The sequence below is a fragment of the Nicotiana tabacum genome, chromosome 6 (assembly GCF_000715075.1).
Source record: "Nicotiana tabacum cultivar K326 chromosome 6, ASM71507v2, whole genome shotgun sequence".
Classification (NCBI taxonomy): domain Eukaryota; kingdom Viridiplantae; phylum Streptophyta; class Magnoliopsida; order Solanales; family Solanaceae; genus Nicotiana; species Nicotiana tabacum.
Genome location: NC_134085.1, coordinates 60566301 through 60638389, shown reverse-complemented (window position 1 = coordinate 60638389; position 72089 = coordinate 60566301). Strand labels below are relative to the sequence as shown.

Here is a 72089-nt window from a genome sequence, read left to right as displayed (position 1 = left end):
GTGAAAGGAACTGGTTCATGCTTCCAGTCATATGTTTTGAGCAGCCACTATCCATGTACCATATTTGGCTACTTCCCTTCACTTGGACCTGCAAAATGAAATCAAAGGTTAGTCTTAGGAACCCAAACTAGTTTGGGTCCCTTTCTATAGGAAAAGGGATAAATCAAATTCCTTTTAGCCCACTTAGGCAGCCTATTTTTCTCTTGAACAAAAGCTTTGTTCTTTTGACTGGCCTTTTCTTTTGCATTACATTCATTTTTGTAATGGCTAGTCTTAACGCAGTGTGTGCAGATTTTGTTCTCAGGAAGAGTGAGATACTTGCTTTTAGGATCCCACTTAGGTGCTTGAGTTCCATAGCCAAGTCCTCTTTTGTTGCTATTGTGATGTTCTTGTAGCCAGGAAAGTGCATCAGAAGCCTTATTCCATTTGCAAGTTCTGTCTAGTTCATGTTTTACCTTCCCTAGATCTTCTTTTAAGACTTTTATCTTCTCATCCTTCCTGTACAACTCATTTTTCATTTTTACCAAGTTTTCTTCTAGAGTGAGATGTGTGTGGTTAGCTTTCTTCTTACTTGTTCCTAGTTTCAGTTTTAAGTTCTCAACCTATGTTCTAGGATACTAGCGTCAAGTTCAAGAACTTGTTCTTCAACTCAGCATTTTTACTCTTACTCTCATTAGCCCTGGACTCTAGGTTTTTGCACTTGGCTTTTAGGATCACACATTCCCTAGACAGATCTTCCTTCTCATTGTTAATTATTTCAGACTCATAAATAAAGTCTAGCAATAGCTCAGACAACCTTTCTTTAGACAGGAATTTAATCTTGTGTTTAAGATGAAGGATACTTACCTCTTGTTCATCATCTGATTCTCCGATGGCCATAAGTGCTTGTTCATCTCCAGTTTCATCTTCTAAGTCCTCATTTGATGTTTCTCCCCAGGCAGCAACCATAGCCTTTGTTAACTCTTTGTTCCTTCTTGGTTGAACTTGTTCCTTCGTTCAGCCCTTTTCTTCTTCCACTCAATTTCCCATTGAGGACAGTTCTTGATTATGTGATCAGTCTTACACATTTGTAGCAATCCTCATTGGTCTGTTTCTCATGAGCCTTTGATTTGTTGAAGGTTGTATCTCTTGAATAACCCTTTCCTCTCATCAGGTACTTTTTGAAATCTCTTGCGATCATAGCCATTTTGTCATCCTCCAGATCTAAACCTTCAGCAATTCTGAAAGCCAAACTTCTTTCCTTCTTGGGTGCATCCATTTTCATGGTTTTCCTTCTCAGTTCATAGGCAGTGAGGTTTCCAATTAGTTCATCCAACTTGAGGGTAGCAATATTCTTTGATTCCTAAATAACAGTGATTTTGCTTTCCCAAGAGACTGGTAGAACCCTTGTCAAAATATTCTCAACTTTGTCTTCTTCAAGAATAACCCTTCCAAGAGACTTAAGTTCATTTGTCAGTGTGGTGAACCTTGTATATATCTCTTGGATGGTTTCTCCTTCCTTCATGGTAAAATTCTCATACTGAGAATACAACAGTGTTCCTCTGGACCTCTTCACTTGAGGTGTTCCTTCATGGGCCACTTGCAAAGTGTCCCAAATTTCCTTAGCAGTGGTATAACTTTAAATTCTATTGTACTCGTCTTGACCCAGTCCACACACAAGCCATTTCTTGGCCTTGGCATTCTTCTCCCATTTCTTAAAATCTTCAACAGTGCAGTCAGCTCTTATCTTTGGCACATCCACTCCTTCAGCATTCTTCTTTGTGGTTGCTAGAGGACCATCAATGACTATGTCCCAGAGTTCATAGTCTTCTCCTATAATGTGATCCTCTCATCCTGTTTTTCCACCAAGAGTAGTATTGGTCATTAAAGAGTGGTGGCCTAGCGGTGGATTGCCCTTCCCAATTTTCAGGTGGTGCACTCATGTTGATCTTCTCTTAAGGTGTAAACCTCTTCAAGGATAACTCGCTCTGATACCAATTGATGTTTTATACTTCAATATCACACAAGATGGGGGTGATTTGTGAGGTGTCCGATTTTTACATGCACAGATTATAGAAGGACCTGGTTCTTCTATGTGTTCCTTAAACTACTATTGCGTAAATATAAAAAACATAGATATTTTTACGTGGAAAACAGCTGGCTCAAAAGGTGAAAAAATGACAACCTACTACTCAGTAGGATTTTCCCAAACTTCCACTAAAATAACTGAGCCAAAACAGCATTTACAAAAGCTCTTTGTAAACTAAGGATTAAGTCTAATCCCATTGTGGCACACAGCCTCAACTATTGCAACAACTTTAAGTTAGCTATAACTTGAACACTCTAGGTACCTAATACAATTGCTTCTGTGAAAGCTGAAAGGTACAACTTTAAACTACCTGCTATAATTGAACTAGAGTAAAATATAGACACAATGGAACTGATTCTTCTATCTCGTTCAAGTAGCTTCAGGAGTGCACACTCAAATCACACATAAATTGCTTGCAAAATTGCCTTGCTTTTTGCTCTCAATTCAGTTTCACTTCTGCGTATGTGCCATCCTGTAAAAGAGAACAATCACTATCATTTAATAGGTTAGTAATCAGAGTTTGATTGGGACTCAATTGTTGATCTTCTATCGTAGAAGATTTCATGAAGATCTCAAACTCTAACACTATCTTTTATTCTGGATCGTGTTCTCTTCATATAAGGAGATTTTCTCCCCTTATCTAATATGCAACCTTTTCGATCAGATCAGGAGATATTGCTGCTTGATCAGTAGGACTTATCTCTTTCACGTGTATCTCACATGTATAGGTTGATCATGATTGTGCTTCACAAAATGGACCTGGTCCATGACTGAGTTCATTTGGCATTCTTCAAAACTTCACATGTTCTTAGGCCAACACCTTTGCCTCGTATTGATGATCTGTTTGACCAGCTTCAGGGTGCACAGGTGTTTTCTAAGATTGACTTGCGCTCAGGTTACCATTAGTTGAAGATTCGGGAGCCAGATATCCCGAATATTACTTTCAGGACTCGGTATGGTCATTATGAGTTCCTTGTTATGTTATTTGGGTTGACCAATGCCCTAGCAGCTTTTATGCATTTAATGCATAGTGTGTTTCAGCCCTATCTTGACTCATTCGTCATTGTCTTTATTGATGATATTCTGGTGTACTCCCGGAGTCACTGAGGGTCTACCTAGAACCCTCTCTTTTAGTATAGGAGTCCTAAATTCCTCTGGGACTGATAGGAAGGGACGGGTAATAGCATGCAATAGGGGTCGAGACCAACTTTCGCTTTAATTACTTTCACGGGGAGGGAAAGGGTAGATATGGATATGATGATCGGTGCGTTAATACCACGTGTAGCCCCTCTTTGAGGAGTGTCATACCAGGTATTGCATTGATGTGATCCATATTACAAACAAACCTAGGACACCCCTTTTACATTCATAAACATGCTTTAGATTATAACTCTTTTCAAAATTTCGCCTTTCACTAATTATTTTCAAACACTTGTGTATTTAAACTCAAATCTTCTACTATTTGAGCCATACATGTTTATTTGCTAATTGCACAAATTCACAAAAACTGTTTGGCCGGGAACCGCACTAGTGGATCTTGAGGGGTGCCTAACACCTTCCCCTTAGGATAATTTCAAGCTCTTACTCTATCTCTGGTCACCAAAAGGTAGTTGTAGATAAACCTTATAGGTGCCCTAACGCACCTTAAAATCGTTAGGTGGCGACTCTCTAAAATTGCAAGACCCTCTTCCCAAAAGGAAAGAGTTGTCCCAACCAAATGTTATGAACCCGATTCCGCGAGGAAAAATGGGGCGCAACAGCAGGCGTGCAACCCGCTCCCATTTCATATATCTCGTTGCAGGCGTGCAACCCACTCCCATTTATATATCTCGTTGCAAGCGTGCCTCCTATTTTATATATCTTGTTGCAGGCGTGCAACCCGCTCCCATTTCAAATATCACAGTGGCGGCGTGCCACCCGATCCCATTTACAAGTCAACATCAATCATAAAGAATCCCGGCAAGGGAGACAATATAGTAAACAATAACGTCCCGACAAGGGAGACAATGTCATAACAATAACATCCCGGCAAGGGAGACAATATCATAAACTGTAACATCCCAGCAAGGGAACAAGAATATAATAACAACATCCCGGCAAGGAAACCAACCATGATAAACAACATATTAAGCATGAATAAATCATAACGGATTCATAACAATTGTTATACGAGACTCACGGGCATGCTTGACACCTACGTATAGATACTCGTCACCATGCATATATGTCGTACTCCACAATTAACACATAGCAAATAAGACACAACCCCTAATCCCTCAAGCTAAGGTTAGACCAAATACATACCTCAAACTTCCACGGCCAACTCAAGTCTCAAACACCGCTTTTCCTTTAGAATTCATCTCCAAATTACTTGTATCTAGTCCAAATTAATTTAACAACATCAATAAATGCTAAAGAATTCATACCCAATGATTAATTATAGGTTTTCTATTATGTTTCCCAAAATGTCAAAAATTAACCTCGGGCTCGTTTGGTCGAAACTCGAGGTTCGGACCAAAACCTGATCACCCATGAGCCCAAATATGCAATTAATTTTGAAATCCAACCCCAAAACGAGGTCTAAATCCCAATTAATCAAAAAGCCCTAACTCTACCCAAATTCCTAATTTCTACCATAAAAACCCTAGATTTTTGGATGAAAATTGATGAAATGCAATGGAAATAGAAAGAAAAAGGTTTAGAATCATACACCAATGCTTTGGGGAAGAACTTGTTCTTTGAAAATGGCCTCAATGCTCCTAAATTTTGAAAATATAAAGTAAATGGGTTCTGCCCGTGTTTGCTACTATTATAAAAATGACTGGGCAGGCCTTCATCGCGTTCGCAATGGGCCTGTCGCATTCGCGATGGGTCAAGCCCAGCTAACCATCACGTTCGTGTTCAACGGCTTGCGTTCGCGAAGCTTCAGCTCCTAGAGCCTTCGCGTTCGCGGTCAGGTGGTTGTGTTCGCGTAGAACAACTTTGAAATCCCTCCCCCAGGCCATTAACCCTACGTGTTCGCGAGGGCCTGGGCGCATTCACGAAGGGTAACTCCCCCACAGCTTCGCGTTCGCGTCCTAAGCTTTGCGTTCGCGAAGAACAAACTCACACCTGAGGAAGTTTGCCTTACGCGTTCGCGAGTGGAGACACGCGAATGCGAAGAACAAAACCTCTGTGCACCTGAGACAGCAAATCTTGTAACTTTTCTAAGTGTAAAAACATCCCGAAACTCACCCGAGCCCTCGTGGCTCCTAACCAAACATGCATACTAACCCAAAAATATCATATGGTCCTATTCGTACGATCAAATCGTCAAATTAACACCCATAACTATGAATTTAGCATCAAAATCAAAGAAAATCTCATGAACTTTCAAAGTTTCAAATTTTACAACTAAGGTTCTGAATCACATCATTTCAAGTCCGTTTCTCACCAAATTTTACAGGCTCAACTTAAATCATATATAAGACCTGTACCGGGCTCCGGAACCAAAATACGGGCCCAATACCATCAAATTCACTTACATTCAAATTTCCAAAAACTCAAAAAAATTCAATTAAATAATTTTCTTCAAAAATTTATTTCTCGGGCTTTGGACCTCGGAATTCGATTCTGGGTATACGCCTGAGTCCCATATTTTCCTGTGGACCCTCCAGGACCGTCAAATCACGGGTCTAGGTCCATTTACCCAAAATATTGACCGAAGTCAACCTAAATTCATCTTAAAAGTAAAATTCATCATTTTTCACAGATTTTCACATAATGGCTTTTCAGATACATGCCTGGAATGCGTACGCAAATCGAGGTAAGACAAAAAAGAGGTTTTAAGGCCTCGGAACACAGAATTTAGTTCTAAAATAAGTGATGACCTTTTGGGTCATCACAGAGAGGGAGTGTGACACAATGAGATTGAGTACTTTGAGAGTGTGAGTACATGAGTTCATCACTATGATGCATTGCATTTGACATGCATAGTTGACATACATGCATATAGATGCATTTCCTCATGCTACACGGTTTTGTGACATTCATGATTTCACATGCACATTGACATGTAGGCATTGAGATGTACTTTCCTCATGCTATCTGAGAATGAAATATCTTATCTGTTGTTGACAGTTTTTGGGAAAAATCATTGTTTTTTTATTTACTCATATTTTGGTGATTTCGGTGAAAGGTTTGGGTTTTACTAATATACCTGAAAAGTACGCTTATTTTTCCGTAATTGTGAATGAGCTAAGCATCATATATTTGAGTTATTACTTGTGTTGCTTTTATTATATTGTTACGAGTTGTTCTTCGCTATTAGTGTTGGACTCTGATCGTTGTCCAAGCTCGTCACTGCTTTCAATCTAAGGTTAGGTTTGTTATTTATTGAGCACATGGGGTCGGACGTACTCATACTGTACTTCTGCACCGTGTGTGAAGATTTTGGAGCCGGTGTTGTTGTGTATGGCGGAAGCTGCCATTGAAGATAACCTGCATTTCGGTTATAGCTGCCTCTTGTTCATGGTAGCTTTAGATTTATAAAAATAATTGTTTATGTACATTTCGAACAAATGATGTATTTATTTTATTCCAACTATGTAAATTCTAAATCTTAGAATCTCATGATTTGTGCTACCAGTCCTTGAAATTTTGTATAAAAGCTCATCTATTTCCCCATTTATTTTTCTGAGTTAATCTCATTTGAATTGAATTGTTACTAATTGGTTTACCTAGCGGGTTGGGTTAGGTGTCATCACGACTAGTTAGATTTTGGATCGTGACATAATCTTAAAGTTAAATTCACCACAATCGCCTAATGGGATTAATCCATATAAGCTTTCTACTTTTCTTGTTTTCTTTTAGATTAATTGTTTGTATGGTGCGACAATCATAGTCCAAATGGATTGACCATTTTTTAGGGTTTATACGCTCAATTATATATGTTACAGAAGTATGTAGAGTAATTTGTTATCTTCTTCTCTAAAAAGAACATAAAACTGCATATTTAGAAGGTGGATCCCAGTTTTATTTTCTCAATTTTAGCATAAACTTTCTATCAAAGCTTATTAAGCATTCAATCAATTTGTGTTGTAATCCAAAGATCATAGAGAAGCAAACCAAGAACTTGACAGAGCCATTGGAAAAGAAAGATGGGTAGAGGAAGAGGACTTTTCTCAGCTTACCTTATATAAAATCTATAACCAATAACAACAAACCCGTGTAGTCCCACAAGTGAAATGTAAAATCCATAATCAAAGAGACAGTTTTTTCTCTTAATTTCCCAGGTTAACTGGGATGTTTATTTCATCTTAAAATGATAGGAGGGCAGTGTAGGCCTTACATCCAAAGATTATAACACAATAATAGAATGTATCCTTCGAAAAATACAGGAAGTGAAACAAGTATTTGCATCCCCGTCAAAACACGATCTAAGAGTCCTTAACTAACAAAAGAAATTCGTCTTATCATATCTTGTCCTAATACTTGGCATTTGACATTTATCCAATTGAAAATGACCTTTTACTCAATTAGGGAGTTGCTGGAAGAGAGGTAGACAACAGCCTCTGAGCTGGATGTAGCAAACTTAGCAAAATAATCTGCCACTTGATTTGCCACTCTAAAACAGGGCATAGAGTTTATATTGGCTTGGTGCATTGTTTATGCGCATTTAGATAGCATCCTTTATGTGCATTGCTTCCTTTCCATTACTCCATTGAGAAAGAAATCCTAAGTATTGGGAAAGGCCAGAAGAGTTCCATTCCAGAAATATTTCATCGAAAATAACAGATATGAAAGGGCAAAACTTCACACTGTTGTCATCGAAAATAAAGTAAGCCATAAGGAGATTTATGGGCTGACTACACGCCTATATAAGGTAATTACAATAAAGTAGCCTAGTTTTACAAGTGTAGTACGGGCCAAGAGAAAAGACATGTCATAGGAATAACAGAGAAGCATATGGCCATTTCCTATGAGCCTTGAATATTAATGGTGTCCAAAGACTTTTCCAAGCAATGCTGAAAGAGACTAATATCGAAAATATCTTCTTTTACTGGATTACGTAAAAGTAAAAACTACTGGTGCCAAAGTGGATTAGAAAAACAATTATCCATCTATATTATCCACTAAAAAATACGTTGTATAATAATTTTTTTTTAAAAATAGGTCACATATGGATAAGATCCATATTATCTACTTAAAAAATGGATAACCAATGAGTTTAACTTCTATATTTGCAAAGACTCAACTTGGTGTTCCTCAAGTTTGGGGAACTAGTAATTCTCCAAAAAAAATCATATCATGGATATGCATATTATCTGCCTATTTTCTACCTGTATTTAATATGGGTTAGGTCAAATATTTTATTTATTTTCAACTCGCCCATATCCGACCTAACCCGCCCGTTTTCTACCCCAAGTTAAATCATAGCTGTTGCAACTTGCAAGAAGAAAATATCTTCCTTGTCTATTGTTTATATTTCTGTGCATCTCTTAATAATCTACAAGCAGTGTTCCAATATTTGCAACAGTAATGATTTACGTAATGTACGTTGATGGTCTATAGCCTGTTTGGCCAAACTTCTTTTTGGTCAAAAATATTTTTTTTGTCAAAAGTATTTTTGGCCAAAAATTAAGGTGTTTGGCCAAGCTTTTGGAAGGAAAAAAAGTATTTTTGAGGAGAAGCAGAAGTAGCTTTGGAGAAGCAGAAAAAAAGTAGTTTCTCTTCAAAAACACTTTTTTGAGAAGCACTTTTGAGAAAAAAAACACTTAGAAGCAGTTTTTTAAAGCTTGGTCAAACACTAATTGTTGCTCAGAAGTGTTTTTCAAACTAATTAGTCAAACACAAAATGCTTCTCACCAAAAGTACTTTTGAGAAAGCACTTTTGAAAAAAAACACGTAAGTTAAGCTTGGCCAAACGGGCTATTAATCAAGAGTACAACAAATCATGATTTTTTAAACCTATCATATATCCTAATGAGAGCTTCCAATTTTTTCCTTCCAAATAAGTCAAACGTTTGCCAAATGGAATTCTTTAAAAGAGAGAAGCTTAACACAGGACTAACATTTTCAGGTTCTTAAGAAATGTAAGGGTTGTTACAAAATGAAAAAAAAAAAAAACAGATATGCTGCATATTCCAATGTCTTATGAGAATAAAGGAAGAAAGATTATACTTCCTTTTCTGTAATGTTTTGTTGGGTCCAAACATACAACTTTGTGTGTTGTTATGTGATGTGTAGTCTTAACTTATTAGAATTATCAAGCCAAAAATAATGGATAAAGAAGAAATTTTCCACCGTTTACTTTTCAAACGCTGCTAGAAACAATTCCAAACAATTGAAACTCAGCCACTTAAACTGTGTGCCATTTTCAGGCCTTCAAGAACTAGCAGTCTGCACTATATATATGTCTCCAAGCTTGTCTTGGCATTATCAGTAATGGAGATTTCCTCGGTTTTCATAGCTTTGGGATGCTTACTAGCATTAGCTATTATTTCAAAAGTCATCAAAGGTCAATACCCCAAAAGAAAACTACCACCAGGTCCAAGGCCATGGCCAATTATAGGCAATTTGAACCTTCTCGGTTCACTCCCACACGAGTCTTTGCACCATCTTTCACAAAAATATGGAGATTTGATGTTCTTAAAGTTTGGTTCCAAACCGGTTCTTGTAGCATCATCTCCAGAAATGGAGAAAGAGTTCTTGAAAACACATGACGCCAGCTTTGCTTCTCGTCCTGCACTCTCTGCAGGTAAGTACACTAGCTATAACTACTCAGACATGACATGGGCACCTTGACTGAGGCTTTTGTTAGGGATATAGTAGATATGCCCTAGATCCAATATCACATTTGATGTTTTGAACATATTTTTATAAAATATATATGGCATTTGATATTCTTTTATCATTGTTATTAATTGCTTGATTAATTTGATAAGGTCCTTGATTAAATTTTGAGACTTGACATTGTGATGGAGATCATGATAATGAGAGTGAAGTTTCTTATAATTTAATCTAAATTTGTTCTTGATCGTAGGATTATTAATTTGGACATTAGTAATCCGATTAGATCAATATTTATGTGATCGTCTTTATGGGATAAAGATTAGTTGATCTCATTAACTAAATTACATAGATAGATGATGCATATAAAGATATGATCATTGAACCGACTCATTGGATAATTCCTAATGGTTAGAATTACCATAAACTGTCAATAGGATATTCTCTTGAAGAATGTGATGTAACCGTTTCCTTTGACCTGAGATCGTCATAGTAATTGACAAGTTATTTATTGTGCTTTGATACTAGACATCTATGGCCCTAGGGCGATAGTTGAAATGATATTGGGTATGATTAAATGCTTGTAGAATTAGTGATTTATCAAGATGGAATCTGTCAACTCTTAGTACTGAGTTTAAGCTCCATGTTGTCATGAATTATAAACGACCAAACTAAGACCTTGGCCAGGGCAATTGAATGAAAGAAGAAAAGAGTTTCTTAGGTCATTCAATGGTCGAATATATTTGACATGGACACATAGTTGGTCGCCTATTAGGATTTGACAGTTGAACCATATCCTAGGGTGATCCAGAGCTATAAGGACAGAAGGAATTACTACATTATTCTTCTACTGGTTCTTGAGAGTAAATTGTATACTTCATGTTATCCGGTTGTTAAGGAGTGTTGCTAGACGCCAACCTTGATTATTATATTGATGTGGTCAATTTACTACCGGTTTAGTATTGAACCTATGGGGTCGCACACTAACGAGTGTTCTGATCTTTGCTAAAGGATTAATTAACTTATTATTTGATAATTAAATTAAAGAATTTAATTAGTCAAATAAATTTAGTTAATTAGCCCAAATAAAATATTATTATATTATTTGCTAGCACAGAGGATATAATTAATATTGTGAACAAATTGAAGTTTTCTATTTGGAATAGAAAATTAATTTATATCTCTTGGTTGAAATATATACATATAAATATATACATATATATATATATATATATATATATATATATATATATATATATATATATATATATATATATATATATATATGTGTGTGTGTGTGTGTGTGTGTGTGTGTGTGTGTGTGTGTGTGTGTGTGTGTGTGTGTGTGTGTGTGTGTGTGTGTGTGTGTGTGTGTGTGTGTGTGTGTGTGTGTGTGTGTGTGTGTGTGTGTGTGTGTGATTAATTTACCAATTTGGAATTGGAAATATAAAGTCCACAAAGGATGTATAGAATGAATCCAACATTAAGTTGGATTGGCGAGAATCCAATTTTAAGTTGGAGGAATGGACTCGGTAGTCACTTTCTCATGAAGACATGATTTATCAATTTTCCATAAAATTCGATTGAAGTTTATTTTTGGAATAAACTTTTACCCTAAGTAAATCATTACCTCAACTAAATACGAAAGGATTTATAGGTAATACTATATAAAGGGTGATGGAGAATATTTGCCGTATTATTAATTCTTGAGAAGAAAAACACTTTGTGAAAGTGAGAGTGCAATACAAAGCCAAGAGAGAAAATACAATTACAAGAAAAGTGTTTCTTGTTCTTCTATCTTTGAGTTGAGATTTTTGAGAAAAATTTCAGCACAAGTTTTTCGTTCAATTTGTTCGCGGGTTTCGTTGATCAAAGAGTTGATAGCAAGGATCAGTCTCGGTGTGGATACACATAGAGTCTTCGCACTATCGAAGAATTTGAAACAAGACTTTCTTCACCAGGTACGTCTTAGATCCGATCTATTGATATGTAAATAAATTTTAAACATGAAAAGATCTGCCTAGGATTGTTATTGTCTTCCGCTGCGTGCTACGAACACCTATACGCAATCCTTCAGTAGTATCAGAGCAGTGGTTTATTGTGTCTAAAATTTATTTACGAATTTTTTTTATATTATATTTGAAGAGTTCAAACCATAATACACGTGTCGTGTGCAATAGTTAAATCGTTTGAACTATTGAGATAGTTCATAACTTGAATTTAAAATTTTGTATTAGATACAATGGGAATCTATAATCGGTTATATGATTCTATTGTTATTTTTAATTGTTATTAGTTCATGAGATGTTAATTAATAATGATATTCTGGCATGAATTACTTTTTTTGTTATATGTGATATATAGATTAAACATGCTAGAAGAATGTTGAATTTTATTTTTATGTCACGTGCTTGTTCATTACATAATTTTGAATTATTTATTACATGTGATGTAAATCAATTTAGGACTAAGCATGTAGACAACTTGAACTAAATTCACATGCTATAAAAGATTTGATCTTCATGTTATTAAAAATTATTTTAGTAACAATTCCCTCTTACTAAAATTTGAGTTCTTAAATAATAAAATATAAGATATTTTATTATAAGAGCTATCCATCAAGGTAAATAATTTTACTTATTTCTTCTTTATAAGGAGCGGCCTGACTACCAGGAGACTTATAGTTCGAGAATATATTAAAATTATTTATTTGCATTAGATGTATGGATTGAAAGAATTATTAAATTTTACACTAGACGCCTGGACTACCCGGGGGAGTATAAAATTTAATAAGTTATTTGCTATCATGATGGTTGAACTCAACTATGCCAATAGGATCGACCTGACTACCAGGGGACTATTTGACATAGAGCTATTTAAGGAAGTTGTATAGGGATACAATTGGTAAGAGTACCTACCTTTAAAATATATGTGAGAAACGACTTGACTTCCAAGGGGCTCATACATATTGTTAAAGGATTCCTTTACTCCACTAACAGATATAAAGATTTTGTAAACTATAATGAGGTTAAATAGTTTAAACTAATTAGTGGAAATATCATTTAGATAAAAGTCCATGTCTTTATGATATATGCAAATATGTTCTTATATTATTGCCTTTTCCTTTCTATATTTTAGATTTCTCAATATGTCTGATATATCACTGCGTGGAATACTTGAGACCAACAAGTTGGTAGGACCAAACTTTGATAATTGGTACAGAAATTTGAGAATTGTTCTCATGCATGAAAAACTTATTGATGTGATCGATAAGCCTGCCAAGGAAGTCCCAGATGAGGATGATGATGATGCTACCAAGATTTATCAGAAATACTTGGAAGAATGTCTTACTACCAAATGCATCATTCTCGCTTCTATGAATTCTGAACTACAGAGGAAACATCAGGATATGGATCCAACTGCAATCATTGAACATCTTAAGAAGATGTTTGGTACACAAAGCAGGACAGCTAGATACCAGTTATCTAAGGCTTTATTTGGATCCAAATTGACTGAAAACTCTCCAGTTGGACCCTATGTCAATCATATGATTGATCTTATTGAAGAACTTGAGAGGTTGGGGTGCAAACTGGGTAAAGAGCTTTCTCAAGATTTGATCTTGCAGTCACTATCAGAATCCTTTTCACAATTTGTTATTAATTTCAATATGAATAAAATGGATTGTGATCTTCATGAGATGCTTAACATGCTGATTGATTATGAGAATCAACTTGCATCTGAGAAGAAGAAAGGAACTGTCATGTTGGTTGGAAACTCTTCTAAGAAGAAGAGTAAGGGTAAAAGTAAACCCAAGAAAAAGCCTACTGCGCCCAAGGGTGGTGTGACCAAACCCAAAGGCAAAGAAAGCAAAGTTGACCAATCTGATGTTGTATGTTTCCATTGTAAGAAAATAGGACATTGGAAGAGAAACTGTCTGGAGTATCTTGCAACTTTAAAGGATAAGAAACAAGGTAAGACTTTAATGAAAAATGTTTTCAAGGTTTCTTTAACTAATACTAATTCTTTATTGTGGGTATTAGATACTGGTAGTGGTTATAACATCTGCAATATGTTGCAGGGGTTCCAAATAAGTAGAAAGTTGAATAAAGGAGAAATTAATCTACAAGTTGGAAATGGTGCAAAAGTTGCGGCCGTAGCTGTAGGATCAATTTCCTTAATAATGCCTACGGGCAAAGTACTTATGTTGGATGATTGTTATTACGTTCCTAAATTTGTTTCGAACATAATTTCAGCTTCTATGTTAGACAAACGTGGTTTTCGCATTAATATAGGCAATGGTATTTGCTCTATTTATTATAGTGATAATTTATATGTGAATGGCTATCTCCAACATGGCGTTTATGTCTTACCTAATGTGAATGTTAATTCGATTATGCATGTTTCAAGTCTTAAGAGGAAAAGAGATGATCAAGTAAATCATGCATACCTTTGGCATTGTAGGCTTGGTCATATTGGAGATAAAAAAATTAACAAGTTGTACAAGGAAGGGTACCTTGACAAATATGATTTTGAATCATATCCAACTTGTGAATCATGTCTCAAAGGAAAAATGACCAAATCTCCATTTACTGGAAGTGGAGATAGAGCTTCTGAATTATTGGGACTAATTCATACAGATGTTTGTGGACCCATGAAAATTCAAGCTAGAGGTGGATATTCTTACTTCATCACCTTCACTGATGATATGTCAAGATATGGATTTGTGTATTTTATGAAACACAAGTCTGAATCTTTTGAAATGTTCAAAAGGTTCCGTAGTGAAGTTGAGAAGCAGACTGGTAAAAGTATCAAAGTACTAAGGTCTGATAGAGGTGGAGAATATCTTAGTGAAAATTTTACCAGATATCTCAAAGAGAATGGGATTCTCTCACAGTGGATACCTCCAGGAACACCACAACACAATGGTGTGTCTGAAAGGAGAAATCGAACCTTATTAGATATGGTGGGATCTATGATGGGTTTCACTGATCTTCCAATAAATTTATGGGGATATGCTTTGGAAGCAACAACATACTTACTTAATAAAGTTCCCACTAAGTCAGTCTCTACAACACCATATGAGATATGGAAAGGATGTAAGCCTAACCTTAAACATATTAAAGTTTGGGGTTGTCCAGCTTATGTTAAGAGACTACAGTCTGATAAACTTGACTCAAGATCAGATAAGTGTAGGTTCATTGGGTATCCCAAGGAAACAATGGGATATTATTTCTATCACCCTTCTGACCATAAAGTGTTTGTGGCCAGAGGAGCAACCTTTTTGGAAAGGGAATTTCTTTTAGAAGGAAATTATAATGGAGAAATAGAACTTGATGAAGTTCAAGAAACTAATGAATCAACACAATATAAAGATCATGAGACCCAAGTTGAAGAACCTTTATTGGATGTTTTGAAGTTGCCAAGGAAGTTGTCATCTTCAATGGTTGAAGTTCAAGAACTAACTGAAGTTCAAGAACAGGTTAATGAACCAGTTCTAAACCAAATTGAACAATAACCAAATCCAGCACAAGGTGAAGAGGTTGTACAAGTACCTCTTAGAAGGTCTACACGAGAATGTCATGTACCAACTAGATTAAATTTATTGGTACAAGATGATGTATCAAATGAGGTTGATCATAATGATGATGAGCCTAAGACCTATGAAGAGGCTATACAAAGTTCTGATTATGAGAAGTGGCAAAAGGCCATGGAATCCGAAATGGAATCTACGAAGGAAAATAAAGTATGGACTTTAGTTGAACCTTCAAAGGATATAAAACCTATAGGTTGTAAATGGGTTTTTAAAAAAAAGATTGGAGCAGACGGAAAGGTAGAGACCTATAAAGCCCGTCTTGTTGCCATGGGATATCGTCAGAAAGAAGGAGTCGACTATGACGAGACTTTATCTCCCGTGGCAATGCTCAAATCAATTCGGATTTTGCTTGCTATAGCAGCATACTATGATTATGAAATATGGCAAATGGATGTGAAAACAGCTTTCCTTAATGGTGAGCTAGAAGAGGATGTGTACATGACACAACCTGAAGGTTTCACATCTCCGTCTGATCATAATAAAATTTGTAAGCTACAAAGATCCATTTATGGATTAAAGCAAGCTTCTCGAAGTTGGAATATTCGATTTAACAAGACAATTGAAAAGTTCAATTTTGTTAGATGCGAAGAAGAACCTTGTATGTACAAAAAGGTTAGTGGGAGCACAATTATATTCTTAGTGTTGTATGTTGATGATATATTGCTCATAGGGAATGATATACTGGCATTGCAAAGTACCAAGATTTGGCTATCTGAACAGTTCTCCATGAAAGACTTGGGAGAAGCAGCTTATATATTAGGAATAAAGATCTATAGAGATAGATCTAGGAAGCTACTTGAACTTTCCCAGTCTTTGTACATTGATACCATCTTAAATAGGTATAATATGGATAATTCCAAAAGAGGCTATCTACCGATAGGCACTGGAATTACTCTCAGTAGGGAGGATTGTCCTAAAACACCTGAAGAGAGAGAACGCATGAGTAGGATCTCATACGCTAGTCAGTGGGAGCTATCATGTATACCATGACATGTACACATCCTGATGTGGCTTATGCACTTGGAGTGACTAGTCGCTATCAGGCAAATCCTGGTGAGGAACATTAGAAGGTGGTGAATACCATTCTTAAGTACTTAAGAAGGACTAAAGACCAATTCCTCATCTATGGAGATTCTGAGTTGAAACTTGAAGGTTATACTGATGCAAGTTTCTCTTCAGATAGAGATGATAGCAAATCTATTTCTGGTTATGTATTCACCTTAAATGGTGGTGCAGTGAGTTAGAAAAGTTCCAAACAAGCTACAGTAGCTGATTTAGTGACTGAAGCAGAATATATAGCACCTACTGAAGCTGCTAAGGAAGCTGTATGGATGAAAAAGTTCTTAACTGAACTTGGTGTGGTTCCTTCAATAGAAGGTGCGGTTCCACTGTTGTGTGACAATACTGGAGCCATTGCTCAAGCAAAAGAACCAATATCACACCAAAAGTCCAAACACGTTCTGCGAAGGTATCACTTGATAAGAGAGATCATTGAACGTGGAGACGTCGAGATTCAAAAGGTTGATGGAAAAGAAAATGTTGCAGACCCATTCACTAAAGCTCTTGGCGCAAAGGAGTTTGACAAGCACAAGTGGAAATTGGGAATAAAGTACAAGAGCAATTGGCTCTAGTGCAAGTGGGAGATTGTTAAGGATATAGTAGATATGCCCTAGATCCAATATCACATTTGATGTTTTGAACATAGTTTTATAAAATATATATGGCATTTGATATTCTTTTATCATTGTTATTAATTGCTTGATTAATTTGATAAGGTCCTTGATTAAATTTTGAGACTTGACATTGTGATGGAGATCATGATAATGAGAGTGAAGTTTCTTATAATTTAATCTAAATTTGTTCTTGATCGTAGGATTATTAATTTGGACATTAGTAATCCGATTAGATCAATATTTATGTGATCGTCTTTATGGGATAAAGATTAGTTGATCTCATTAACTAAATTACATAGATAGATGATGCATATAGAGATATGATCATTGAACCGACTCATTGGATAATTTCTAATGGTTAGAATTACCATAAACTGTCAATAGGATATTCTCTTGAAGAATGTGATGTAACCGTTTCCTTTGACCTGAGATCGTCATAGTAATTAACAAGTTATTTATTGTGCTTTGATACTAGACACCTATGGCCCTAGGGCAATAGTTGAAAGGATATTGGGTATGATTAAATGCTTGTAGAATTAGTGATTGATCAAGATGGAATCTGTCAACTCTTGGTAATGAGTTTAAGCTCCATGTTGTCATGAATTATAAACGACCAAACTAAGACCTTGGCCAGGGCAATTGAATGAAAGAAGAAAAGAGTTTCTTAGGTCATTCAATGGTCGAATATATTTGACATGGACACATAGTTGGTCGCCTATTAGGATTTGACAGTTGAACCATATCCTAGGGTGATCCAGAGCTATAAGGACAGAAGGAATTACTACATTATTCTTCTACTGGTTCTTGAGAGTAAATTGTATACTTCATGTTATCCGGTCGTTAAGGAGTGTTGCTAGACGCCACCCTTGATTAGTATATTGATGTGGTCAATTTACTACCGGTTTAGTATTGAACTTATAGGGTCGCACACTAACGAGTGTTCTGATCTTTGCTAAAGGATTAATTAACTTATTATTTGATAATTAAATTAAAAAATTTAATTAGTCAAATAAATTTAGTTAGTTAGCCCAAATGAAATATTATTATATTCTTTGCTAGCACAGAGGATATAATTAATATTATGAACAAATTGAAGTTTTCTATTTGGAATAGAAAATTAAATTATATCTCTTGATTGGAATATATATGTGATATATATTTAGTACTCATAATTAATACTATGCATATATATATATATATATATATATATTAATTTACCAATTTGGAATTGGAAATATAAAGTCCACAAAGGACGTATAGAATGAATCCAACATTAAGTTAGATTGGCGAGAATCCAATTTTAAGTTGGAGGAATGGACTCGGTAGTCACTTTCTCATGAAGACGTGATTTATCAATTTTCCATAAAATTCGATTGAAGTTTATTTTTGGAATAAACTTTTACCCTAAGTAAATCATTACCTCAACTAAATACGAAAAGGATTTATACGTAATACTATATAAAGGGTGATGGAGAATATTTGCCGTATTATTAATTCTTGACAAGAAAAACACTTTGTGAAAGTGAGAGTGCAATACAAAGCCAAGAGAGAAAATATAATTACAAGAAAAGTGTTTCTTGTTCTTCTATCTTTGAGTTGAGATTTTTGAGAAAAATTTTAGCACAAGTTTTCCGTTCAATTTGTTCGCGGGTTTCGTTGATCAAAGAGTTGATAGCAAGGATCAGTCTCGGTGTGGATACACATAGAGTCTTCGCACTATCGAAGAATTTGAAACAAGACTTTCTTCACCAGGTACGTCTTAGATCCGATCTATTGATATGTAAATAAATTTTAAACATGAAAAGATCTGCCTATGATTGTTATTGTCTTCCGCTGCATGTTACGAACACCTATACGCAATCCTTCAGTATATATATATATATTAATTTACCAATTTGGAATTGGAAATATAAAGTCCACAAAGGACGTATAGAATGAATCCAACATTAAGTTAGATTGGCGAGAATCCAATTTTAAGTTGGAGGAATGGACTCGGTAGTCACTTTCTCATGAAGACGTAATTTATCAATTTTCCATAAAATTCGATTGAAGTTTATTTTTGGAATAAACTTTTACCCTAAGTAAATCATTACCTCAACTAAATACGAAAAGGATTTATACGTAATACTATATAAAGGGTGATGGAGAATATTTGCCGTATTATTAATTCTTGACAAGAAAAACACTTTGTGAAAGTGAGAGTGCAATACAAAGCCAAGAGAGAAAATACAATTACAAGAAAAGTGTTTCTTGTTCTTCTATCTTTGAGTTGAGATTTTTGAGAAAAATTTCAGCACAAGTTTTCCGTTCAATTTGTTCGCGGGTTTCGTTGATCAAAGAGTTGATAGCAAGGATCAGTCTCGGTGTGGATACACATAGAGTCTTCGCACTATCGAAGAATTTGAAACAAGACTTTCTTCACCAGGTACGTCTTAGATCCGATCTATTGATATGTAAATAAATTTTAAACATGAAAAGATCTGCCTAGGATCGTTATTGTGTTCCGCTGCGTGTTACGAACACCTATACGCAATCCTTCAGCATTCTGGCGCCAAGCTCGAAAAATCTACCTCTCCGAAATATTTAATCCCAAAAGGCTGGAGTCATTCAAGTCTATTCGTGTTGAGGAAACACGAACATTGATTTCTAGTCTTCACACTCTCTCGGGAAAGCCAGTGTTTCTCAAAGACCATTTACCTCAATTCACACTTTGCAATATGAGTAGGATGGTTATGAGTGGCAAGTACTACAATGATGAATCAAAATCAAATACTTCAGTAGTATCACTTGAAAAGTTGCAGTGGATGCTAGATGAATTCTTTTTACTTAATGGGGTGATCAATCTTGGGGATTGGGTACCTTTACTGAGTTGGTTCGACTCACAAGGGTACGTAAGGAGAATGAAGGAATTGGGAAAGAGCTTTGTAGAATTTCACAACTCTGTGCTTGAAGATCACAAGGCTAAAGCAAAGGAGAATTCAGTTCCAAGGGACATGGTTGATGTCATATTGCAGCTAGCTGATGACCCTAATCTTGAAGTTAAGCTTACTAAGGATCACTTGATGGGATTAGTACATGTAAGCTTTCTTGTTATATAAAACATACTCTCTTCGTTCCAATTTATGTGAACCTTTTTTACTGGGCACGAAGTTTAAAAAAAATAAAAAAAATTAGAACTTGTGGTCCTAAACGAGTCAAAAAGGGACTCAGAGTATTTGTGTGGTTATAAAAGCTGCTCGTTAAGGGTTGAATAGTAAGTTTAAGCTAAATTGTTATCAAATTTAAAATAGGTCATTCTTTTTGGAGCAGACCAAAAAAAAATAGGTTCATATAAACTGGAACAGAGGGAGTAACATAATACAACAAAGTCCAAAAAGATCGTCCGCATTCTTTTTTAGAGTAATTTATTTATATTTAACTATATTAAAGGATTATTTAGAGTAATTTATTTATATTTTTTTGAAACCTAAAACTGCAAAATCATTTGAAAAGGGTCAATCCCTGTTTTATTTTCTCAATTGAACACACAAAACATTTTATTATAGCTCATAAAAGCTTAAATCAGTCCATTTTAATACTTGAATTTTTTTCTTTTTGGCTATCTATGCTAGGATTTGCTGGCAGGTGGAACAGATACTTCAGCTGCAACAGTAGAATGGGCATTTCAAGAACTTTTGAGGAATCCAAAGATTATAGAGAAGGCAAATCAGGAACTTGACAGAGTTAATGGCAAAGAACGATGGGTAGAAGAAGAGGACTTTTGTCGCCTTCCATATATAGATGCCATAATCAAAGAGACATTTCGACTGCACCCTCTATGTGCATTGCTTCCTCCCCATTACTCAATTGAGGACTGCAATATTGCTGGTTATGACATACCAAAGGGAACAACAGTATTTGTAAATGCATGGTCTTTAGGAAGAAATCCGAAGTATTGGGATAGGCCAGAAGAATTCATTCCAGAAAGGTTCTTAGAAAATGACATTGACATAAAGGGACAACTTTACATTGCTGCCATTTGGTTCAGGAAGGAGGAGGTGCCCCGGATATAGCCTTGGGATTAAGGTCGTTCGGACAACGATAGCTAACTTGTTGCACGGATTCAATTGGAAATTAGCTGGAGGTATGAAAGCAGAGGATATAAGCATGGAGGAAATTTATGGCTTGACTACACACCCAAAGAAGCCGACATCTATGATCATGGAACCAAGACTTAGCATCCATCTTTATTAGTACTTTATTGAGTTTATTAATCTTTATCAGCATGAGTGGTATATATACTAGCATTTAGAACTCTACTATTTGAAGAGATGCAATACTAATTGAAATTTCTTTGCTTTCACTTGCATTTAGCTCTGAGATATCTTTTTCATACATAAGCTGCAATTAATGGATCCGCTTTAGGAAAGACTAAGCTAATTAAGTAGCCATTTTAAAAGTATACGTAAGAATAACTCTAAATATATGGCCCATACCTGAGCCAAGAAATGAGAATATATAGGTTGTTGCGGCGTGCAACCTGATCCCACCAGACAACACGAACCTTCTCTTATTCTACCGAAATAGCATCAATAACAGTGATAATATATGTAGATATGTTGCGTCGTACAACCCGATCCCACCATATATCAACGCAGTATCATAAATCACCCTTATTTCACCATATCAATCCACCCTTATTCCACCTGTTGCGGCGTGCAACCCGATCTCACGTATAGAACATATTCACCCTTATTCCACCATAATAATTCACATTTATTACACCTACTGCGGTGTGCAGCCCGATCCTACCATATCAGTATCAAATACTCAAAGCACAATTAAATCAATAGTTCTATCATAAAGCCTTTACGGTCAATAAATACCAAACTGAACCAAAGGGAACTTGTACAGTAAGGAAACCTACACGAGTAATACTAAACAGCGAGGCCAATCCAGCAATCGACAATTAGAATGTGCAAGTAAGTCAACTTAAATAAATAATAGGGAGTCATGAAACTATGAAAGAACTAACATTGTGAACAGGAGAAAATATTGAATAACAAGTAGCAATTAAGCATGGAAAGCATATAGAGCATATAACAGTTATGATAGGAAAGGAAATAATTAAGGGAAAACGGTAAATCAGGAAAAATAGATAATTCGGCGGCGTATAAGCACCCGTCACCTCGCATATACACCGCTCACATGGAATACACATAACACATAGTCTGAGGGTTCCTAATTCCCTCAAGTCAAGGTTAGACACAACATTTACCTCACCCTGCAGTCAATTCAAAGCTCTACCACGGCCTTTCCCCTAGAATTCCCTTCCAAACCACTCGTATCTAGCCACAATTAACTCAATAATATCAAATATTGCTAAAGGAATCAACTACAATACATAAATTTAGATTTTCCAAACTTTCTCCCAAAAAGTCAAAAATCGACCTTGGGTCCGCTTAGTCAAAACCTGAGATTCAAACCAAAATCAAATTAACATTCACCCCCGAGCCCGATTATGCAATTTGTTTCGAAATCCGGCCTCAATTCGAGGTCTAAATTCTAATTTTTACAAGAATCCCTAATTCTACCCAAATCCCAATTTCCACCATGAAAATCCTAGATTTTAGGTTAAAGATTTGTGAAATGTAATGAAAGATTGAAAGAAAATGGGTTAGAATCACTTACCAATATTTTGGGGAAGAAATGGTCTTTGGAAAATCGCCTCTAGGGTTTCTTGTTTTAAAATTTTTGAAGAATGAGCAAAAATCCCGTCTAAGTCAAGTTTTGCCAGCTGCAGATATCGCAAATACTATACCATATTCGCATTTGCGAGAAAAAGGTCGCAATTGCGAACTCCTTCAGAAAACCCAAAGATGGCAAATACGATACAGCCGCAAATGCGAACCCTACACCCCTCGCAAATGCGGTCATTCCTTCGCAAATGCGAAGAAAATCCAAATAGTGTTGAGTCGCAAATGCGACTCTACCTTCGCAAAAGCGGAACTGGCAAGTTTGCAAATGCGAACTTTTTACTCGCAAATGCGAGTACCCCCACCATGCCCAGGCTCGCAAATGCTATGTTTCTTCGTAAATGCGAGACCTGCAACACATACTAGAAACTAAAATGCTTCAGTTGTTCTTTCTAAGTTTAAAACACTCCGTAGTCTATCCGAAAATTACCCGAGCCCTCGGGGCTCCAAACCAAACATGCACACAAGTCCTAAAACATCATACGAACTTGCTCGCGCGATCAAATCGCCAAAATAACACCTAGAATTACGAGTTGAACACCAAATCAAATGAAATTTTCAAGAACACTTTGAAATCTCTATTTTCACAACCGGGCGTCCGAATCACGTCAAACCAACTCTGTTTCTCACCAAATTTCACCGACAAGTCTTAAATATTATAGTGGACCTATACCGGGCTCCGGAACAAAGTAAGAACCCGGTATCAACAAGACCAAACATCAATCAATTCTTTAAAAAAAAGCATTAAACTTTCAAACTTTCAATTTTCAACAAAAAATCATATCTCGAGCTAGGGATCTCAGAATTCGATTCCGGGAATACCCCCAGGTCCCAAATTACGATACGGACCCATCGGGACTGTCGAAATGCGGGTACGGACCTGTTTTCTCAAAACGTTGACCAAAGTCAACTCAATTTATCTTTTAAGGCAAAAATTCTTATTTTTTTTAGTTTTTAACATATAAGACTTCCGGTAAAAACACCCGGACCGCACAAGCAAATCAAGGAAGGCTAAAATAAGATATTTAAGGCTTCGGAACAAAGAATTTAATTCTAAAACATGAGATGACTTATCGGATCATCACAGAAAACTTCACTTTGCTGCCGTTTGGTTCAGGAAGGAGGAGTTGCCCGGATATAGCCTTGGGATTAAGGTCGTTCGGACAATGATAGCTAACTTGTTGCGCGGATTTAATTGGAAATTAACTTGAGGTATGAAAGCAGAGGATATAAGCATGGAGGAAATTTATGAATTGACTACACACCCAAAGAACCTGACATCTGTGATCATGGAACCAAGGCTTAGCCTCCATCTTTTTTATTAGTACTTTATGGAGTTTATTAATCCTTATCGGCATATGTGGTTTACTAGCATTGAGAACTCCTACTGTCTGAAGATATGCAACCCTAATTGAAATTTCTTTGCTTTCACTTAAAAGCTACAAATAATGAATATGCTTTAGAAAAGACTGAGCTAATTAAGTAGCCATTTTAAAAGTATACTGACCAATAGGAAGGTAAGAATAACTCTAAAATTATATGGCCCCTACCTGAGCCCTGAATTTCCTAGGTATTGTGTGACTGCTATTTTCTTAGTAGTGTTAGGCCAAGCTGTGCCCTGCTTGGTCCCCTCCCAGGACAGTGGAGTTGTGGTCATGAGGCTATTATTATCTAATTTACACTAATTCTGGTGGTTAGAACAATAACGTCAAGATTTTCACATGAAAATATCTTCCTTTTCTGGCTTGTTTATTCCTCTACTTTCATCACATGCACAAATTCAAGCATGACCTTAATAATCTCTGTCACTTCATCCATCACATCAAGCATTGAACATTGGATTTGAATCTCCTTAAAGAAAGCGAGATATTCGCGCCTCAGCCGGAAGATATTTTATTTACTGTAATTATATATTTCACCAATAATCTAAACTTATTAGAATTATCAATCCAGAAATAATGGAAAAGAAGAAATTTTCCATAACGTTAGTTTTCAAAGGCTGCTAGAAAGAGCTCCAAACAATTGAAACTCTGCCACTTAAACTGTGTGCCATTTTCAGGCCTTCAAGAACTGTCTCCAAATTTTTCTTGGCATTATCAGCAATGGAGATTTCTTCGGTTGTCATAGCTTTGGGATGCTTACTAGCATTAGCTATTATTTCAAAAGTCATCAAAGATCAATACCCCAAAAGGAAACTACCACCAGGTCCGAGGCCATGGCCAATTATAGGCAATTTGAACCTTCTCGGTTCACTCCCACATGAGTTATTGCACCATCTTTCACAAAAATATGGAGATTTGATGTTCTTAAAGTTTGGTTCCAAACCGGTTCTTGTAGCATCATCTCCAGAAATGGCGAAAGAGTTCTTGAAAACACATGACGTCAGCTTTGCTTTTGAAGGATTGCGTATAGGTGTTCTTAACACGCAGTGGATCACAATAACAATCCTAGGCAGATCTTTTCGTGTTTAAAATTTATTTACATGTCAAAGATCGGATCTAAGACGTACCTAGTGAAGAGAGTCTCGTTTCAAATTTTCTAAGATAGTGCGAAGACTCTATGCGTATCCACACCGAGATCGATCCTTGCTATCAACTCTTTGATCAACGAAACCCGCGAACAAATTGAACGAAGAATATTGTGTTGAAATTTTTCTCAAAAATCTCAACTCAAAGGTAGAAGAACAAGAAACATTTTTCTTGCAATTGTATTTTCTCTCTGTTTTACAAGAACTATTATTGTACGTTTTTCTCTTAATTTTCTGGCTTATGATTTTTCACCGTAAATTTCATGCCAATTGGAAAATATTTATAACCTCTGGAAAAAACCTTTTCCACTATGATAAGGAAAGGTTACATGCCGTGACCTTTTCCTTGTACAATTCTAAACCAAGTATAAGTTTTCTTTTATGGAAAACTGAATCCCATTCAATTGGGTTTTGCTGAATAGTACTTTCACGTGATTGTTCCAATTCCAAAATGGAATCATTTATTTTCATATTTATAACATATTTATCCCATTCCAAATGGGATGAAAGTGCACGTGAATCAATCCAATTCCAAATTGGAATTACTTGAGAAGCCATTTATTAATATTATTTTATATACATCTTATATACATATGAAATAAATTATAATTATATATATCTTAACCAAGAGACATAATTTAATTTTCTATTTCAAATAGAAAACTTCAATTTATTCACAATATTAATTATATCCTCTGCGCTAGCAAATAATATAATAATATTTTATTTGAACTAATAATTTATTTATTTGACTAATTAAATTCTTTAATTTAATTATCAAATACTAAAGTAATTAATCCTTTAGCAAAGATCACAACACTCGTTAGTGTGCGACCCCATAGGTTCAATACTAAGCCGGTAGTAAATTGATCACATCAATATACTAATCAAGGGTGACGTCTAACAACACTCCTTAACGACCGGATAACATGAAGTATACAATTTACTCTCAAGAACTAGTAGAAGAATAATGTAGTAATTCCTTCTGTCCTTATAGCTCTGGATCACCCTAGGATATGGTTCAACTGTCAAATCTTATTAGGCGACCAACTATGTGTTCATGTCAAATAGAATCGACCATTGAATGACCTAAGAAACTCTTTTCTTCTTCATTCAATTGCCCTGGCCAAGGTCTTAGTTTGTCGTTTATAATTCATGACAACATGGAGCTTAAACTCATTACCAAGAGTTGACAGATTCCATCTTGATCAATCACTCATTCTACAAGTATTTAATCGTACCCAATATCCTTTCAACTATCGCACTAGGACCATAGGTGTCTGGTATCAAAGCACAATAAATAACTTGTCAATTACTATGACGATCTCAGGTCAAAGGAAAATCTTACATCACATTCTTCAAGAGAATATCCTATTGACAGTTTATGGTAATTCTAACCATTAGAAATTATCCAATGAGTCGGTTCAATAATCATATCTCTATATGCATCATCTATCTATGTGATTCAAGTAATAAGATCAACTAATATTTATCTCATAAAGACAATCACATAAATATTGATCTAATCGGATTACTAATGTCCAAATTAATAATCCTACGATCAAGAACAAATTTAGATTAAATTGTAAGAGACTTTGCTCACATTATCATGATCTCTATCACGATGACAAATCTCAAAATTTAATCAAGGACCTTATCAAATTAATCAAACAATTAATAATAATGATAAAAGAATACCAAATGCCATATATTTTATATCAAATGGCGTTCACAAAAATATGTTCAAATCATCAAATATGATATTGGATCTAGGGCATATCTACTATATCTCTAACAATCTTCCACTTGCACTAGAGTCAATCTCTCTTGTACTTCATCCCCAATTTCTACTTGTGCTTGTCAAACTCGTTTGCGCCAAAAGCTTTAGTGAATGGGTCTGCAACATTTTCCTTTCCATCAACCTTTTGAATCTCGACGTCTCCACGTTCAATGATCTCTCTTATCAAGTGATACCTTCGCAGAACGTGTTTGGACTTTTGGTGTGATCTTGGTTCTTTTTCTTGAGCAATGGCTCCAGTATTGTCACACAACAGAGAAACCACACCTTCTATTTAAGGAACCACACCAAGTTCAGTTAAGAATTTTTTCATCCATACAGCTTCCTTAGCAGCTTCACTAGCTGCTATATATTTTGCTTCAGTCACTGAATCAGCTACTGTAGCTTGTTTAGAACTTTTACAACTCACTGCACCACCATTTAAGGTGAATACATAACCAGAAATAGATTTGCTATCATCTCTGTCTGAAGAGAAACTTGCATCAGTATAACCTTCAAGTTTCAACTCAGAATCTCCATAGATGAGGAATTGGTCTTTAGTCCTTCTTAAGTACTTAAGAATGGTCTTCACCACCTTCCAATGTTCCTCGCTAGGATTTTCCTGATATCGGCTAGTCACTCCAAGTGCATAAGCCACATCAAGACGTGTACATGTCATGGTATACATGATAACTCCCATTGTACTAGCGAATGGGATCTTACTCATGTGTTCTCTCTCTTCAGGTGTTTTAGGACAATCCTCCCTACTGAGAGTAATTCCAGTGTCTATCGATAGATAGCCTCTTTTGGAATTATCCATGCTATACCTCTTTAAGATGGTATCAATGTACAAAGACTGGGAAAGTCCAAGCAGCTTCCTAGATCTATCTCTATAGATCTTTATTCCTAATATATAAGCTGCTTCTCCCAAGTCTTTCATGGAGAACTGTTCAGATAGCCAAATCTTGGTACTTTTCCATGCCGGTATGTCATTCCCTATGAGCAATATATCATTAACATACAACACTAAAAATATAATTGTGCTCCCACTAACCTTTTTGTACACACAAGGTTCTTCTTCGCATCTAACAAAATTGAACTTTTCAATTGTCTTGTTAAAGCGAATGTTCCAACTTCAAGAAGCTTGATTTAGTCCATAAATGGATCTTTATAGTTTGTAAATTTTATTATGATCAGACGAAGATGTGAAACCTTCAGGTTGTGTCATGTACACATTCTCTTCTAGCTCACCATTAAGGAAAGTTGTTTTCACAACCATTTGCCATATTTCATAATCATAGTATGCTGTTATAGCAAGCAAAATCCGAATAGATTTGAGCATTGCCACGGGAGAGAACGTCTCGTCGTAGTTGACTCCTTCTTTCTGACGATATCCCTTTGCAAAAAGACAGACTTTGTAGGTCTCCACCTTTCCGTCTGCTCCAATCTTTTTCCTATAAACCCATTTACAACCTATAGGTTTTATATCCTTTGAAGGTTCAACTAAAGTCCATACTTTATTTCCTTCATGGATTCCATTTCGGATTTCATGGCTTTTTGCCACTTCTCATAATCAGAACTTTGTATAGCATATCCATAGGTCTTAGGGTCATCATCATTATGATTAACCTCATTTGATACATCATCGTGTACTATTAAATTTAATCTAGTTGGTACATGACGTTCTCGTGTAGACCTTCGAAGAGGTACTTGTACAACCCGTTTACCTTGTGCTGGATTTGGTTGTTGTTTAATTTGGTTTGGAACTAGTTCATTAACCTGTTCTTGAACTTCAACCGTTGAAGATGGCAACTTCAATACATCCAATAAAGATTCTTCAACTTGGGTCTCATAATTTTTATATTGTGTTGATTCATTAGTTTCTTGAACTTTATCAAGTTCTATTTCTCTATTATAATTTCCTTCTAAAAGAAATTCCCTTTCCAAAAAGGTTGCTCCTCTGGCCACAAACACTTTATGGTCAGAAGGGTGATAGAAATAATATCCCATTGTTTCCTTGGGATACCCAATGAACCTACACTTATCAGATCTTGAGTCAAGTTTATCAGATTGTAGTCTCTTAACATAAGCTGGACAACCCCAAACTTTAATATGTTTAAGGTTAGGCTTACATCCTTTCCATATCTCATATGGTGTTGTAGAGACTGACTTAGTGGGAACTTTATTAAGTATGTTATTTCTTCCAAAGCATATCCCCATGAATTTATTGGAAGATCAGTGAACCCCATCATAGATCTCACCATATCTAATAAGGTTCGATTTCTCCTTTCAGACACACCATTGTGTTGTGGTGTTCCTGGAGGTGTTCACTGTGAGAGAATCCCATTCTCTTTGAGATATCTGGTAAAATCTTCACTAAGATATTCTCCACCTCTATTAAACCTTAGTACTTTGATACGTTTACCAGTCTGCTTCTCAACTTCACTACGGAACCTTTTGAACATTTCAAAAGATTCAGACTTGTGTTTCATAATATACACAAATCCATATCTTGACATATCATCAGTGAAGGTGATGAAGTAAGAATATCCACCTCTAGCTTGAATTTTCATGGGCCTACAAACATCTGTATGAATTAGTCCCAATAATTCAGAAGCTCTTTCTCCACTTCCAGTAAATGGAGATTTGGTCATTTTTCCTTTAAGACAAGATTCACAAGTTGGATATGATTCAAAATCATATTTGTCAAGGTACCCTTCCTTGTACAACTTGTTAATTCTTTTCTCTCCAATATGACCAAGCCTACAATGCCAAAGGTATGCATGATTTACTTGATCATCTCTTTTCCTCTTAAGACTTGAAACATGCATAATTGAATTAGCATTCACATTAGGTAAGACATAAACGTCATGTTGGAGATAGCCATTCACATATAAATTATAACTATAATAAATAGAGCAAATACCATTTCCTATATTAATGCGAAAACCACGTTTGTCTAACATAGAAGCTGAAATTATGTTCGAAACAAATTTAGGAACATAATTACAATCATCCTGCATAAGTACTTTGCTCGTAGGTATTATTAAAGAAATTGATCCTACAGCTACGGCCGCAACTTTTGCACCATTTCCAACTTGTAGATTAACTTCTCCTTTCTTTAGCCTCCTACTTATATTGAACCCTTGCAACATATTACAGATGTTATAACCACTTCCAGTATCTAATACCCACAGTGAAGAATTAGTAGTAGCTAGAAAAACCTTGAAAACATTTTTCATTAATGTCTCACCTTGTTTCTTGTCCTTTAGAGTTGCAAGATACTCCTTGCGGTTTCTCTTCTAATTCCCTTTCTTCTTACAGTGAAAACATTCAGCATCATATACTGACTGCAAGATCAAATCTTTAGAAAACTCTTTACCAAGCTTGTACCCCAACTTTTCATGTTCTTCGGTAAGAACAATCATATGATTGACAAGGGGTCCAACTTCTTAAGATATTCAATGATTGCAATTGGATCCATATTCTGATGTTTCCTCTGGAGTTCAGAACTCATAGAAGCGAGAATGATGTGTTTAATAACAAGGCATTCTTCCAAATATTTCTGATAAACATTGGTGCCTTGAACATTATTCTCTGGTGTGATTATCTTTGCAGGCTTATCGATCATATCAATAAGCTTTTCATGCATGAGAACAATTCTCAAATTTCTATACCAGTCATCAAAGTTTGGTCCTACCAACTTGTTGGTATCAACTATTTTACGCAGTGATATAACAGACATATTGAGAAATCTAAAATATAGAAAGGAAAAGGCAATAATATAAGAACATATTTGCATATCTCATAAAGACATGGACTTTTATCTAAATGATATTTTCACTAATTATTTTAAACTATTTACCCTCATTATAGTTTACGAAATGTTTATTTCTGTTAGTGGAATAAAGGAATCTTTTAACAATATGTATGAGCCCCTTGGAAGTCAAGTCGTTTCTCACATATATTTTAAAGGTAGGTACTCTTATCAATTGTATCCCCATACAATTTTCTTAAATAGCTCTATGTCAAATAATCCCCTGGTAGTCAGGTCGATCCTATTGGCATAGTTGAGTTCAACCATCATGATAGCAAAGAACTTATTAAATTTTATACTCCCCCGGGTGATCCAGGCATCTAGTGCAAAATTGAATAATTCTTTCAATCCATACATATAATGCAATAAATAATTTTAACATATTCTCGAACTATAAGTCTCTTGGTAGTCAGGCCGCTCCATATAAACAAGAAATAAGTAAAATTATTTACTTTGATGGATAACTCTATAATAAAATATCTCATATTTTATTATTTAAGAACTCAAATTTTAGTAAGAGTGAATTGTTACTAAAATAGTTTTTAATAACATGAAGATCAAATCTTTTATAGCATGTGAATTTAGTTCAAGTTGTCTACATGCTTAGTTCTAAATTAATTTACATCACATGTAATAAATAATTCAAAATTATGTAACGAACGAGCACGTGACATAAAAACAAAATTCAACATTCTTCTAACATGTTTAATCTATATATCAGTTTTTTCAATTAAAGGACAATCAGAACGGGATTTAATTATTAATTATTCAGAGTCACCACTTGGGATATTAATGGTGTCCCAAGTCACCGGTTGAATCCCGAACCGAGGAAATGTATGACTCTGTTACAGTCTGCGAACCAGAAATCCAAGTAAGGAATTCTGTTAACCTGGGAGAAGGCGTTAGGCATTTCTGGGTTCCGTGATTCTAGCACGGTCGCTTAACTGTTGCATTTGATTTTATCTGACTTTAATACATGCTAGCTTATGTGCCTTTTATTCGTAAACCGCTTTTTATCATTGTTTATTCTAAAAGAATTGCGACGTCATGAAAACGCGTTTCGAACCACGTCGCAATCAATGCACCCGTGGTTGTCGACACATTTAGACTTCGTCGAGATTTGGATTTGGGCCGCATCAATGCGCACCCGAATGTAAGAAAGTAATTTAATTAAATCATGCCTAAAGATTCTAACGTATTATTATTTTGGGGAAGGCCGTGAAATTCACTAAACAACCCTCCCAAATTTTAATTATTTTAATAACCATTCGTTGAGGGCCCCGCAATTTATTTATTTATCTGGCGAGACTCATCTCATTTTATTTTAAAGGCAAACTTAGAAGCAACTATATTTTTCTACTTATTCGTCTCGAAAATAAACAAAGAAAACTCAATTAACTAAAATATGGGCCAGACGTATTAGCCAGAAATCAAGAGAGCCCAAACCTCCCACTATGGTCTTTGAGGCCTCAAATCAATTAAGCTAAAAGGGAAGAGGGCTCCGCTACTTTTCAACAGGCCATTGTTGGCCCAAACTTTCAATTCCAACCAATGTGAGTCAAGATTCAAACAATATTCACAGTTAAACAAACTCAGAGAAAGCTGGTGATGATCATCAATTTAAACCACCAATAAATTGCTTATTAGTCCTAATTCGATTTCCAAAACAATTGTTAATTTGGACATAACTGACCTCTAACAGTTCATCAATTAATGAGGCTTAAGAACAAATTCGAGGTGATTGGAACATCTGGACACAATTGCATCTCAACTATTTTGGTTCCTGATTCGAATTAACACACAATAATATGAACACCAATCATAATCAGTTTCCAGTTATTAGTACAAATAAGGCTCGTGGCTTCCAAAATCACTTTTATATTCTAGCTAGATTCTGATTTCAAAATTACGCTACAAAATGAAACTGAACTAAGAAGGCTAATGAATAATCGCTATCCCACCAGTCCAGTCAGTCCATTACGTATTAACAGTCCAAACAGTCATTATAATAACACAATAAACAAGTACTAAGCAATTAATTAACTAGCAACTATCGACAACATTTAGATGAACTCGGATCTGGCAGGTGCTTCTATTTCAATTCGACTCAGAGGTACATCAGTTCTTCTATGGTTTGTAGGAAATCAGAAGATGTACCTGGAGATACAAAATGCATTGGAGAAGAAGAGAAAGTCAGCAACAATCAATGTAACAGTAGCAGTTCAGGACAGCTTCACAACCCAGCAAAAATTGACCAACACATCACCAAAGATAACAATTCAATTCCAAAACAACTTCAGAACCCAGTAGAAGACTCAAACAACACAATCAAACCCCGAAATTACTCGAATGCACGCAAACTAACTTGAAACTGATTGAAATGCTTCTGTATTTTTACTGGAATAGAACTCAACCAAGACCGGACAGAATGGTAAACCCAACAGCAGCAACAAAACACCCAAAACAGAAGGACTGAACTCAAAAACTGCTCGAAATCAAACTAGAACACCTCTGGACTTTCAGCAATTAAAGAGAGATCAAGGGAGATGTGAATTAATAACTAGAACATCAAAATTAACATACAACTTCCAGTGAAACAGTGAGTTTTTTTTTTCTAAAGTTTTTGTTTGTTTTTGGTTTTTGAAGTTTTGAATTTCAGTTCTCAGATCTAAAATGAAGAGAATGTTTGTGAGGGGTGATTTTTATGGCTGAAGAATAAAAAAGAATCCCCCTCCCCAGGCATGAAAATGCCCATTTATTGGCAAAGATAAGGGCAGCCCTTCAATTTTCTACTTCAAACTTAGTCCCTTATTTCCTAGCTTGTTCTCTAAGTAACTGCCACCTATTTTTTGAATTTCCGTTTAGAATCCCATCTAGAAGGCCCTAGGGAGTTCCATTTTCAGTTACTATCAGATTCCTTATGTTGAATTACCCATATTACCCTTCTTGTTTCTGAAAATTACTAACTAAATTCATCTTTTTTACCCTAGATTATTAACCCTGGTTAACTAACTATGGTGAGCTAACACAATCTGAGAATTATTCAGCTAAAACTAAAACAGAACTCTTGAATCTGAATTAACTAAAGAACCCTAGATTTAAAACTATTGCTATCAGTTTAAGAAAATGAACAGAATCGCTATAACCAAAGAAATCACGTGCTGGCAAACAAAGCAAATTCAAGAACATGCAGAAATCCCAAGCTAAACTAATCGAAAAATAAAAATACAAAACTAGAACATTGCGATGATGCACGAATTACAGGAAACTAACTTTAAAGAATGCGAATAATAAAAGAAGGGCAAGAGAACTCATCGATAACACAGGGCTCTGGCCAAAGGTTGCTGCTTCAAATTTTCCAAAATTTCTGACCTGTAATATCCCTAACCATGTGTTTTCATAAAAAATCCATGGTTAGGGTTATTAAGGTCTGAAATCATAGAGATTTTGCCTGAGAGCTTTGGTCGGAACCCTTAAAATTAATATTCAAACCGCTCTAGGAAGATTCGAGACAAACGGGTATGGGGATTGGGTAGAGGAGGTTCCGGCGGTCACCTGGTGTCAATTTGGGGTTGTTTGGCATAGGTGACGATCTGGCCGGAAAATTTAAAATCAATATTCGACGGCCTTGGTTGTGATTCGAGGGAAACCAATGGCATGGTTGGAAAGAGGAGTTCATGGGGAATCTGTGGTGTAAGTTTGGGGGTGAACGACATATGTCTTGTTTGCCGGCGGGGGGGAGGGGGGTGGTGGGTGAATGGCGAGGCTTTGGAGATGGTACGAGGAAGAGGTTGTTTGTCTCTAGGGTTTGCCTTGGCTACAGACAGTTATAAGGAGATAGGGAAATGTGGGAAGGGAAACGACGCCGTTTAATTAAAGAGAAGAGGCGGACCGGGTTAACATTTTTGGGCTCGAACTGGTCCGGATTTGTTTTGGGCTATGGAGACTAATGAATTGGGCCAAGCAGTTTTGACCAAGAACAGCCCAGTTCTGGTTATTTGCCCAAGACCCTCCTTTCCCTTGTAATTTCTTTTATTTTCCTCCTTCAATTATTTTCTCTCTTTATTTTGATTTTTCCCAATTAATTCCTCCTTATTTTCCACCTCATTTTTGTTACCAATTTTCTGATTTATAAAGATTGCAAAAATAAAAAAATTAAACTATACTAATTGATGCCTAAAATTACTTTAAAACTATTTTGTGACAATTTCACAATTAAAACAATAAAAATGCTAAAGTGAACTATTTTTGTCATTTTCTTCATATCTTATTCTAAATTAATACTAAAATGGGAAATTAAATGCAAATGCAAATGTATTGTTTTTTCATATGAATTATCATGCACAAATAAAATGCAACACTCACCGGAAAATGACACAAAATTCAACAAAAATTGTAAAATAACAAGGAAATTATTTTATTTGAATTTTTGGGAATAATTCATATATAGGGCAAAAATCACGTGCTCACAGCTGCCCCTCTTTGCTCGGAAACATGAAAAGTTTTCGTGCAAAGATAACTGAGCAAATATGAGCGATTTTGCTCGTTCAAATATTCCGTTGTGAAGCATTTTTGAAAATTTTGACTGCACCCTGCTTCAGAGGTTGCCTACATATCCTGGGCTAAACAGGAATTAGGTCAGTGTAGTTCGGGAATGTCTGGTATCTGGGACTACCAGGAGCTGTGATTTCACTACGATTGTTGTTGTTGCTGCTTGCTGACCTCCCTTATTACACCGTGGCAAAATAAAAAGAAGCTAGCCTAAGCTACGAATTACAAAATCCTATCTAAATCTTCAAACTTGCTTTTGTATTTCTTGTTGCTTTGTTGTCTTGTGTTCTCTTGGTGAAATCCCTTGTCGTCATTTCAAATTGCTAACTGAGATGTTGTTCCTTCCCTTCCAAATTTCTGAACTTGAATAATCTTGGACTTGAATGTATTCCTCTGTTATCCAGGCGGGCTCCTGGCTGCTGAACTTGAACTTGAATGTACTCCTCTATTATCCAGGCGGGCTCCTGATTGCTGAAACTTGAATATGTATGTCTCTATTCTCCAAGCGGACTCCTGACTTCTGAATTTTGAAGTTGAATGTCTCTATTCTCCAGGCGGACTCCTCTGTTCTTCAGGCGGGCTCCTGATTGCTTAAAATTTGAACGGTATGTCTCTATTCTCCAGGTGGACTCCTGACTTCTGAATCTTGAAATTGAATGTCTCTATTCTCCAGGCGGACTCCTGACTTTTAAAATTTAAATTGTATGTCTCTGTTCTTCAGGCGGACTCCTGACATCAAACTTGAAAAGTATGTCTCTGTTCTCCAGGCAGACTCCTGACTTCAACAAAATAATCAACCAACGAAAATTTTCTGCCCCAGTTTGGAAGCTGGGTGTATGGGTGAGTGTTAAACTGAATCATATTATCACATATTACTAAGAATTGAAAGCTAAATCCTATTATCCAGGGAGGTCCTGACAACTCCTCATAATTACAAACCTAAGGTATTACTCTCACTACATCATGTTATCTACAAGGGTTTAAACTACATCCTTTTATCCAGGAAGATCCTGACAACTCCAAACAATTATGAACCTAAGGTGTTACTTCTCACTATACCATGTTATCTTACCCGGGTATTTGAATTACGTCCTATTATGCAGGAAGGTCCTGACAACTTGAATTTTATCCTAAACATGCAAACTTTGCAACCAAATTATATTCCCCTATGCTATTCATGATTATCTTGTATTTAATCAGACCGCACTTTGCGGTCAAACCTGATTACTGCTTGTTTTTCCCTCCTGGAGAATTCCTCCTCAACTACTAACTTTTCTGCCCCTGTTTCAATCAAAGAAAATTTCGTTAGTTTAAAACGGTGGTTAGTTGATGGCATTCTTGCTGAAAAATTCTTCCACTGTCTTGCTTTGTGTTGACTGACTTCCTTGAACTGACCCTGAACCGCTTGACTTTCTGACTGACTTTCGAATTCCCCAACCTCTGACAACCCGAATATTTTGTACCCGTGCTGTTGTTTCATACCTCCAACCCCTTTGTCTGAACCTTTACATTTCACACAACATTTCCCAATTACCCCGCTGATGAAACTTCCTACGACTTCCCATATTCCATTTTTACATCATGTTGTTGTTGACATGTTCTAACAACATTATGCTTTACCATTTTCGAAAGATGGTAGTGAGCTTTGAAGTCCTTTTTGCTTGCATTGAACAAAACTGGCACTGAAACATCTTATCTAGATAAAAACCCTCAAAAGAAAATGAAATGCAATGATTTTTTTCTTGGGTTGAGGATAAGAAGAATCCAAAACCAGATGACTGTTTAAAAAGAGAAGGAAAAGAAACTTATCTGAGCGGAACAGTTGGTACCAATGGTCATGACATGCATTTGGATTAATCGGCCCAATCTGTCCAACTAACCAACTTTCAATTGCCATACTCTGTTGCCCCAAAATTTCCATCACTTGATTACTTTACCCAAACCTTAACTTTGTTCATCCTGCGGTGCCTCGAATCAGTTTTCCACCCACAGACCTTTTGCCAATTAACCATTTTTCAACTCACTTTCTCCTTAAGGTACCCGCAAGGGTTTTCACCAATAAGACTCTCTCATTTATTTTTCTCTCAGCTCCTGTCGCCTTATGGTGCCTGCGAAGGTTTTCACCAATAAGACTCTCTCATTTTTTACTTTGTTTTTCTTGCTTGAACCCAAATGTTGCCCCTATCATGAGTTACTTCTACCTGCTCAACTTGGCATTTCTCAAAACTGATCAGAAGGTCTTTCTTTGGACAGTAATGTAGGCTTTTAGATTGGGTTAGAAAGAAAGGTATAAAAGGCTCAAAACAATTCAAATGGGTTCAAATTACAACTTTCGGAATCTAACTTCTCACAACAATCACAACTTCTGCCCCAGTTTCTTGCTTGGGGACTTTTGGATTTTTATTTTGGGTATGACTGAACCTCAGAGAGGCTGCCTACGTACCCTTTCGGGATCAAGTCAAATGTAGTTCACGACATCATAATTACCTTTGTTGTTGTGTTTTTTCTTTCCTTTTCTTTCTTTCTCTTTTCCTTCACTTTTCATTTTTCTTTTCTCTTTTTTTCTTCTTCTTCTTCTTTTTTTTCTTTCCTTTTCTTTCCTTTTTCCTTTGCTTTTCTTTTCTTTCTTTTATGTTCGGCACCTGTGTTCCTTGATAGTACCATTGATTCCGAAAGAGGGGTATGAAAAATAAGTAAGGCTCAAAGGGGATAACAATGGATAAAGTGTTTGGATAGCAGAACAAAATGTCTTCATCATTTCAATCTTTAAAAGGGCCAAATACAAACAAGTACATTCAGAATAAAGAATCATACAGAGTATCTCTTGACCGCATCGGAATTGATGGTCATTTCTACACATTTTCCTTCTATGTCTGTCAGATATAGTGCACCATTGGACAACACTCTGGCTACAACAAATGGCCCCTGCCAGTTTGGGGAGAATTTCCCTTTTGCTTCAGCCCAATGAGGCAGAATACGTCTCAGCACTAACTGTCCGACTTCAAACTTTCTCGGACTCACTTTCTTGTTGTACGCTCTTGCCATTCTTTGCTGGTACAGTTGACCATGACACACCGATGCCAATCTCTTCTCGTCAATCAAACTCAACTGCTCAAGGCGGCTTTTCACCCATTCATCATCATCGATCTCATCCTCCGCGATGATTCGCAGAGACGGGATTTCCACCTCTACGGGTATTACTGCCTCGGTACCATATACCAATGAGTAAGGAGTCACCCCCACCGAGGTACGAACGGTGGTGCGATATCTTATAATGCAAAAGGCAATTTCTCGTGCCACTGTCTAGATCCTTCAACCATCTTCCGGAGTATTTTCTTTACATTCTTATTGGTTGCTTCAACCGCACCATTTGCCTTGGGACGGTATGGAGTAGAATGCCTATGGGTAATCTTAAACTGCTCACATGTCTCCTTCATCAAATGACTGTTAAGATTAGCCCCATTATCCGTGATGATTACCTTCGGAATCCCAAACCGACAGATGATATTTGAGTGCACGAAGCTGACCACAGCTTTCTTAGTCACAGACTTAAACGTCTTAGTTTCCACCCATTTGGTAAAATAGTCTATAGCTACAAGAATAAACCTGTGTCCATTTGATGCTGCTGGATCAATTGGCCCAATAACATCCATGCCCCATGCAACAAAAGGCCATGGTGTGGACATCGTATGTAGTTCTGATGGTGGGGAATGAATCAAATCTCCATGCACTTGGCACTGATGACATTTATGCACAAAACTGATGCAATCTCGCTCCAAAGTGAGCCAATAATAACCTGCTCAGAGAATCTTTTTTGCCAGAATGTACCCGCTCATATGCGGTCCACAAACTCCAGAATGTACCTCAGTCATGATAGATGTGGCCTGTCTTGCGTCCATGCATCTTAACAACCCGAGGTCTGGAGTTCTTTTGTACAACACTCCTCCACTAAAGCAAAACTCGCTTGCCAATCGCCGAATCGTTCTTTTCTGATCACTGGTGGCCTGTACCGGATACACTCCCGTCCTGATGTACTCTTTGATATCATGGAACCACGGCTCTCCATCGAGTTCCTCTTCTATCATATTACAGTAAGCATGCTGATCACGGACCTGAATCTACAACGGATCAACATAAGCCTTATCCGGATGATGCAACATCGATGCCAAAGTAGCCAAAGCGTCGGCAACCTCATTATGAATCCTTGGAATGTGCCTGAACTCTATAGCCTGAAACCACTGACAAAGCTCATGCAGACATTGCCGGTACGGTATAAGCTTCAAATCCCGTGTTTCCCATTCTCCTTGAATTTGGTGTACCAGTAGGTCCGAGTCACCCATGACCAAGACTTCCCGTACACCCATATCTATAGCTAATCTCAATCCCAATATACATGCCTCATATTCTGCCATGTTGTTCGTACAGTAAAAACAAAGCCGAGATGTAACAGGGTAATGCTGACCTGTTTCCGAAATAAGTACCGCTCCTATTCCCACGCCTTTCATATTCGCAGCCCCATCAAAGAAAAGTTTCCATCCCGGCTTCTCAGCTTGTTCCAATTCATCAATGTGCATCACCTCTTCATCAAGGAAATAAGTTTTCAAAGGTTCGTAATCTTCATCGACGTGGTTCTCAGCCAAATGATCAGCTAATGCCTGTGCTTTCATTGCAGTCTGTGTCACATAGATAATGTCAAACTCTATAAGCAGGATCTACCACTTTGCAAGTCTCCCTGTAGGCATAGGCTTCTAAAAAATATACTTCAATGGGTCCAAGCGAGATATGAGGTAAGTAGTGTAGGATGACAAATAATATTTCAACTTCTGTGCCATCCAAGTTAGGACGCAACATGTCCTCTCCAGATGAGTATACTTAACCTCGTAAGATGTGAACTTCTTGATGAGATAGTAGATAGCCTGCTCCTTTCTACCTGTAACATCATGCTGCCCCAGTACACAGCCGAATGAATTATCCAAAACCGTCAGATATAGAATCAAAGGCCTCCCTGGTTCTGGCGGGACCAACACGGGTGGGTTCGATAAATACCCCTTTATCTTATCAAAAGCCTCTTGACATTCATCAGTCCATTTGACTGCAGCATCTTTCTTTAACATCTTGAAAATCGGCTCACAAGTTGTCATGAGCTGAGCGATGAACCTACTGATATAATTCAATCTTCCTAACAAACTCATCACCTCAGTTTTGTTTCTTGGAGGTGGCAATTCCTGAATAGCTTTGATCTTCGACGGGTCTAGTTCAATACCCCGCCGGCTGACTATAAATCCCAACAACTTTCCAGATGGCACCCCGAAAGCACATTTTGCAGGATTGCGCTTAAGATTGTACCTGCGAAGCCTTTGAAAGAACTTCCTCAAATCCCTGACATGGTCAAACTGTTGTCTAGACTTTACGATCACATCATCCACGTATACCTCGATTTCCTTGTGTATCATATCATGGAATATTGTTGTCATTGCCCTCATATAAGTTGCCCCAGCATTTTTTAAACCAAACGGCATGACCCGATAACAGTACGTTCCCCACGGCGTGATGAATGCCGTTTTTTCTGCATCTTCTTCGTCCATTAGAATCTGATGATAACCCGCGTAACAATCCACAAAAGAACCGATCTCATGTTTGGCACAATTGTCAATCAGTATGTGGATGTTTGGTAGTAGAAAATTGTCTTTTGGACTTGCCTTGTTAAGATCTCGATAATCAACACACACCCTGGTCTTGCCATCTTTCTTCGGCACAGGCACAACATTAGCTAACCAAGTGGGATACCGTGTAACCCGAATGACCTTTGCCTCAAACTGCTTGGTAATCTCTTCTTTGATCTTCACACTTATGTTCGTTTTGAACTTTCTCAACTTCTGCTTGACAGGAGGGAGTGCCGGATCAGTGGGTAATTTATGAACCACTAAATCGGTACTTAGTCCCGGCATATCATCATACGTCCATGCAAAAACATCCTTGTATTCGAACAATACTTTAATTATCTCTTTCTTGAGTTGTGGCTCCAAATGAACACTTATTTTAGTTTCGTGAATATTGTCTTGGTCCCCTAGATTAACTGCTTCTGTGTTATTTAGGTTAGGTTTGGGTTTTTCTTCAAAGTGACTTAATTCTTTGTTAATTTCTTCATACGCCTCGTCATCGTCGCATTCCACCTCATCATCACACTCGATTTCTTGTATTATTTTTTCTGAGTTAGATTGGCTTTTAAAACTGGGCCGAAGATTCCTCATGCATGTCATGTCATTGATATCAGCATAAAAAGAACTGTACAAAAAAAGAAAAGAAAAATGGGAACAAAATTAGGAATGAAGAAAGAAGAAAATTGCATTTCATTGAATGTAAAGATAACAGGGTTTTAACTCATCCAAACGGACAGAACATAGCAACTGAATTACAAACCCTGGAATAATCCAGGTGAATAAAAGGAAAACAAAACCCACTACCACGACTCCTTCCGAATTGGAAGAGGAGTAGCTTCCTAATTGTTGACATTAGCACATGGTTCGATGTACTGTATATCTGCTTTGCTTGACCCTTCCCCGGCCTCAACCATGTTCACTTCACCAATACCCTCTGGAACACCTTATCCAAGTTCCCCTCTGCACCAATCAGTGGATCCGACACCTTTGCCAATGACTGCTTCTTAACACCCGGCCTGACGAAGGACCTGGACAGGCGTAGAATTGGTTTGGGAAGAACCCAAGCTTTCCTTTTCAGCTTACGAGCCCTTCTGACATCTGCTGCCATTGGCTTGAACCCTAACCCGAAGGTGTCCAGATTCTTGGGCAAGGAAACAGGTTGAACAATACCCTGAAGCTTAGCACCCAGACCTTTTCCTAGCATGAACCCATTACCCAACATCTCTGAAACCACCATGACGGTCGCAGCTGATACCCTGGGATGTGGAATGCTTTTACCCTCTGGTATCCTATCCACCGGGACTGTGTCGAAGACCTGATAAACCCACGGCCCCTTATCATCATCAGTCTCTATAAAAGGCACAACGGCATCACTTACAGTGCTCATATTGTCCTCCCCGTGTACTACGACCTCTTGTCTGTCCCACTCGAACTTGACCATTTGGTGCAGTGTGGAAGGCACTGCTTTGGCCGCGTGGATCCATGGTCGACCCAACAAAAGATTGTAGGACACTGCAGCATCCAACACCTGAAATTCCATAGTGAACTCAACTGGGCCAATAGTCAATTCGAGTATAATATCCCCCACTGTGTTTGTTCCCCCTCCGTCGAACCCTCGAACACAAACACTATTTTTGCGGATTCTATCATCGTCAATCTTCAACTTGTTCAATGTGGACAACGTAAAAATATCAGCACTTGACCCGTTATCGATCAACACCCGAGCAACCATTGAATCTTCACACTTGACCGTCAAGTAGAGAGCTTTATTGTGTTCTGTGCCTTCCACAGGCAATTCATCATCAGAAAATGTTACCCTGTTTACCTCAAAGATCTTGTTGGAAATTGTCTCCAGATGGTTCACTGAAATTTTGTCGGGCACATGAGCTTCATTCAATATCTTCATCAAAGCTCAGCAATGCTCGTCAGAATGGATCAATAATGACAACAACGAGATCTGGGCCGGTGTTTTTCTCAATTGTTCAACAATGGAATAATCTTGCACTTTCATCTTTTTCAGAAATTCCTCTGCCTCTTCTTCCGTCACAGCCTTCTTGATTAGCATTGGATTGTCTTTAGCGCCCCTAGACTTTCTCAACTCTTCGGGAGCAAAACAACGTCCCGACCGGGTTAATCCTTGCGCTTCACAACTCTCTTCCTCAATTTCCTTTCCTTTGTATGTCACCACTACCTTGTCATATTTCCACGGCACGGCTTTGCTATCAGCCACGAGTAATTGGACTACCGGCTTTATGACAACTGGTTCTATGTAGGCCCCTTTCACAACAACCACGGGTGTAGATGATGACCCTGGTACCACTAGCTTGACTGGCTCTGGCTTCTTTGCAGCAACAAATGGTCCTTTTCCCATTACCAACACTGGCTTATCTTTTATCGCTTTTAGCTGTACCGTTGGCCTCACGCTAACTGTCTTTTCTTTGACCTTGGCTTCAATAGAATGGATCATCATAACCATCTGCGAGGGCTTTTTAGGCTCTGCTCCCTTATGTATCAGTTCAATCATGTTAGTCTCATGATGTGCTGGCAACGGGTTTTGATTTATGTTTGGCGCCTCCGGAGCCTGTACCTCAATACATCGATTATCAATAAGTTCCTGCACCGCGTTCTTCAATTTCCAACACTTCTCAGTATCATGCCCCGGCATCCCTGAGCAATACTCACAGCTAACAGAATGGTCCAGGTTTTTGGGAGGGGGATTTGGTACTTTGGGCTCAATTGGGGTCAACATTCCCAACTGTTTCAATTTGTGGAAAAGAGAGGTGTAAGATTCTCCCAACAGAGTAAATGTTTTTTGTTTCGGGGCCTTCTCATTTCTAAAAGCTTGATTTGGGCGAAAGCCAGTTCCTGGTCTACTAGCCCTGGGAAGTAGATAGGTATTTTGTGGAGGTGGATATGTGTTTTGGAGAATCGGTGCACGCCATTGCGGGTGCGTCGGGGATTGAGTATACGTCTGGGCGTGGTGAACAGAAAAGCGTGGTTCTGGTGGTGGGTAGTAATGTTGTGGTGGGCCATACGAGGTATATAGATAATTTAGATGGTGGGGTCTGGGTTGGTTGTAGTAGGGTGGAGGGTTATTGGGCCTGGACCAAGTACTAGTTTCAACCGTAGCAACTTCTTCCTTCTTCTTCTTTCCGAGCACACCACCAGTACCGCTTTGGATGGCCTGGGTGGTTGCTTTCAATGCCGAGTAGCTCAAGATTTTGTTAGACTTCAATCCCTCTTCAATCATGGCTCCCATCTTTACCACTTCATTAAACGACTTTCCGACAGATGTCACTAGATGACCAAAATAGGTAGGCTCCAATGTTTGCAAGAAGTAATCTACCATCTCACTCTCCCTCATCGGAGGATCAACCCTTGCTGCTTGTTCCCTCCAGCGGAAACCAAATTCTCTAAAACTTTCCCCAGGCTTCTTTTCCAGCTTCAACAATGACAGACGGTCGGGGACTATCTCAAGGTTATACTGAAAATGGCCAATGAATGCTTGTGCCAAATCATCCCATGTATACCATCGGCTAGGGTCCTGTCTCGTGTACCATTCCAGTGCGGACCCGCTCAGACTTTGACCAAAATAGGCTATCAGCAATTCATCCTTCCCCCCAGCTCCTCTCATTTTACTGCAGAAACCTCGGAGGTGGGCCACCGGGTCGCCATGTCCCTCGTACAAATCAAACTTGGGCATTTTGAAACCTGCGGGCAACTGGACATCAGGGAAAGGGCACAAATCTTTGTATGCAACGCTGACTTGGTTGCCTAAACCATGCATGTTCCTGAAGGATTGCTCCAAGCTTTTGACTTTACGAATCACTTCCTCCTGTTCTGCATTCTTAACCGGTTTCTCAACTTCTCCCGGGATTTCAAAATGGGGTGTATAGGTATATGGTTCAGGTGCTTTAAAAGTGGGTTTGGGAGGGTAAATTTGGGTGTCGTGAGCTTGGAATAGCGGCTCACTGGACGATCTATGTAATGTGGCTGGGGGAGGTGCCACGAAGACTGGAACCATAGGTGGGGGAGGGTTCTTTTTGGGTGGTGGAGCTGGAGGGGCGTATGAAGTGGTACCATAGCCCTGGGTGTGATAGGGAAAGGCTGAAGATGCATGGGGAGTAGTGGGCTCCTGAGCCTGAGCCAGAGGTGGGATGTAAGACGAATTAGCGGGGTATAATGGTGTCGGGTGCCCCTGAGACCATGCCCGATGCATTTCGGCCATTTGCGCTTTCAATTTCCGCATCTCTTCTTTCATAGCACCCACATCTGTTACCTCAACTTCATTTGAAGGATCCACAATACTGGTATCTGAATCCTGTCCTGTCATGTTTACTTTATCTTTCGACCGGGTGTTGTACGGGTGAGTTGCCAGAACTGCCAATCAACTAACCACCTGCCTGGACTCACACATTTAGACAACCACTTTGTTAGCGATTAAGTTTTAACAGATTCGATAACCGCACGTTGGTATGAATGCACTTATACAGTTATTCGTTTCTATTATGCATTTGCTCGATCGCATGCGTCATCCCAGCATCTCGTTCCTTGTTTCTTTTTACCTTTCTTTCAAATTTCTCACCTTATCCCTCTCTTGTGCTCATTTCTTTCTTCTATTTCTTTCTCTTTTGTGTTCCCGCTCATTTCTTGCTTTCTCTTTCTCTTTTTGTTTTTCCGCTCTTTTCTTTCTTTCTCTATTTCTTTGTTTTTTTTTCTTACGATTACGGTCGAATCCTATGGAGATTGCCTACGTATCGTGACCCCACACGAATCAGACCAAGCATAGTTCGTGAAAATAAATGCAAAAATAAAGGGAGGAAATAAGAATTTTTTTGAAATTTTCAATTTTCATTACTAAAACAAACTATTACAAACTAAACACTTTTCGGAATGAAACTAATAGACGCAAGTTAAAAGCAAACACAGACTCTAAGACTGCAAACATACTTGACCTGAAAAGACAACGGACAGACAAAAGACAGACTCAAAAGGTAGAAAACTACAGACACGGACTATGCATACTCTAGTGCTTCAAACTTAGGTGTCCGCGGGGCGTCGTTCGGCCTCGCCACGGGCCTAGGATCCAAATCCCTTTCAAGCTGCTCTAATTCATTCATGGTTCGCTTCACATAGATCATTACTGCTGAGACAAAAGTAGTATAGGTCATGTCTTCACAAACCCGGCATCTCCTGAAAATGGCATGAGCAATGGCTCTAATCCTGTCTTTTGTTTGCTTCTTTTCTATAAGCAAGCGTCTTATCTGATCGATGCACGTCTTTAAAGCTCGAGAGTCTTGCAGGTGTTGATCTTGCAACTGCTGCACTTCTACCTCCATTTGGGCCAACAAGTCGTAACAATGTCCACTTTCAATTCCAAAATCTCTAGCCTGCCTAACCGATTTACCCTCAAGGGCAACCACTTTTCTCTTTAAATTGGCAACAATTTTCTCATGGTCCCTTTTCAACCGATTCAAGTACTGGCGACGCTCTTCTATTCTTGTAGCCCACTGCGCTTTGAGCTCTGCCATGATATTCTCAGATTTTTCTAATTCATCCCGCCATTCCCTGACTTCATTTTCTAGCCTTTTTATCAATTGCTCATCTGATCGGCTCCTTGGTTGCTTATCGACGGTCATCCTCAATTGCCGAATTTGGGCCCTAAGCGCCTCGTTTTCTCAAGCCAGTCTGTTCTTCTCACCTTGACCCGCGACAACCTGTGCACTGTTCTTGAATTTCAGACTCTCAACTTGCTGCTTCAGCTTACCAATCTCAACTCGATAGCCTTCTTCCTTTGCTAACCAGTCCCACTGCTCTTGGGATGACTCGGCGAAATCTTCGAGATGAGGTCTTTTAGACGGTCTCCCTCACGCCACGTCACCTCTGAACCAATCATGATACCCCGGGGCAACTTCCCCTTTAGCCCTATCTGACACACAAGTGTTCGCCATCAAATGTTGACACTCACTCCAGATTTGGCGAACTCCTTCTTCGGGAAACCGACCATCAGGACTAATTTCGACCACTTGGGTACTCAGATCTTCATCTCTTGGTACTACTTGATACCTCCCGAGTTGCCTCAGAACCCGATATGGCGCATAGGGCTGGATGCTTTTGAGTCCCATCAACAGAAAATGCGGCCTGGCCGCTGGCATATATATGACTTCTTCGACAGGCAACCATCCGAGCACCCACTGTATCTGGCTGGCAGTGAGGGTCCGAAATAATGATGTCCAAGCCGTGACTACTTCAGGTAGACTAGCCCCTTTGATTCTTGTGTAAAATTCTCCTATACAAGTTTTCTCAAACGAACCATAACTCAAGAGCTGAGAGCGGTGGCATAAATGCTCAGTCATCCACATTTGTAACAACAAGTTACATCCCTCAAAAAATTTGCCCCCAGCTTTGCAAGCAGTGAGAGCCCGGAAGATGTCAGCCACGATCATAGGTGCTAAAGTGCTTTTTTCCATGGTTTGCAAGGTACTAACGACCCCAGCTACTTTCAAATCAATATTTCCATCTTTCCTTAGGAATACTATGAGGCCCAAAAAGGCTATCATAAAAGCCACCCATCTGTGTTCCTCCTATTTTTGTCGGTTACATCTACTGCATAGCTTAAAGTCTGGATTATTGAACCCGCCCACGTGGCCATATCTATCATATCTGAAGCAGAAACTGCAGAAACTCTTTGCAAAATCTGGATGATGAACTGTTCGGGGTATTTTCAAGGAATCCAAAAACCGGTGTACGGTAACGGCCCTGGGAGCAATTAAGTATTTGAACCTCAACGGAGCTTGATCACTTCCGATGTACCCCGCTATTTCTTCCAATGTCGGGGTGAGCTCAAAGTCCGAGAAATGAAATACATTATGTGCCGAATCCCAACAAGCGACCAATGCCCTGATAATATCTCCCCGAGGCTGGATGTCTAATAAATCCGGGAGATCTTTCAAATACTTTTTCACTTCGTCTTGCCCTTCTTTGCCTAAGTCATTCCACCATAATCGCAACTTAAAAGGGATTTTGGTCATTATTGAAAAGGGTTCATTTAGCATCGTGCTCATCCTGCACATTTATTAAGGCGATTAAGCAAAAGAAAAACTTTTATTCGACTCAAAAAAATAAAAACTATCTATATTTTTTTTTCAACTCAAAATAAAATTGTCTATGTATTTTAGACTCAAAATAAAACTATTTGTATATTTTTCAGATTTATTTTTATTTATTTTTTGAAAATGAAGGACTCGATTCTCAAACGCGGCCTTTCAGCACTTCGGGAACAAAGATTTTAATGCTGCGAGAGTCAACGGGTCAAAAATCAAAATTGCCCAAGACGGCCGTTTTGCAAAGTTAGCCTCCCAGCGTTCCTTTTGGGGATATTTGGCTATTTATGACAAGACGGCCCTACTTGACTTATTTATAACTCTTCACTTTTTTTTCAAATTAAAAAAAAAGACCCGGTATTGCAACACGGCCTTTCAACGCCTTGAGGGCGAAAACTTAAGGCTGTGAGGACTGAAAAATGAAAACATGACCAAAGGTGGCTATTTATGCAAGATCAGCCTTCCGGCGTTCCGTTTGGGAACATTTGGCTATTTTTGACAAAACGGCATCACCCAACTTATTTACGACGAAAAATAAAAATTTTGACATTTTTTGGCTATTTTTGCAAAGGAAAGGTTGAACCCGATGAGGGTTGTTCCACACCCTGTGAGAATCAAACCGACGTAGTTCGGGCGAATTAACTAACTATATTTTAAAAAACAAGACCCTTTTTTTTCATTTTCCATGGCAAGACAAACTATTTTTCCTTTTCTATATTTTTGAAATCAAGACGAAATAACGACTTTTTTTTTCATTTTCAATAAACAACCTATTTTCCCAGACTAAAATAAAGACTCTTTTTCTTTTTCTTTTCAACAAACAAACAAAAAAAAGACTCTTTTTTTTCTATTTTTCTTTTGCCTTTAGTAAAACAGACTATAAATAAATAAAGCGTTTTTCTTTTTCGTTTTCTCAAAATTTCGGCAGAGTTTCAACAGTGTCTGGGCATTGGGTTTTTCTAAAATAATCAATTAACTCCCTAACTGTTATTTCTCTCTTTTTCTCCTGTTTTTTTTTCAATTTTCCAACGTTCCCGAGATTCATAAACCGGTCAATATGCAGGTTTGGACCAAATAAACGCACAGAGCAAGTAGGATGCATTAGGATGGTCCTTTCATTTCAGGTTGCTAGCCCTAGACGGACCCAACCCCTGTGTTGAGTCCCCTAAGTCAAATGCAACATGATACAAATAATCGTTCCTACTAGGGATCCGGCATGAAGTCACGTTATTCTATATTCAAAACCTGGGTCGGTGTTCTAGACTGTGTACCCGAGCGGACAACTCGAGTCGAGGAGGGGGCAACTTACCGGGAACCAAAAGGCCATCCGGTTTCGTAACTTGTTCGGCCTCTTTCTTATTTCAGGGTATGGCACTAACAGAATAGGGAGTCTCAACCAGTAAGCACATCCCCGGAGGTGAAGAGAGAAGGCTGTCGGCATAGTTTATATTCAGTTCAGATAATATCAAAGCGGTAACATTTAGCACATTCAACACAAAACATGTAAGAAAATCAGATACAATCAAATACAACAATTTATCTAAGCTCGAATTCTGAACCCCGAACCAGAGATTCTGGGTTCGTTCCCCAGCAGAGTCGCCAGAGCTGTCACACCTCCTTTTTCACACACACCCCCGGAAGGGCGTAAAGGAGTTTTTCCAATTAAAGGACAATCGGAACGGGATTTAATTATTAATTATTCAGAGTTGCCACTTGGGATATTAATGGTGTCCCAAGTCACCGGTTGAATCCCGAACCGAGGAAATTTATGACTCTGTTACAGTCTGCGAACCAGAAATCCGAGTAAGGAATTCTGTTAACCTGGGAGAAGGTTTTAGGCATTCCCGGGTTCCGTGATTCTAGCACGGTCTCTTAGCTGTTGCATTTGATTTTATCTGACTTTAATACATGCTAGCTTATGTGCCTTTTATTCGTAAACCGCTTTTTATCATTGTTTATTCTAAAAGAATTGCGACGTCGTGAAAACGCGTTTCGAACCACGTCGCAATCAATGCACCCGTAGTTGTCGACACATTTCGACTTCGTCGAGATTTGGATTTGGGCCGCATCAATGCGCACCCGAATGTAAGAAAGTAATTTAATTAAATCGTGCCTAAAGATTCTAACGTATTATTATTTTGGGGAAGGCCGTGAAATTCACTAAACAGCCCTCCTAAATTTTAATTATTTTAATAACCATTCGTTGAGGGCCCCGCAATTTATTTATTTATCTGGCGAGACTCATCTCATTTTATTTTAAAGGCAAACTTAGAAGCAACTATATTTTTCTACTTATTCGTCTCGAAAATAAACAAAGAAAACTCAATTAACTAAAATATGGGCCAGACGTATTAGCCAGAAATCAAGAGAGCCCAAACCTCCCACTATGGTCTTTGAGGCCTCAAATCAATTAAGCTAAAAGGGAAGAGGGCTCCGCTACTTTTCAGCAGGCCATTGTCGGCCCAAACTTTCAATTCCAACCAATGTGAGTCAAGATTCAAACAATATTCACAGTTAAACAAACTCAGAGAAAGCTGGTGATGATCATCAATTTAAACCACCAATAAATTGCTTATTAGTCCTAATTCGATTTCCAAAACAATTGTTAATTTGGACATAACTGACCTCTAACAGTTCATCAATTAATGAGGCTTAAGAACAAATTCGAGGTGATTGGAACATCTGGACACAATTGCATCTCAACTATTTTGGTTCCTGATTCGAATTAACACACAATAATATGAACACCAATCATAATCAGTTTCCAGTTATTAGTACAAATAAGGCTCGTGGCTTCCAAAATCACTTTTATATTCTAGCTAGATTCTGATTTCAAAATTACGCTACAAAATGAAACTGAACTAAGAAGGCTAATGAATAATCGCTATCCCACCAGTCCAGTCAGTCCATTACACATTAACAGTCCAAACAATCATTATAATAATGCAATAAACAAGTACTAAGCAATTAATTAACTAGCAACTATCGACAACATTTAGATGAACTCGGATCTGGCAGGTGCTTCTATTTCAATTCGACTCAGAGGTAAATCAGTTCTTTTATGGTTTGTAGGAAATCAGAAGATGTACCTGGAGATACAAAATGCAATGGAGAAGAAGAGAAAGTCAGCAACAATCAATGTAACAGTAGCAGTTCAGGACAGCTTCACAACCCAGCAAAAATTGACCAACACAGCAGCAAAGATAACAATTCGATTCCAAAACAACTCCAGAACCCAGTAGAAGACTCAAACAATACAATCAAACCCCGAAAATACTCGAATGCACGCAAACTAACTTGAAACTGACTGAAATGCTTCTGTATTTTTACTGGAATAGAACTCAACCAAGACCGGACAGAATGGTAAACCCAGCAGCAGCAACAAAACACCCAAAACAGAAGAACTGAACTCAAAAACTGCTCAAAATCAAACTAGAACACCTCTAGACTTTCAGCAATTAAAGAGAGATCAAGGGAGATGTGAATTAATAACTAGAACATCAAAATTAACATACAACATCCAGTGAAACGGTGAGTTTTTTTTTTCTAAAGTTTTTGTTTGTTTTTGGTTTTTGAAGTTTTGAATTTCAGTTCTCAGATCTAAAATGAAGAGAATGTTTGTGAGGGGTGATTTTTATGGCTGAAGAATAAAAAAGAATCCCCCTCCCCAGGCATGAAAATGCCCATTTATAGGCAAAGATAAGGGCAGCCCTTCAATTTTCTACTTCAAACTTAGTCCCTTATTTCCTAGCTTGTTCTCTAAGTAGCTGCCACCTATTTTTTGAATTTCCGTTTAGAACCCCATCTAGAAGGCCCTAGGGAGTTCCATTTTCAGTTACTATCAGATTCCTTATGTTGAATTACCCATATTACCCTTCTTGTTTCTGAAAATTACTAACTAAATTCATCCTTTTTACCCTAGATTATTAACCCTGGTTAACTAACTATGGTGAGCTAACACAATCTGAGAATTATTCAGCTAAAACCAAAACAGAACTCTTGAATCTGAATTAACTAAAGAACCCTAGATTTAAAACTATTGCTATCAGTTTAAGAAAATGAACAGAATCGCTATAACCAAAGAAATCACGTGCTGGCAAACAAAGCAAATTCAAGAACAGGCAGAAATCCCAAACTAAACTAATCGAAAAATAAAACTACAAAACTAGAACATTGCGATGATGCACGAATTACAGGAAACTAACTTTAAAGAATGCGAATAATAAAAAAAGGACAAGAGAACTCATCGATAACACAGGGCTCTGGCCAAAGGTTGCTGCGTCAAATCTTCCAAAATTTCTGACCTGTAATATCCCTAACCATGTGTTTTCATAAAAAATCCATGGTTAGGGTTATTAAGGTCTGAAATCGTAGAGATTTTGCCTGAGGTCTTTGGTCGGAAACCTTAAAATTAATATTCAAATCGCTCTAGGAAGATTCGAGACAAACGGGTATGGGGATTTGGTAGAGGAGGTTTCGGCGGTCACAGGGTGTCAATTTGGGGTTGTTTGGCATAGGTGACGATCTGGCCGGAAAATTTAAAATCAATATTCGACGGCCTTGGTTGTGATTCGAGGGAAACCAACGGCATGGTTGGAAAGAGGAGTTCATGGGGAATCTATGGTGTAAGTTTGGGGGTGAACGACGTATGTCGTGTTCGCCGGCGGGGGGATTCCGACGAGGCTTTGGAGATGGTACGAGGAAGAGGCTGTTTGTCTCTAGGGTTTGCCTTGGCTACAGACAGTTATAAGGAGATAGGGAAATGATTGTGGACCGTTGGATTATGATGAACGGACGACTCAGATCAAATGGGGGAAGGGAAACAACGCCGTTTAATTAAAGAGAAGGGGCGGACCGGGTTAGCATTTTTGGGCTCGAACTAGTCCGGATTTGTTTTGGGCTATGGAGACTAATGAATTGGGCCAAGCAGTTTTGACCAAGAACAACCCAGTTCTGGTTATTTGCCCAAGACCCTCCTTTCCCTTGTAATTTCTTTTATTTTCCTCCTTCAATTATTTTCTCTCTTTATTTTGATTTTTCCCAATTAATTCCTCCTTATTTTCCACCTCATTTTTGTTACCAATTTTCTGATTTATAAAGATTGCAAAAATAAAAAAAATTAAACTAAACTAATTGATGCCTAAAATTACTTTAAAACTATTTTGTGACAATTTCACAATTAAAATAATAAAAATGCTACAGTGAACTATTTTTGTCATTTTCTTCATATCTTATTCTAAATTAATACTAAAATGGGAAATTAAATGCAAATGTATTTTTTTTTCATATGAATTATCTGCACAAATAAAATGCAACACTCACCGGAAAATGACACAAAATTCAACAAAAATTGTAAAATAACAAGGAAATTGTTTTATTTGAATTTTTGGGAATAATTCATATATAGGGCAAAAATCACGTGCTCACAGACATAAAAACGAAATTCAACATTCTTCTAACATGTTTATCTTATATACCACATATATCAAATAAAATAATTCATGCCAGAATATTATTATTAATTAACATCTCATGAACTAATAACAACTAAAAATAACAATAGAATCATGTAACCTATTGTAGATTCCTGTCGTATCTAATACATAAATTTCAAATTCAAGTTACGAACTATCTCAATAGTTTAACTTATATGTATATATATTCTATTCACAATAAAATTATATCAATCCATATGCATTCAAACAATCTGACTATTGCACAAGACACATGTATTATGGTTTGAACTCTTCAAATATAATCTTAAAATATTTCGTAAATAAATTTTAGACACAATAAACCACGGCTCTGATACCACTGAAGGATTGCGTATAGGTGTTTGTAACATGCAGCGGAAGACAATAACAATCCTAGGTAGATCTTTTTGTGTTTAAAATTTATTTACATGTCAAGGATCGGATTTAAGACGTACCTGATGAAGAGAGTCTCATTTCAAATTTTCTTCGATAGTGCGAAGATTCTATGTGTATCCACACCGAGACCGATCCTTGCTATCAACTCTTTGATTAACGAAACCCGCGAACAAATTGAACGAAGAATATTGTGTTGAAATTTTTCTCAAAAATCTCAACTCAAAGGTAGAAGAACAAGAAACACTTTTTTTACAATTGTATTTTCTCTCTTGGCTTTGTATTGTATTCTCACTTTCACAAAGTAATTTTTCTTCTCAAGAATTAATACCCAAATTCGCACGACAAGAACTATTATTGTGTTATAAATAGAATTCTATTTATGGTGAATGTCCATATTTAGAGAGATTCTAGGGTTTATTACTTGATGGCTAAGACAACCTCTCCCTATAAATAGAGGGTTCTATTCTGATGTAAATCATCACATATCAATAAGAATTTCCTCTCTTTACTTTGCTCTGCAATACTCTTCTTCTTCTTTTATTATTTTATAATATGTTATAAATAGAATTCTATTTTTGATGAATGTCCATATTTAAAGAGATTCTAGGGTTTATTACTTGGTAGCTAAGTCAACCTCTCCCTATAAATAGAGGGTTCTGTTATGATGTAAATCATCACATATCAATAAGAATTTCCTCTCTCTACTTTGCTCTGCAATACTCTTCTTCTTCTTTTATTATTTTATAACACGTTGTCAGCACGAGACTCTAACCAATTGAGTAGAAGCTTTGGGATTGAGCATAATGATTGTCAATTATTCTATGAACTTCCTTCATGATTAAATTCTGAATTTAAGGTAAGTATTTTACTTTTCTCTTTCAAATTCTTGACGTTCTATAATTTGATTTTAAATACAAGCAAAGACGATAAATTTTGATTGCAACTCTAATGGAGTTTGACAGAAATTATAACCACCCAAAGTGGTAAAATTTCTATGCCTTGCCATGATCAAATTCATGTATGATTGTGTGCAAAGAATTGAAAACCCGTCCCATTGAATTTGCTCCATTCTCATTCCCTTTAGAGAATGTGATAGCAGTATGTGATAAGTCTGAAAGAAGACAAAATTATTACTATGAAGGTATCAATGGATGTGGAAGTGACAATAGACGAAATTATAATCGTCATCATTGTGGTAATGAGAAAAATAAGGATTCTCAAAATAATCCTTCACTATGTGAAAGTAATATTTGCCATCGATTTGACATGAGATTTTGTAAAGCACACATAGATGATTATGGTCCATTCATGATGTGAATATGACAACATGTGATTTATGAATACATATTCATTCTTGGAAGAATATGAATGTGCTAGTGGTATATACCACACTCACCTCTAGAAGGAGGTTTAGGAGGAAATAAGAAAATAATATCATTATTATGGCATAAATGGTCATTGGTCACGTATTTATTGTACACCAAAATACTTTGGCAATGTGATTATTTAAAGACAACGGTAATGCAAGAAACAGATCTTGCATATAATTTTGACCATAACCATAATGGTATAACTTCCTTCTTAAAAGAGATATTCACCATATGGATGTTGATGAATATGTGGTACTACAAAATTAATTGGAAACTCTGCAAGAGCCAATTATACTATTTTGGAGAAACACAATTAATTACCAATAAGGTGTTATGTTGTAGTAAGTCTCAAAGAAGCTTATTTAGTTTCCAAATTATACGCGAAAGCGGTTGATTATATTGAGACTATAAATAAAGGAAAGATTTAATATATTCTATTACTACAACTTGTAGCGGGGTAATATGTATGTAAAAAATTACCCGATTTATTCTCCAGTTTGTACTACACAAATAAAAGAATACCATACTGTGGGTTTATTGATATAAAAACCCATATCATAATTGTTACAACCCATATCCACACGCGTTAGTTCATTCCATATATTAGTTAACATAAATCCAAGAAGGAATTACCTTTGAGATGATACGAAGTTAATCATATTGGTCTTAAGTGATACAAGGGTGTATAAGGGTGATTAACAAGTATTAGAAGTTAAACGAATCAAGGATGTTGTAACTCGTATTTTCAGGTAAACCTAGAGGTTCTTAATACGCTCAAGAGGTCATGTATTAAGGTATTTGAATCATATAATATCCGTATCATAAGTCTTGAAGTCAAACGAGTTATGAAACAAAAGTCGACAAACGTTGTCGCAACTTAGGTTCATAATTTTACTTAAACATTAGGTTAAATGTTTCTAAGCTTTTCTCCTAATTTACAAGGAATTACGGGGTGATCTACCCACCAAATTAAAGATCTATGAGTCTAGTTTTCAATGCATTAAACCGTTTGTCAATAAAATCTCGGAGTATAGAGATATTCATATTTTCGCAAGCCTGCGCAGATTGGTAGATGACAAGTAGGTGCATCACCTACTTGCCAAAATGATACGACAAAATTAAAAGACCTAAGTCGGCCAAGAGAGAACTTTTAAGGGGTTATGAACTCAGTTATTTCATCCATATTTTAGACCCTCAAAACCAAAGTTAACCCCTGCAACTCCTCCCCAAAAATCCCACACAAACCCTAATCGATTTTCCCTCTCTTTCAAGTTCTATTTGAAGGTAAAACCTAGAGTTTGAAGAACCAAGGGAAGAGCTGAGTTATCCAACAAGTAAGGTAAGTTACTGCCATCTTTCATACATTTTGCTCTGCTGTGAATTCATGGTAATTCGTTCTATACATGTAAGAACTCACGGGACGGTGATCGGAAGCTGTGAGTTCGAGTTATTCACTTGTAGCGGACTGTTTTGTGGACTGTTTTGTGTTGCTATTGGGCTTCGTGTTTTACTACTATTTTGTGGCGTTTTAGAGGTGGAAGGGTTTGGAGAAACACCATATATATGTAGGGTTGTGGGCTGATAGTTATTCATAACATTTCTGGGTCATTTGACACGACTACGGTGGCCGTCGTATGTATAATGTAATTAGGTTGTGCGTGGACTGTTTTGGGAGGCTCAATATGTTTATTATTGATGTTGTATGGGCTGTTTGGTGATTGTTTTGAATGGTGTGAAGTCATATATATAGGGTAGGTGTTGTCCGTTTCAACGTAAAATAGGTTGTGGTCGATACATAATAGTTATGACACTTAAATGATAACGATAGTATCGTTTCTCTTATTGTAGACTAAGGAGTTGTGACAATTGCATAGCTTGTGATTGGGGCAGTATATACAAGGTATGTGAGGCTATCTCTTTTCTTCTTTTGCAAGACTCCGATTGTACATAATGTAATGAACGAGCTTCCAAATATACTCTACTCTTAGAAGCTAGCAGTACTTACATTGCTTTCCCTCTTATGGAACGATTGATGTTAATGTTGCTTCCCTTATTCTTATGTTATCAATATTGTTGGTACTTCCTGATTCTTATAAGGTTCGTAATGAAGAGTTGGTCCTAATAACGTGTATAGAGGTTACCGACCTTACATCACTCCGAAAGGTTGAGAATGTGATTCCATGAGTTGAGTATGCATTATATATATATGTATCTATTTTACTCTACCGAGCCGCGCTATAGTCGGCCGGGTATGGCACCTATTGTGCAACCACTGATCAGTTGGGTTTTACGGAGCTCCACGTGGCCGGGTACGATTCTACCGAGTCTTATGACGGTCGGGTATGTTTTTACCGAGCCTATTATAGTTGGGTACGATATGATGATGATGATGCCCACAGAGGTGTATGTTTTAAAATTTTATGTATACATACATATGTATCATGCATTTCATGTCATTAGCCCTCAGAGGTACTCAGATGTTCCAGGTTGTATATTCTCTATCCCTACTTACATTACTGTTCGTATTTATGGTTCCCTGCCTTACATACTCAATACTTTATTCGTACTGACGTCCGTTTGTTTGTGGACGTTGCATATCGTGTTGCAGGCCCTAATAGACAGGCAGGTGCAGCTCCCCCACCATAGTAGGTTGTCCAGTTCAGCAGTGATTGGCGAGATCCCTTCTCCGGACTTGCCGTGGTCTTGGTATGCATTTTTGTTATAGACATTATGGGTATGTTGGGGCCCTGTTTCGGCTATGTTGCAGCACTTATGTTCATTTAGAGGCTCATAGACAAGTGTCGACTCATGTATAGTTTGGTATGCCTTGTCGGCTGGTTTTTGTTGTATAGTATTTCATGGTAGCGTGGTAGCTCGTACCTTATATGTAGTTTCTTGATTGTCTGGTCATCCCCTGCTATGTATGTTCATGCCATCATATTTTATTGTTGGTTGTCCATGATCCATGTCTACCATTTATATTGATCTCGTCAACCCTAAAAGATAATAAAAAAAGGTTAGATAAAATGTACGTTGGTGCTCGGCAAGTATGGTCGGGTGCTAGTCATGGCCCTCCAGTTTGGGTCGTGACAAACTTGGTATCAGAGCAAGTCTGTCCTAGGGATTGTCTATGAGCCATGTCTAGTAGAGTCTTGATTATGGATGTGTAGCGCGCCACATTTATAATCAGGAGGCTACATGACATCTAGGGTTGTTACCTTCTTCCTGAATCTAGATCGTGCGTAGAGTTGAGTCATAAGTGTTCGTCTCTAATATTCACCTTGTTTTCTTTTAGCGATGTCTTCGACTAGGAAGCAAACAATTAGTAGACGGCTTGATACAGTTGCGGGAGAGGGTACCAGTCAGGTGCCCCAAGCCAGAGTAGGCCAAAGTAAGGCTCAAAGTGAGATGTCGTCTCATACCTCATCTACCCCGTCTCCTCCAGAGGATATTAGGAGGCACCCAGCACCTCCAGTTCCTTCGTCTGGCAGTACAGACCAGGATATGCGGAGTGCTTTGCAGTTATTGACTAGCTTGGTAGCTGTTCAGGCTCAGAGGCAGAATACAGGTGCTGCTGATAAACCAGTTAGTATGAGAGTTCGTGATTTTATTAATTTAGACCCTCCAATGTTTACCGGATCAGACCCCAAGGAGGACCCGCAGACTTTTATTGACCAGGTTCATCGTACACTGCGGGTTATGCATGTTAGTGATATAGAGGCAGTAGAGTTGGCTTCTTATCGGCTACGGGATTTAGCGGTTCTCTGGCATGATAGTTGGGAGAGATCCAAGGGTCTGAACACTCCTCCAGCTGTGTGGAAGGAATTTTCGGAGGCCTTTCTTCGTCACTACTTGCCAGTTGAGTTACGACGAGCTAGAGCTGATAAGTTCTTGAACCTTAGACAAGGTAATATGAGTGTGCGAGAGTACAGTATGCAGTTCGATTCTTTAGCAAGGTATGCTCCCCATATGGTGGCCGAGATGAGTGATAGGGTGCATTTGTTCGTGAACGGATTGGGACCACATCTGATAAATGAGTGCACGACAGCCTCCTTGGTGGAGGGCATGGATATTTCCCGTATTCAGGCTTATGCCCAGACCCTAGAGGATCGTAAGCGCCAGCAGAGGGCAGATAGGGAGCAGGATAGGGGCCAACATAAGAGGGCGAGATTTGCAAGGTATTCTAATGACTTCAGAGGCAGCGTCAGGCCCCAGTCTTCGAGGAGTTCGGCGCCACCTGTAGCTAGTGCTCCTCCACAGTTTCAAAGGCCTCGATATGATCGATTTACCCATTCTGGTCCAGGTCAGAGTTAGCAGGCATCAGGCTCGCAATATCACAGGGATACTAGTTAGATGAGACCCACAATACCACGCTGTGATCAGTGCGGCAAGGCCCACTTTGGACTGTGCCGTCGAGGTTCTGATGCATGTTATTCTTGCGGACAGCCTGGCCATATGATGCGGGATTGTCCTAATAGGGGAGGTGATGGTATGGCTCAGCCGACTGGATCTGTGTCTGCTTCTTCCTCATCAGTTCGACCTCCAGCACGGGGTTTTCAGCAGTCGACAAGTCGTGGTAGAGGTAGAGGTGCAATGCTGAGTTTGAGTGGTGGTCAAAATCAAACCTATGCTCTAGTAGGTCGACAGGATCTCGAGTCGTCTCCAGATGTTGTTACAGGTATATTATCTGTGTTTTCTTATGATGTATATGCGTTGATTGATCCGGGATCTACATTATCATATGTTACACCCTTTGTGGCTAATAAGTTTGGCATTGAACCTGAATTGATAAGTAAACCCCTCGCGGTATCTACTCCGATAGGAGATTCTGTGATTGCTAGAAGGGTATATAGAGGTTGCATTGTGATGATTTGTAGTCGTCAAACCTCGGCAAATTTATTTGAGTTAGAAATGGTTGATTTTGATGTGATAATGGGAATGGACTGGTTGGCCTCATGCTATGCAAATGTTGACTGTCGTACGAAGATGGTTAGGTTTCAATTTCCTGGTGAACCCATCATTGAATGGAAAGGGAATATTGCTACACCAAAAGGTAGGTTTATTTCCTATCTTAAGGCAAGGAAAATGATCTCAAAAGGTTACATTTATCATTCCGTTCGCGTTAGGGATGCGGAGGCGAAACCGCCTACTTTACAATCAATCCCTGTGGTCAACGAATTCCCAGATGTTTTCCCAGATGAACTCCCAGGCCTTCCTCCTAAAAGGGAGATTGAGTTTAGCATTGATGTGTTGCCTGACACTCAACCAATCTCTATCCCTCCATACAGAATGGCCCCGGCAGAGTTACGAGAGTTGAAGGTGCAGTTGAAGGACTTGCTGGATAAGGGCTTCATTAGACCTAGCACTTCACCTTGGGGTGCACCAGTCCTATTCGTACGGAAGAAAGACGGGTCGTTACGCATGTGTATCGACTATCGACAGTTGAATAAGTTTACTATAAAGAACAAGTATCCACTTCCAAGAATTGATGACCTGTTTGACCAACTCCAGGGTGCCAAGTATTTCTCCAAGATTGACTTACGTTTAGGGTATCATCAGGTGAGGGTTAAGGAGAAGGATATTCCAAAGACGGCCTTTCGGACAAGATACAGGCACTTTGAGTTCTTGGTGATGTCGTTCGGGCTAACAAATGCCCCAGCAGCTTTTATGGATCTCATGAATACTATATTTAGGCCCTATCTTGATGTGTTCGTGATTGTATTAATTGATGACATTCTAGTATATTCTCTTTCGGAGGCAGAACATGCGGGCCACTTGCGGATAGTATTACAGACGCTTCAGGATCGTAAGTTATATGCTAAGCTCTCCAAATGTGAATTTTGGCTGAACTCAGTAGCGTTCCTTGGCCATGTGATATCTGACGAGGGTATTAGTGTTGACACTCAGAAGATCGATGCAGTAAAGAATTGGCCGAGACCTACAACACCATCAGAAGTCCGCAGCTTCCTAGGGCTAGCAGGATATTATAGGCAGTTTGTAGAAGGGTTTTCCTCTATATCATCACCATTGACTAAGTTAACACTAAAAGCTACCAAGTTCTAGTAGTCTGACACTTGTGAACGTAGTTTTCAGGAGCTGAAGAATCGATTGACATCCGCACCAGTGCTCACTCTCCCTGAAGGAACAGAAGGTTATGTGGTATATTGTGATGCCTCAGGTATAGGTTTGGGGTGCGTATTGATGCAGCGTGGGAAGGTGATTGCTTATGCATCAAGACAATTGAAGAAGCATGAAAAGAATTATCCAAACCATGATTTGAAATTGGCTGCAGTAATATATGCTTTGAAGATATGGCGACACTACTTATACGGCGTCCATGTTGACATCTACACAGATCACAAGAGTTTACAATACATCTTCAGGCAGAAGGAGTTGAATTTGAGGCAGCGTAGGTGGCTTGAATTACTGAAAGACTATGACGTCGAGATATTGTATCATCCCGGTAAAGCCAATGTTGTGGCAGACGCTCTCAGCCGTAAATCAATGGGAAGCTTAGTACATATTGAGGCAGGTAGATGGGGGTTGACTAAAGAGCTTCATCAGCTAGCCAATATGAGAATCAGATTGTTAGACTCTGATGACGGAGGTGTTACTATACAGAATACATCAGAATCATCTTTGGTAGCCGAGGTAAAAGCATGGCAATATGAAGATCCTATCTTAATACGATTAAGAGAGAGCATTCAACAGTGTAAAAGTATGGCTTTTGAGATCGGAAGAGATGGGGCACTGAGATACCAGGGCCGATTATGTGTGCCTAATGTGGCAGGGTTGCGAGAGAAGATTATGAATGAGATTCATCAATCCCGATATTCCATCTATCCCGGCTCGACAAAGATGTATCATGATGTCAAGGAGCAGTATTGGTGGATAACATGAAGAAGTCTATTGCAGAATTTGTAGCCCAGTGTCCCAATTGTCAACAAGTAAAGATAGAACATTAGAAACCCGGTGGATTGCTTCAGAATATAGAGATTCCAACCTGGAAATGGGAGGTGATTAATATGGACTTCATTATTGGATTACCTTGCTCTTATCATAAGTTTGACTCCATCTGGGTGATAATTGATCGACTTACAAAATGTGCCCATTTTCTGCCAGTTAAGACAACTTACACGGCTGAAGATTATGCGAAGTTGTATATCAAGGAGATTGTTAGGCTTCATGGTGTGCCGGTATCTATTATATCAGACCGAGGAGCTCAATTTACAGCTAACTTTTGGAGGTCTTTTCAGAAGGGTTTAGGCACACAAGTGAATATCAGCACTGCATTTCATTCACAAATTGACGGACAGGCTGAACGTACCATTCAGACAGTGGAAGATATGCTACGAGCATGTGTTCTAGATTTTATGGGGAAATTGGGATGACCATCTCCCACTCATAGAATTCGCCTACAATAATAGCTACCATTCCAGTATTAAAATGGCCCCATATGAGGAACTATATGGGAGAAGATGTAAATCACCAGTTGGATGGTTCGAAGTCGATGAAACAGAATTATATGGGCCAGATTTGATTCACCAAGCTATTGAGAAGGTGAAAGTGATACAGGAGCGATTGAGGACGGCACAAAGCAGGCAAAAATCTTATTCCGATGTCCGACGTCGTGATCTGGAGTTTGAGGTTGGTGATTGGGTTTTCCTGAGGATCTCACCAATGAAGGGTATTATGCGTTTTGGGAAGAAAGGTAAGCGTAGTCCAAGGTATATCGGGCCGTATAAAATTCTTCGACGGATTGGACAGGTTGCTTATGAGTTAGAATTGCCATCCGAATTGGAATTTGTCCACCCGGTATTCCATGTATCTATGTTGAGGAAATGTATTGGAGACCCTTCTCGACTCGTCCATATCAAAGATGTACAGGTTACAGAGGACCTATCATATGAAGAAGTGCCAGTGGCTATATTAGATCGACAAGTCCGCAAGCTGAGAACAAAAGATGTAGCTTCCATCAAAGTATTGTGGAGGAACAAAAATATGGCAGAAATTACATGGGAAGTAGAAGAGAAGATGAAGTCTAAATACCCGTACCTATTCCAGAATGAAGATAACAAGGATGCTGGTGGAACACATGATACATTGGAAGGTGAAATAGCTCTATGAGGTAAGCAATAACTTGAGAATACTCTTCCTTACTACAAAATGGCGATATGCAGATAATGTACATGTCCATAATGCTTTGCATACTCTTGTAAGGCCATAAGTTGAGTTAACCGCTTGCAAGTTTGTCCTCTATTTATGGGAGAAACTTGACCGGAATCCACAATGATTTAAACTCCCCATGAACCCTTACATTCGAGGACGAATGTTCCTAAAGAGGGAAGGGTGTTACAACCCATATCCACACGCGTTAGTTCATTCCATATATTAGTTAACATAAATCCAAGAAGGAATTACCTTTGAGATGATAAGAAGTTAATCCTATTGGTCTTAAGTGATACAAGGGTGTATAAGGGTGATTAACAAGTATTAGAAGTTAAACGAATCAAAGATGTTGTAACTCGTATTTTCAGGTAAACCTAGAGGTTCATAATACACTCAAGAGGTCATGTATTAAGGTATTTGAATCATATAATATCTGTATCATAAGTCTGGAAGTCAAACGAGTTATGAAACAAAAGTCGACAAACGTTGTCGCGACTTAGGTTCATAATTTTACTTAAACATTAGGTTAAATGTTTCTAAGCTTTTCTCCTAATTTACAAGGAATTACGGAGTGATCTACCCACAAAATTAAAGATCTATGAATCTAGTTTCCAACGCAATAAATTGTTTGTCAATACAATCTTGGAGTATAGAGATATTCATATTTTCGCAAGCCTGCGCAGATTGGTAGATGACAAGTAGGTGCATCACCTACTTGCCAAAATGATATGACAAAATTAAAAGACCTAAGTCGGCCAAGAGAGGACTTTTAAGGGGTTATGAACTCAGTTATTTAATCCATATTTCAGACCCTCAAAACCAAAGTTAACCCCTGCAACTCCTCCCAAAAATCCCAAACAAACCTCAATCGATTTTCCATCTCTTTCAAGTTCTATTTGAAGGTAAAACCTAGAGTTTGAAGAGCCAAGGGAAGGGCTGAGTTATCCAACAAGTAAGGTAAGTTACTTCCATCTTTCATACATTTTTCTATGCTTTGAATTCATGGTAATTCGTTCTATACATGTAAGAACTCACGAGACGGTGATCGGAAGCCGTGAGTTCGAGTTATTCACTTGTAGCGGACTATTTTGTGGACTGTTTTGTGTTGCTATTGGGCTGCATGTTTTACTACTATTTTGTGGAGTTTTAGAGGTGGAAGGGTGTGGATAAACACCATATATATGTAGGGTTGTGGGATGATTGTTATTCGTAACATTTCCGGGTCGTTTGACACGACTACGGTGGCCGTCGTATGTATGATGTAATTAGGTTGTGCGTGGACTGTTTTGGGAGGCTCAATATGTTTATTATTGATGTTGTTTGGGCTGTTTGTTGATTGTTTTCAATGGTGTGAAGTCATATATATAGGAGAGGTGTTATCCGTTTCAACGTAAAATAGGTTGTGGTCGATACATAATAGTTATGACGCTTAAATGATAAAGATAGTATCGTTTCTCTTATTGTAGACTAAGGAGTTGTGACAATTGCATAGCTTGTGATTGAGGCAGTATATACAAGGTATGTAAGGCTATCCCTTTTCTTCTTTTGCACGACTCCGATTGTACATAATGTAATGAACGAGCTTCCAAAGATACTCTACTCTTAGAAGCTAGCAGTACTTACATTGCTTTCCCTCTTATGGAACGATTGATGTTAATGTTGCTTCTCTTATTCTTATGTTATCAATGTTGTGGGTACTTCCTGATTCTTATAAGGTTCATAATGAAGAGTTGGTCCTAATAATGTGTATAAAGGTTACCGACCTTACATCACTCCGAAAGGTTGAGAATGTGATTCCATGAGTTGAGCATGCATTATATATATATGTATCTATTTTACTCTACCGAGCCGCGCTATAGTCGATCGGGTACGGCACCTATTCTGCAACCACTGATCAGTTAGGTTTTATCGAGCTCCACGTGGTCGGGTACGATTCTACCGAGCCTTATGATGGCCGGGTACATTTTTACCGAGCCTATTATGGCTGGGTACGATATGATGATGATGATGCCCACAGAGGCGTATGTTTTAAAAGTTTATGTATACATACATATGTATCATGCATTTCATGTCATTAGCCCTTAGAGGTACTCAGATGTTCAAGGTGGTATATTCTCTATCCCTGCTTACATTACTGTTCGTATTTATGGTTCCCTGCCTTACATACTTAGTACTTTATTCGTACTGACGTCCTTTTGTTTGTGGAAACTGCATGTCGTGCTGCAGGCCCTAATAGACAAGCAGGTGTAGCTCCCCCACCACAATAGGTTGTCTAGTTCAGCAGTGATTGGAGAGATCCCTTCTCCGAACTTGCCATGGTCTTGGTATGCATTTTTGTTATAGACATTATGGGTATGTCAGGGCCCTGTTCCGGCTATGTTGCAGCACTTATGTTCATTTAGAGGCTCATAGACAAGTGTCGACTCATGTATAGTTTGGTATGCCTTGTCGACTGGTTTTTGTTGTATAGTCTTTCATGGTAGCGTGGTAGTTCGTACCTTATATGTAGTTTCTTGATTGTCTGGTCATCCCCTGCTATGTATGTTCATGCCATCATATTTTATTGTTGGTTGTCCATGATCCATGTATACCATTTATATTGATCTCGTCAACCCTAAAAGATAATAAAAAAAGGTTAGATAAAATGTACGTTGGTGCTCGGCAAGTATGGTCGGGTGCTAGTCGTGGCCCTCCAATTTGGGTCATGACAATAATAAACTTGGAGTTTATTGATAATTGCACATGTCATGGTGTAAACCTGAAGTTTATCAATATTGATAATTTATTCAGTTGGCATAATTGGTTTAACCATATCAATTTAAGTATGATGTGTAAAAATAATAGAGAATTCACATGGGTAAATATTAAAGAACTAGAAAGTTCTTTATGAATTCTCTTATATTGATTGTTCTCATTAATTAATATACCAACTAAAATTGGGATTGAATCCCGTGAATGCTGGAAATATCAAAGGTGAATATGGGCTCATTCACCTGCCATGTATACCACGCAAGATGCATCTATGAGATGGTTACACGTGCGATTATTATCAACCTGCAACCTGTTGTTGGCGAGGTAACTGCTCAATAATTTAATTTAAAGCATATTCCAGATTTTTTTTATTCAAGATAGTTCATCTTGATAAGTTGGTTTACATCACAGTTGGTTTAGCAAAATGATTTATTGAGTGCCTCCACTTCATAGCTAAACAATTGCTTATGAGAACAAAGTTATCTATATCAGTTTGATATAGGTTATATACGAAAGTATATTGCATTCTCCCCTCAGTGGTTCAGGGTCAGGAACCAAATAATTCCATCTTTATATTATTGCTGTGCGGTGTATATTTTGATTAACACCATGATACACAAAGATGAGCTTTCAAAGTTGAGAAAGCAAGTTAGTTTTTCTAACATGAGGGGGAGACATGATAAACAGTTGAGAAAAAGTTATGTGGAATGAATTATCATTTGTATATCTAGATCATCGAATACGATAATATGAACTTGAAGTTCATAAAAAGATAATTCATCTGCAATATATTACAAAGTACGCTAGATGCATTTGCTGACCCAAAGAAAGTAACTATATTCTCATTGCAAATGCTCTTATTAAGTCCTAGAAGGACAAAGTCTATGGTACGCTTAAATCATATAGACAAATCGGTTTCAAATAAACTTCTTGATAAAGAAGATGAGCAAATGATCAAAATGATCATAATAAAGGAGGCAAGTGATCTAGAAGATCACATGACATAACACTTCATAAAATCTCATGAGAGATTCAGGTACCTGAATATATGAATGAAGAGATCACTATATTTATGAAAAAATGTTGGAATCGATATAAAATGTTCGTCGATGACATCTATCATAGCGCTAAGTATAGATGAGGATCTTAAGTCTATCGAATATAGACTCAAAAATTTTGGCCAAATAGAAGAGACGCAATTCGAATAGAATTGGTTTCATATGAAAGACAAGTATTTGGACCTGCAGTTCAAACACTTGAAAGTATAAAGTCAATGGTATGTGCAATCAGTTTTCGATATCTTATATGTCTAGCATGACATGAAAACTTGATATGCATCTAAAGTCTCTTTAAATGGCTTATTTGACTATACTTATATGACAATCCTCAAAGGATTTAAATTGCTTAAAGCATATACAATTCTTGATCTTGAAGTACTACTTCCTCAGTGCAATTTGTGCACAAATGTATCTTGCTATAACTATAAGCATGATAATGTGATAGCGAGAATACCTCTATGGAGATATTGAAGAGCCATTCCACGATATTTATGAAGACATTATATATGTATCACGAATGATGATTTCAAGGTGCAAAATATTCATTCAAATCTGATTTATTTATCAAATCTCTACCAACGATCTCTTGAAGATGGTGCACAAGATTGGAATGTGAAGACTCAAGGATGTAAATTGATGCTCTCATCAGGGGAGTTAATGCGCGTTGCACTCTTTTTCTCTTACAAGGTTTTGTCCCACTGGGTTTTCCTTGAAAGGTTTTTAACGAGGCAAGCAAAAGGCGTATTATTAGAGATGTGTACTCTTTTTTTCCTTTTCTAGAAATTTTTTTCCCATTGGGTTTTATTTTAGTTAAGGTTTTAACGAGGCACATTACTTATCGAGTAGACATTCAAGGGGAAGTGTTATAAATAGAATTTTATTTATGGTGAATGTCCATATTTAGAGAGATTCTAGGGTTTGTTATTTCGTGGCTAAGACAACCTCTCCCTATAAATAGAGGATTCCATTCCGATGTAAATCATCACATATCAATAAGAATTTCCTCTCTCTACTTTGCTCTGCAATACTCTTCTTCTTCTTTTATTATTTTATAACATATTGTACAATTTTCTCTTAATATTCTGGCTTATGATTTTTCACCGTAAATTTCATGCCAATTGGAAAATATTTATAACCTCTGGAAAAAACCTTTTCCACTATGATAAGGAAAGGTTACATGCTTAGACCTTTTCCTTGCACAATTCTAAACCAAGTATAAGTTTTCTTTTATGGAAAACTAAATCTCATTCAATTGGGTTTTGCCGAATAGTACTTTCACGTGACTGTTCCAACTCCAAATTGGAATCACTTACTTTCATATTTATAACATACTAATCCCATTCCAAATGGGATGAAAGTGCACGTGAATCAATCCAATTCCAAATTGGAATTACTTGAGAAGCCATTTATTAATATTATTTTATATACGTCTTATATACATATAAAATAAATTCTAATTATATATATCACATATATATCTTAACCAAGAGACATAATTTAATTTTCTATTCCAAATAGAAAACTTCAATTTATTCACAATATTAATTATATCCTCTGTGCTAGCAAATGATATAATAATATTTCATTTGGACTAATAATTTATTTATTTGACTAATTAAATTCTTTAATTTAATTATCAAATACTAAAGTAATTAATCCTTTAGCAAAAATCAGAACACTCGTTAGTGTGCGACCCCATAGGTTCAATACTAAGCCGGTAGTAAATTGATCACATCAATATACTAATCAAGGTGTCGTCTAGCAACACTCCTTAACAACCGGATAGCATGAAATATACAATTTACTCTCAAGAACCAGTAGAAGAATAATATAGTAATTCCTTCTGTCCTTATAGCTCTGGATCACCCTAGGATATGGTTCAACTGTCAAATCTTATTAGGCGACCAACTATGTGTTCATGTCAAATATAATCGACCATTGAATGACCTAAGAAACTCTTTTCTTCTTCATTCAATTGCCCTGGTCAAGGTCTTAGTTTGGTCATTTATAATTCATGACAATATGGAGCTTAAACTCATTACCGAGAGTTGACAGATTCCATCTTGATCAATCTCTAATTCTACAAGTATTTAATCGTACCTAATATCCTTTCAACTATCGCCCTAGGACCATAAGTGTCTGGTATCAAAACACAATAAATAACTTGTCAATTACTATGACGATCTCAAGTCAAAGGAAAATCTTACATCACATTCTTCAAGAGAATACCCTATTGACAGTTTATGGTAATTCTAACCATTAGAAATTATCCAATGAGTCGGTTCAATTATCATATCTCTATATGCATCATCTATCTATGTGATTCGGTTAATGAGATCAACTAATCTTTATCCCATAAAGACAATCACATAAATATTGATCTAATCGGATTACTAATGTCCAAATTAATAATCCTACGATCAAGAACAAATTTAGATTAAATTGTAAGAGTCTTTGCTCTCATTATCATGATCTCTATCACGATGACAAATCTCAAAATTTAATCAAGGACCTTATCAAATTAATCAAACAATAAATAATAATAATAAAAGAATATCAAATGTCATATATTTTATATCAAATGACGTTCACAAAAATATGTTCAATTAATCAAATATGATATTGGATCTAGGTCATATCTACTATATCCCTAACATGTTTCTCGTCCTGCACTCTCTGCAGGTAAATACATTAGCTATAACTACTCAGACATGACATGGGCACCTTATGGTGCATTCTGGCGCCAAGCTCGAAAAATCTACCTCTCCAAAATATTTAATCGCAAAAGGCTTGAGTCATTTAAGTATATTCATGTTGAGGAAACACGAATTTTGATTTCTTGTCTTCACTCTCTCTCAGGAAAGCCAGTTTTTCTCAAAGACCATTTCCCTCAATTCACACTTTGCACTATGAGTAGGATGGTTATGAGTGTCAAGTACTATAATGATGAATCAAAATCAAATACTTCAATAGTATCACTTGAAAAGTTGCAGTGGATGCTAGATGAATCTTTTTTACTTAATGGGGTGATCAATCTTGGGGATTGGGTACCTTTACTGAGTTGCTTCGACTCACAAGGGTACGTAAAGAGAATGAAGGCATTGGGAAAGAGTTTTGTAGAATTTCACAACTCTGTGCTTGAAGATCACAAGGCTAAAGCAAAGGAGAAATCATTCCAGAGGACACGGTTGATGTCATATTGCAGCTAGTTGATGACCCTAATCTTGAAGTTAAGCTTACTAAGGATCACTTGATGGGATTAATGCATGTAAGCTTATATAAAACTTAGCATAACACAACAAAGTCCAAAAAGATCGTCCGCATTCCTTTTTAAGCAATTTAACTATATTAATGGATTATTTAGAGTAATTTATTTCTACTTTTTGAAACCTAAAACTGCAAATCATTTGAAAAGGCCCAATCCCAGTTTTATTTTCTCAATTATAGCGCACAGAATATTCTATTATAGCTCATAAAAGCTTCAACCAGTGCATTTTAATAGTTGGTGAGGTAGCTTACAAACTTACTTTGCTACCCAGTTTATCAGGAGTTCATACAGTATTTCATGTTTCTATTCTACGGATGTACTATGAGGATCTGTCACATGTGTTGGATTTTTGCTCGGTGCAATTGGACAAAGATTTGACTTATGATGAGGAGCAAGTGGCCATTTTGGATAGGTAGGTTCAAAAGCTGAGGTCGAAGGATATTGCACCGGTGAAGGTTCAGTGGAGAGGTCAACCGGTCCAGGAGGCAACTTGAGAGACCGAGCATGATATGCATAGCAAATACCTTCACCTTTTTGATATCTCGGATATGATTCTAAACTCGTTCGAGGACGAACGTTTGTTTAATAATGGGAGAATGTAACAAACTCACTGGTCATTTTGTGTATTTGAGCCCCATTCCCATATTTTATGCTCCCAATATACTTAGTTGTCATTTTATGACCTGTAAGGATAGTTGGTTTGATTTAGGATTTGGCCAAGGTTTGACATTTGTGTAGACGACCTCGGAAAGGTATTTTGATGGTACCAATAGGTTTGTATGGTGACTTAGGCGTATGCACGGATTTGGATTTAGAGGTTCCTACATTGAATTGGTTCTATTTGGTGAAAATTGGAAATTTAAAGGTTTGAAAAGTTCATAGATTTGATCGGCAGTTGACTTTGAAGCTATCATATTTGGATTATTATTCCAGAAGTTGGAATAGGATCATTATATCATTTGGAACTTATGTGCAAAAAATTGGGGTTATTCCGAGTTGGCTAGACGAGGTTGAGTATAAGTCTTAGAAGTTTGAATGTTGAATAGTTCATTGGACTTGAATTAAGGTGTGATTTGTAGGTTTTGATGTTATTTTTTGTAATTTGAGACCTCGAGTAGGACGGTGTTATGTTTAGGGGCTAGTTAGTGTGGTTAGACTGGGTTTCGGGGCCTCGGGTGAGCTTTGGATGGGCTTCGGATAATTTTGATCTTGTTTGGAAGTTCTGTTACAGGTGTTTTCACACCTGCGAGGTTATTTCGCAGGTGCGAGTCCGCAGATGTAGACATGGGATCGCAGATGTGAAGGTAAGCGGAAGGCAGCAGTGTCCGA

The 72089-nt window shown here is 37.6% G+C and overlaps 1 protein-coding gene and 1 pseudogene across 1 annotated transcript; both read left to right on the top strand.

The window, feature by feature from the left end:
• Positions 1-18995: 18995 nt before the first annotated feature.
• Positions 18996-21446, top strand: LOC107771758 (dimethylnonatriene synthase-like). The gene is made up of 3 exons (XM_075254785.1): positions 18996-19529; positions 19646-20181; positions 20716-21446. The coding sequence occupies exons 2-3, from the start codon at positions 19822-19824 to the stop codon at positions 21154-21156; spliced, it is 801 nt and encodes a 266-aa protein (XP_075110886.1). The 5' UTR covers positions 18996-19529; positions 19646-19821; the 3' UTR covers positions 21157-21446.
• Positions 21447-24426: 2980 nt separating this feature from the next.
• On the top strand, positions 24427-70781 carry LOC107804048 (flavonoid 3'-monooxygenase-like; annotated as a pseudogene).
• Positions 70782-72089: the final 1308 nt, after the last annotated feature.

Coding starts and splice junctions, on each gene's coding strand:
- LOC107771758 (XM_075254785.1), top strand. CDS start 19,822: ATGAGTAGGATGGTTATGAGTGGCAAGTACTACAATGATGAATCAAAA. Junction 20,182..20,715: donor ACTTGATGGGATTAGTACAT/GTAAGCTTTCTT, acceptor TATCTATGCTAG/GATTTGCTGGCAGGTGGAAC.